Source organism: Salvelinus fontinalis, chromosome 15 (genome assembly GCF_029448725.1).
Source record: "Salvelinus fontinalis isolate EN_2023a chromosome 15, ASM2944872v1, whole genome shotgun sequence".
Classification (NCBI taxonomy): domain Eukaryota; kingdom Metazoa; phylum Chordata; class Actinopteri; order Salmoniformes; family Salmonidae; genus Salvelinus; species Salvelinus fontinalis.
Window position 1 is genome coordinate 8,288,641 of NC_074679.1, and position 72,089 is coordinate 8,360,729.

A 72,089-nucleotide genomic window follows, 5' to 3' on the forward strand; every position below is an offset into this window, starting at 1 on the left:
GCATACAGCAAATCCATGCTGATGGATATATACATGCTGATCATATACATGCAGTGGTGGATAGTATATGGGGCTTTGGTGACAAAACAGATGGCACTGTGATAGACTACATCTAATTTGCTGAGTAGAATGTTGGAGGCTATTTTGTAAATGACATCACCAAAGTCAAGGATCAGTAGGATAGTCAGTTTTACGAGGGTATATTTAGCAGCATGAGTGAAGGAGGCTTTGTTGCGAAATAGGAAGCCGATTCCTGATTTAATTTTGGATTGGAGATGCTTAATGTGAGTCTGGTAGGAGAGTTTACAGTCTAACCAGACAGCTAGGTATTTGTAGTTGTCCACATATTCTAAGTCAGAACAGTCCAGAGTAGGAATGCTATTTGGGCAGACGAGTGCGGGCAGCGATCGATTGAAAAGCATGCATTTCGTTTTACTAGCATTTAAGAGTAGTTGGAGGCCATGGAAGGAGTGTTGTATGGCATTGAAGCTCGTCTGGAGGTTTGTTAACACAGTGTCCAAGGAAGGGCCAGAAGTATACAGAAAAGTGTCATCTGCGTAGCGGTGGATCAGAGAATCACCAAAAGCAAGAGCAACATCATTGATATATACAGAGAAAAGATTCGGCCCAAGAATTGAACCCTGTGGCACCCCCATAGAGACTGCCAGAGGTCCGGACAACAGGCCCTCCGATTTGACATTATACTCCGTTGCACAGTTTAACAACAGTTTAACTGTGCCAGTATAACAGCAGAGTAGTTGAACATGCATACATGTGCATAGACACAGATATTACATTTAGAACAATGTCTATCCTAATAGAAATAAATATGGCATAACCCTCAACCTTTGCACAGTGACCAGACTGTACAAATGTATCTAGGTAGGTGTCACGCCCTGGCCTTAGTATTCTTTGTTTTCTTTATTATTTTAGTTAGGTCAGGGTGTGACATGGGGAATGTTTGTGTTTTGTCGGTTTTGGGTGATTATATGGTAAAGGGGGTGTTGGGTGTAGTGTATGGGTTTATGTTGAGTGCATGTGTCTAGCTGTGTCTATGTTGGTTTAGTTGTCTAGGAGAGTCTATGGTTGCCTGAATGAGTTCCCAATTAGAGACAGCTGATTTCTGTTGTCTCTGATTGGGAGACATATTTAGGGTAGCCATAGGCTTTCGTTTGATGTGGGTAATTGTCTATGTTATACGTTTGTAGCCTGTGTGTGCACTTCGTTCATAGCTTCACGATCGTTTTCTTGTTTTGTTTAGTGTGTAAGTGTTTTTGTTTCGTTTTGCCTTCTTCATCAAATAAATGAAGATGGCATATTTTCCTCATGCTGCGTGTAGGTCCGTCTCTCCTCCACTTGATCTTGACAGTAGGTAGGCAGACAGTATCTAGCTACAGCCATGTCTAACAAGTATGCTTAGGCGCATCTTTTTTATATAGTAAAGCCAGATTATCTGTTTTAGATTTTTACAATAGTTAAATTATTGTATTACTGTTTCTCCTCACTGTTAGCTAGTAAACTTAACTAGCTAGCTAGTTTGCTGGATTTGTCTTCTGCCCTCTTGGTGATGGCATCGGTTCTAGTTAAATCCAACTCTTTGTTTCTATATTCCAGTTGAAACATTTATGGTTGAATGATGCCAAGTATTAAAAAGAATGCTCGGTCATCAAATTCATGTTGATGAGAGGATTCACTTAAAGCCATTGTGGTCTGGTCAGTTCTTTCAGTTTTTCCCAAAGGATTGTGTTGTTAGCTCCCTTTCAAAACGTCTGCCTTGGGGGAGAGATGAGACCAGAGCACAAAGCACCACCCCACACCATTTGTAGTCTTTCAGAGACTGGAAGAAATGTGTCAGCTTGTATATTTAGCAATGAATCCGCTGATAGGAACATTGCAGAAAGACGTTCAATGGCTCTATCGTAGAAAGACAACCATATCTACACACACAGAAAAGTATAGTGCGATCAGTGTAACACAGAGCCTTCACAAAATGCCACAAAGCAGGACCACATTTACTTTCAAAAAGTACCCAATTTTCATAATTGAGTAAAAGTAAAGATAAATTAATCAAAATGACTCAAGTAAAAGTGAACGTCAAACGGTAAAATATTACTTGAGTAAACGTGTAAAAGTATTGGTTTGAAGTATCAAAAGTTTTATGAAATTGCAAAAATATGCGTAAATATCAAAGTAAAAGTATAAATAATTTCAAATTGCTTATATTATATATATATTTTTATTTATTATTTATGGGTAGCCAAGGGCACACTCCAACACTCACACATAATTTACAGATCAGAGGCAGTAAGGATGACCGGGAATGTTCTCTTGATAAGTACGTGAATTGGAAAAATGTTCTGTCCTGTTAAGCATTCAAAATGTAATGAATAGTTTTGGGTGTCAGGATACATGTACGGAGTAAATTATTACATTATTATTATTTTTAGCCCCCTTTTTTCTCCCCAATTGGTAGTAGTTACAGTCTTGTCTCATCACTGCACCTCCCGTACGGACTCGGGAGAGGCAAAGTTAAAGAGCCATGCGTCCTCCGAAACACAACCCAACCTAGCTGCACTGCTTCTTGACACAATGCACATCCCACCCGGAAGCCAACCACACCAATGTGTTGGAGGAAACACCGTACACCTGGTGACCTGATCAGCGTGCACTGCGCCCAGCCCACCACAGGAGTCACGAGTGTGCGATGAAACAAGGATATCCCTGCCAGCCAAACCCTCCCTAACCCGGACGACGCTGGGCCAATTGTGCATCGCCCCACGGGCCTCCCGGTCACAGACGGCTGCGACAGAGCCAAATCTCTGCGCCAACCGGGAGGCCAATTATTACATTATTTTCTTCAGGTATGTAGTGAAGCAAAAGTAAAAGTAGTCAAAAATATAAATAGAAAAGTAAAGTACAGATATCCAAAAAAACGACTAAAGTAGTACTTTTAAGTATTTTTACTTAAGTTCTTTACACCGCTACGTTCATGCAGGGACCAATAGGATGCTCGAGAGGGGGCATTCATGCAGGAACCAATGCCCACATTCATGGCCGAGGGAAGGGGGTGGGGGATCTTGTAAACAGAAGAAAATACAATGGCTCTCTAGGTGTAGTTGGCTACACATTTAAAGGTAGATTTAGTAGGTACCAGTTTATGCTAGCTACATTGTTTGTTTAAATAGCATTTATACAAGGCAGAAACATTGTTTCCTTGCTGAAAAATATTTAGAATGCCAGTTTCAGTGAGAAGCATAGCAACATCGAGGTAACTTTGTAATAGGTCACCCGGCTTTTCCAATGTCAAACCTGGCCATTAGTCGCTGAGTCTGCTATTAAGATGCCAAAATAGAAAATGTTTTAAGTAATTGTTTTCAGTATCTTAATGTTGTTTTGTTTTGTGTTTTCAGATTGTTTCAGTGCATGCATTCAACACGCCTTGGACAAAGGACATCTACAGGGCCGGCATCTCCAAAGTTCACTCAAAAAGGCAATAGTTCTGAACTGGGATTGATTAAGTTTTTGTTGTTTTAATTATTTAACTGTTTTTCATTCTCTTTTAAACTTCTATTGGTTGAAAGCTCATTGCTTAGTTATCACATGGCTCATGTAAATTCTGTAGTTGCCCCATTAAACATAGTAAGTTTAACAACCCTATAGTGTTCACATTTCTCTCATGTAAATGTTGTAGGAAGATAAAAATATATGATAAAAAATATATTTGGGAAAAATTCTGTCTTTTCTCTTTTCTCTTCATTAGCATGCTGATGATTTTAAGGTGTATTGTGGGACTCTGCATAATGTTTTCATTGTGAGATGGATCAGAACATTGTATTGTATTTATTTTGATCTGTTAAGACATTGAATACATGTTGTTTAGAATATGTAGTAAATGCAGTATGTTACGTTTAGTTTTCTCTGAGAGGCAAGTGTATTTAAAGTTATATGTAATTTGGTTTAAGTAGATAAGACATTTCAATGTTGTTATACACAAAGTAAAAAACAATTGCATATTCATGATGAGTTTGCAGCAAATTCGCAGTAAACAGTAGAATTGTTTACCTGAAGTTCACAAGTCGCCGCAACAGTTTGCCACAAAACTAATTTGCATGTGAAAATATGAGCTTGCTGCAAAATTGGCCAAAGTTTTGCCAGAACTGTTTGCCAGAAGCAAGCGTTCTCTCTCAGGACCAAATTGGAAAGTTATGACATTCTGGATTAAGGGGACCGAATGCTAACCAGAACTAAAATAGACTGCTATTCAATAGTCTTGCTCGCCGGGAATTTGTGCGCTCCAGCAGCTTTAGAAGAGACACATTCTTCAATGCTTTTCTGTACTGTTTAAAGGAACTTCTATAGTATTAAAGGAACTTCTATAGTAGGTGGTTCAATCACTGGTCCTCATGATGCTCATTGCAGACCTAGGTGTCACGACTTCCGCCGAAGTGGGTCCCTCTCCTTGTTCAGGCGGCGTTCGGCGTTCGGCGGTCGACGTCACCGGCTTTCTAGCCATCGCCGATTCACTTTTCATTTTCCATTTGTTTTGTCTTTGTTTTCTACACACCTGGTTTCTATTCCCCAATTACATGTTCATTATTTAACCCTCTGTTTCTCCCATGTTTGTGTGCGTGTTTGTATATAATGTTCAGGTCGTTACTTGTTGGCTGGTATTGTTTGCCGGGTTTGTTATTACGCCAGTTATTTACGAGTGACCGGTATTTCACGCACCTTTAGAATTTGTTTTATACTGGTGCTGTTCGTGGAAATAATTACCTTGTACACTCATCTCTACTCTCCTGCGCCTGATTCCATGCACCAGTTACCCACAGCCTAACACTGGGACAATTCCCTATCCTGCTCTTACCACTTCCCGCCAAGTCTGGATTGTTTGTGAAAAGAAACTCATGGAGGCAGTTAATCTAGTCTGAAATGGTATGAAGGATCTCACACCAACCCTTTTATTATAGAGCTGTCATTATGAGACACATTCAAAGACTGGTAGCCTATACCACATACCCTAGGGTGGACAAATACATTTCTACAGGTCACATCATTTGACTTACTTTCCGATGACTGTGTTTACACAGGCAGTCCAATTCTGATCTTTTTTCCAAATATTGGCAATACTGATTGGTCAAAAGACTTAGAATTGGTCTGGTTCTGGTTATGTCCTAGCATATCCACATTCGCTCCCGTCACATCTCTATAGAAGGAATGCCATTGACTTTCAAGACAAAAACAAACATTAATAAAAGCGTAATAATTGCTTCCTCTGCGGTTACCCATTCATAAATGATTGCTAAGAACATAATGTGCTGCCCTTTTGACTCCGCCAGCAACAAGGACTAAGCAATCTGCTCTGGTACCTTTGAGGTTAAGAGGAAATGGGAAATGGATTCCACCAGCCTTTGTTTATAGACCAAATTGACATAACAAGTGAGGTGGTAGAAAATTACATGTCTCAAAATACAGAAAAACAATATTACACCGAGACCTTGAATTAGACGGAAGAACATCCGTAAACAACAGGAGCTTGAAGTCACAAACAAATTAAATTGATGCACTAATGTTTTTTGTTAAGAAAAGCGAAGAACTCTAAATTGAAAATCTTATGGACAGCTGAAAATGGGATGAGTGACTTTGCAGGTGCACTCCATTTTCTAAGTGTATTCAGGTGTATTTATCTACTGTTTTGCGTGTGTGTGTGTGCATGTATTTGTGCGTGTTTGTTTGATAAAAGCTTATGTTTTTCCTAGCCACCGTGCTTCTACACCTGCATTGCTTGCTGTTTGGGGTTTTAGGCCGGGTTTCTGTACAGCACTTTGAGATATTAGCTGATGTACGAAGGGCTATATAAAATAAACTTGATTGATTGATTGAAGGGTAAGTATATGTGTGTGTGTATGTGTTTGTCAACGTGTGTGTGTCCACGTGTGTGTGTCCACGTGTGTGTGTGTGTGTGTGTGTGTGTGTGTGTGTGTGTGTGTGTGTGTGTGTGTGTGTGTGTGTGTGTGTGTGTGTGTGTGTGTGTGTGTGTGTGTGTGTGTGTGTGTGTGTGTGTGTGTGTGTGTGTATTTCCACTTATACCTCCGCAAGCTGCTGTAGAGATACACTTTTACAAGGTCCCTAGTGCAAATGGACTTCTGTCCGCCGTATGTTTCAGTGCACAGATGTTGTACAGTTTGGGTCAATTACAGTTACAAGGGGGATAAAACTAAGAAGTTTACCCTTCATAAGCTTTTATCAAACATCAAACATGCATGCTGTTAGACATGCAAATGTACCATGGTATTCAAAACCCAGAAGCTGATTGAGTGGTAAGAGAGCCTCATGAATATGCATGACACCCCTAATTATTGTATTGGATGAAAGACATCTCTATCTCCTTGACACCCCCATCTCCTGATCCACTCAACAAGAAGACATGAATGGCCTCCATTAATTCACAAGGAGAGGTGAATCCATGTTTTCTAGTTAAGAATGGGTTTGGCGCAGACTTGGGAGTAGTGGGCCAAAAACAGATGTCTTTGTCTGCTCTTCACACTCCTCATAGCGTCTCTACGTCACGTCTGTATTTCCTGTACATTATCATGCCTTACTAAAGGGGCAATCCCACAGTTGAAACGATTACCGATTGCCTCCCCGCCACTGTTTCGGTAAAAAGCGGAGTCATGTGAGGAAACTGTGAAAGGTCAACAATTAAATATCTTTTATCATATTGTTCAAATATTTATTGGATTGGAGGATCAATATGAAAGAACTTCTGGGTCTGTGGGTATCAAGTGTCTCCGGGTAGGAGTGCTGATCTAGGATCAGGTCTCACTGTCCATGTAATCAAAATGAATTGTGTTCTAAAAAAGACAACTGATCCTACTCCGAGCTGCTTGATGCATACGGCCCATGGAGACATCAATATTGTATTTGTCAGAAGACAGAATGATGTTAAACAATGAGAGATGAACTAGTATGACACCTTGTGGTGGGTTGTTCTTAGTACACTTCTCAGCCTGTTCCTAGCAACAGCTCACCCACCTTACAGGACCAGAAGGAAATTACACAAACTTATATATATATATATATATATATATATATATATATATATATATATATATATATATATATATATACACTGCTCAAAAAAATAAAAGGAACACTTAAACAACACAATGTAACTCCAAGTCAATCACACTTCTGTGAAATCAAACTGTCCACTTAGGAAGCAACACTGATTGACAATAAATTTCACATGCTGTTGTGCAAATGGTATAGACAAAAGGTGAAAATTATAGGCAATTAGCAAGACACCCCCAAAAAAGGAGTGATTCTGCAGGTGGTGACCACAGACCACTTCACAGTTCCTATGCTTCCTGGCTGATGTTTTGGTCACTTTTGAATGCTGGATTGCACATTTGTGGCCTGCTGGAGGTCATTTTGCAGGGCTCTGGCAGTGCACCTCCTTGCACAAAGGCGGAGGTAGCGGTCCTGCTGCTGGGTTGTTGCCCTCCTACGGCCTCCTCCACGTCTCCTGATGTACTGGCCTGTCTCCTGGTAGCGCCTCCATGCTCTGGACACTACGCTGACAGACACGGCAAACCTTTTTGCCACAGCTCGCATTGATGTGCCATCCTGGATGAACTGCACTACCTGAGCCACTTGTGTGGGTTGTAGGCTCCGTCTCATGCTACCACTAGAGTGAGAGCACCGCCAGCATTCAAAAGTGACCAAAACATCAGCCAGGAAGCATAGGAACTGAGAAGTGGTCTGTGGTCACCACCTGCAGAATCACTCCTTTTTGGGGGTGTCTTGCTAATTGCCTATAATTTCCACCTTTTGTCTATTCCATTTGCACAACAGCATGTGAAATGTATTGTCAATCAGTGTTGCTTCCTAAGTGGACAGTTTGATTTCACAGAAGTGTGATTGACTTGGAGTTACATTGTGTTGTTTAAGTGTTCCCTTTATTTTTTTGAGCAATGTATATATTTTAAAGTGGGGGGAGAAAAAGAGGAAGAAGAACTTATGTAAAGATTTGCCCTATTGACTTTGCAACATCATCAAATGAGACTCTTGGGTTAAAACTAATTATTTATTCCATTCAAATATTTGTATATTACATGTTAAATAATACAAACACTGTGCTATGAATATCCTTTCCCAGAATTCCCAGAGCCTCTAAAACTCGGAACATAAGCACAAAAGAACAAAGAAACTTGGAATTGAGAGTTTTCTACACCGGGGAATGAGTTGAATGGGACATTTTACACCCATTCTATACCCTTTTTGGTACATACATTTCTTAGCAATTAACAGAATTTAATGAAAAAAAGGCATTTAAAAATGACATAAAAAAGATCAATAATCTTGGCCTACTTTTCATGGAAAGTTATTGGACACCGAGTCCACCGAGACAGGCAGGCACAACAGTCAATGTAAGAAAAATCGATCATATCTTGATTGGACATAAAAAGGACTTGAGCGTGTAAGAGGGTACTCCTATGGCTTGTGCCCTATACATCGAGATACATCTTAGAAGCAGGTGTGTGTGTGTGTGTCTGTGTGTGTTGATCAGACAGGAAGCTTTTCCAGGAACTGTGATACCAAACTTTGATTCCCTCTGTTCTAAGCAAACACACATGTAGATGAATCCACAGTGTGACTTCCATGTTAACGAATCAGTAGCATTTTCAGTTTAAGGACACAGTCGATGATCTAATAATGGAACATAGATTAGTGCACAGTAACATGGGGCTTGTACTGAACTGGACCTCCACTCACTGGCAACCTTGGTTTAGATGGAAGGCAGCTTTTTTGATGAGGTGTGAACTGAACGTATTAGAGCTTGCATCCTAGATGTCAACCGGCAGGATGTAAGGCAAGTTATTATGGGTAATGGCAGTGTGGGTGTTGTGTTCAAACCCCCGTTCATTGGTCAATTCAAGGCAGGGTATTAGGGACAAACAACTATCGTGGTGGTGGCCCGGTTGAATCACTGGTCATTCTCATGCTGAATCCCAAACCAGTCCCTTCCCCTCACCCCTCAGCTCTCCATTTGCGCTTTCACGCGCACCTCCTTCATATGAACATGTGTCCCAAAGCTGAGGGTGTGAAAATGATCAGCCCCTTTGATAGCCACTTCGACCGAGCCAGCAAAGGTGCCGGTTCCAAAGCGAAGAGCTATTCCAACATGTCACGCAATATACTTTGTACAATTTCATTAAAAAGAATGGAGCATTTGTTGTGTCTGATTTATATCTTGTAAAATGACAATTCATTTTGAATTTCATGCTCATATTATTTAAATGTCATACATGAATTGCATAATTCAAGTCAAGACTGTGTCCCGAAGTTAATGGGTTTATTTAATCCCGTCGCCACTCTGGGAGTTTTGTCAGCAACACGTGACTACGTAGAGCCATGAATTGGTAGGGCTGAGGTATAGTTGGTAGGGGTGAGGTATAGGCGAGAGGCTGGTTTGGGATTCACTGGTACTTTACCTCTAAGACAGTGCAGACAGAGAGTTAGTGTTTGGCGAACGCCTGGATCATTTCTACTTAGGAATGATAATTATCTCGCCTTCCTTGCTTTGAAAATACTAAATAATGCACTCTTAAATTACTTTAAAAAATAAATAAAAAAATTCTCCATATAGAAATAAATATTTCTCTGCACTTAAGCCAATTAAACCTTAAACTCAAGACTAAATCACTATAGATAAATATGTTAAGCCACCATCTAATTTATGAGTCATCCCATTAAATACAAAACAAGTCTTAACTGATACCATCTGCCAACACAACGTAACTAATAACCCACATAGATACAGGCAAAGTCATGGGACGATGCAAAAATAAAATTATAACTTGGCAAATCAGTTTTATTAAAGGGGATTTGTGCTCGGGATGATAAAACACATTTCCTCTTTGACCAAGTGTGATCCTTTGCAAATCCCTCAGAGTGAGAAATAGAGACATTGTGCAAAAGCACTTCCAGACTTAGAGACTTCCTCAGCCTAAAACTGTCAACATCTTCCACTCCTTTCAAAACAGAGTGGCTTGGTTGGTCTCAAAAATCCTGTCTTTTCAGCCTTCTCTTTCACTGTTTAAGATTCCTCCGTTCCACCACCATCCTCACAAGTGCTACTGCAGATTCTTCAGGAAGCGTCCATAGCGGAAGTCGTAGACGTGGCGACACATGAACACCAGGTCGGGGTCGATGTCCGTTGGCACACAGCAGTGGGCAGGGATGGCGTATTCGACAGAAGGCGGCACCACTCTGGTGGCACGTTCAGAGAGATCCTCCCCCTGACGAGTCACCAAGGCACAATATCTGAAACACCAAGCCGAAGGACATGTCAAAAAGACTGCGCAAATAAGTGAACAAATACAATGCAACAAATAAAATGTAATACAATCCACTCGTCTTGTGTCTCCCACATGCTATTCATTGTCACACCCCATCTCCCATCAGAGATGAACAGACCTTACCTACAGTACTGTGCTAACGTCAACACGTAGCACTTACCTACAGTACTGTGCTAACGTCAACACGTAGCACTTACCTACAGTACTGTGCTAACGTCAACACGTAGCACTTACCTACAGTACTGTGCTAACGTCAACACGTAGCACTTACCTACAGTACTGTGCTAACGTCAACACGTAGCACTTACCTACAGTACTGTGCTAACGTCAACACGTAGCACTTACCTACAGTACTGTGCTAACGTCAACACGTAGCACTTACCTACAGTACTGTGCTAACGTCAACACGTAGCACTTGTCTTCAATGCAGGCCACACTATTTTCATCCTGATGCCGAGATGCAAAGATTTCATTCTGGAAATGAAGTTGGGTGACAAGAGGGGAGAAAACTGTATGAATCTCATGAACCAAAACAAATCAAATGTTATTTGTCACATGCGCCAAATACAACAGGTGTAGGGAGACCTTACAGTGAAATGCTGAATACAACAGGTGTAGGGAGACCTTACAGTGAAATGCTGAATACAACAGGTGTAGGGAGACCTTACAGTGAAATGCTGAATACAACAGGTGTAGGGAGACCTTACAGTGAAATGCTGAATACAACAGGTGTAGGGAGACCTTACAGTGAAATGCTGAATACAACAGGTGTAGGGAGACCTTACAGTGAAATGCTGAATACAACAGGTGTAGGGAGACCTTACAGTGAAATGCTGAATACAACAGGTGTAGGGAGACCTTACAGTGAAATGCTGAATACAACAGGTGTAGGGAGACCTTACAGTGAAATTCTTACTTACAAGCCCTTAAAAACCAACAATGCAGTTTTAAGAAAAAATAAGTGTTAAGTAAAAAATAGATAAAAGTAAAAGATACAAATAATTAAAGAGCAGCAGTAAAATAACAGTAGCGAGGCAATATACAGGGGGTACCGGTACAGAGTCAATATGCGGGGGCACCGGTTAGTCAAGGTAATTGAGGTAATATGTACATGTAGGTAGAGTTAAAGCGACTATGCATGAATAATAAACAGAGCGAAGCAGCAGCGTAAAGGGATAGTTCAGCGATTTAACATACTGTATTTACATATATCAAAATATGTAATTTCTGAACGATCCACTAACTACGTATGTCTGACATCATCATCATCAAGACCCACTTGGGAAGGTCTACACAGACTTTTCTGATGTGCATACTGACTAGCCAAAATCTAAAATTGACCCTTAACCAACTCTAAAATATCAGTTTGCACATCAGAAATGTCTGTATAGTCCTTTTCAACCCACTTCCCTATCCGGAAATGACCCAGTCATGGGAATTCAAAAGATAGCGCAGTCTAAGTTTTGATTTAATCCTAGCTGGTTATCCTTTCATAGACTTCCGTAAAGCAGAGCAGTAGCTTTGGTCTTCTCAAAGCTCAGGGTATTCAGCAGAGCACACTGTAGTAAAACATTTTACAACCGTAATAAAAATCAGTTTTTTTAATTGGACGAGTACAGCTAGTGCCTCCCGGTTTCAAAACGTTTTCTCCCTTCTGAACACGCCCCAACTTTCTCTCGCAGAGCATTGTGAATAAGGCTGCTGTTTATTATTCATAGCCTGGGTGAACAAAGTGTGTTTGTTCCTGGGGGATATTGACAACGGGAAGCCTGTACAGCCTATTTCTCCAGGAAATACATAATTAAACGGAAACAATGTGTTTGACATCTCTTTTCCCAGGCTGAGTCTGCACAAACATTGTAGATGGCAGCCACAGTGAGAACTGGGCTTTCTGGAGAACTCACCTCACAGTATGAACTGGGCTTTCCACAGAACTCACCTCACAGTGTGAACTGGGCTTTCTGGAGAACTCACCTCACAGTATGAACTGGGCTTTCCAGAGAACTCATCTCACCGTGTGAACTGGGCTTTCCGCAGAACTCATCTCACTGTGTGAACTGGGCTTTCTGGAGAACTCACCTCACAGTGTGAACTGGGCTTTCTGGTGAACTCACCTCACCGTGTGAACTGGGCTTTCCACAGAACTCACCTCACCGTGTGAACTGGGCTTTCTGGTGAACTCACCTCACAGTGTGAACTGGGCTTTCTGGAGAACTCACCTCACAGTGTGAACTGGGCTTTCTACAGAACTCACCTCACAGTGTGAACTGGGCTTTCTGGTGAACTCACCTCACGGTGTGAACTGGGCTTTCCACAGAACTCACCTCACAGTGTGAACTGAGCTTTCTGGAGAACTCACCTCACAGTGTGTGTTGGGATTGCGTCCCCCCTGTGTGTGTTCTGGGCGGTAGAACCAAAACAGGCTCATCATCATCTCTCCTGAGGACACACAGACAGTGCCATTTTCAGAGTGAGAAGAGGATTACTAAAGTTGTATTGAATTGAACATTTGATGTGATGTGTAGGGAGCCCATCCATAATCATTTCAACTTTGTCACATTCTACAAAAGGTTGTGGCAAACAGAGCGTTTGATTGCTGACTGGAATGCCAGATGGGCAGGTTTTGTACTTTTTCCATCACACTGTCTGTGCCAGGCAAGCTCACTTGATTGCCGACCAAGTATTTAAAACAAAACCAACACTACTTGAAGCGTTTTTTAAACACGGCTATAGTTTTATTTTTCATCCATCTGTATCAGTTCAGCTATGTGTGAAAGAGGCAGAACTTCACCTGATTCCGGGTCCTTCCACAGGGCTGAGATTTTGGCCACGTAGGGCAGAGACTTCTTCCTGGTACCGGAGCGCAGCAGGACTGTGTCTCGAACTCGAATGACCTCCTCGTCTCGCTGTACTCCTTCGAAACATTTGCGCAACACTGTCGTCTCTTCCCCCTGGAAACATAGTCAATATGTCATCGTTGTTGGCACATACTATTTTTTTTTTTTTTTTTTTAGGGGAGGATCAGCTTAGTATTGCGGAAAGAATGTTGCTTCCAATGTAATTGTCTGCATCATTTCCATTCCCCCATATTTTTTTGGGTAAATATATATATCCATACACGTATGCATACATATACACATATATACATACACATACCTATATAGACATACATACTTTTTTAAAGAATATGCCTTTATTATTATTCCCCGCGACCCTACCACCAATCCCCCAATTGGAGTAAACTTATAAACACTTCTGCTTTTACCTTCAATTTCTACATCTTATACCTATCTTACAGACACAGTCCACTTTACAATAGTTCTCTCTTATTTGTTCTTAGTCCTTCCTCTATTTCTGTTGTCCATCCAATTTTATTTCCACTTGTAACTGTGCTATTTCACAAAAGCTCCGCACCTATACACATTTCACAGATCCCGTATGCCCTATATTGTTTATCTTGTTATTTGTCCCACCCTTCAGCTCCACCCAACCCCTCCCATCTACATTTACATTTACATTTAAGTCATTTAGCAGACGCTCTTATCCAGAGCGACTTACAAATTGGTGCATTCACCTTATGATATCCAGTGGAACAACCACTTTACAATAGTGCATCTAACTCTTTTAAGGGGGGGGGTTAGAAGGATTACTTTATCCTATCCTAGGTATTCCTTAAAGAGGTGGGGTTTCAGGTGTCTCCGGAAGGTGGTGATTGACTCCGCTGACCTGGCGTCGTGAGGGAGTTTGTTCCACCATTGGGGTGCCAGAGCAGCGAACAGTTTTGACTGGGCTGAGCGGGAACTGTACTTCCTCAGAGGTAGGGAGGCGAGCAGGCCAGAGGTAGATGAACGCAGTGCCCTTGTTTGGGTGTAGGGCCTGATCAGAGCCTGAAGGTACGGAGGTGCCGTTCCCCTCACAGCTCCGTAGGCAAGCACCATGGTCTTGTAGCGGATGCGAGCTTCAACTGGAAGCCAGTGGAGAGAGCGGAGGAGCGGGGTGACGTGAGAGAACTTGGGAAAGTTGAACACCAGACGGGCTGCGGCGTTCTGAATGAGTTGTAGGGGTTTAATGGCACAGGCAGGGAGCCCAGCCAACAGCGAGTTGCAGTAATCCAGACGGGAGATGACAAGTGCCTGGATTAGGACCTGCGCCGCTTCCTGCGTGAGGCAGGGTCGTACTCTGCGAATGTTGTAGAGCATGAACCTACAGGAACGGGTCACCGCCTTGATGTTAGTTGAGAACGACAGGGTGTTGTCCAGGATCACGCCAAGGTTCTTAGCACTCTGGGAGGAGGACACAATGGAGTTGTCAACCGTGATGGCGAGATCATGGAACGGGCAGTCCTTCCCCGGGAGGAAGAGCAGCTCCGTCTTGCCGAGGTTCAGCTTGAGGTGGTGATCCGTCATCCACACTGATATGTCTGCCAGACATGCAGAGATGCGATTCACCACCTGGTTATCAGAGGGGGGAAAGGAGAAGATTAATTGTGTGTCGTCTGCATAGCAATGATAGGAGAGACCATGTGAGGATATGACAGAGCCAAGTGACTTGGTGTATAGTGAGAATAGGAGAGGGCCTAGAACAGAGCCCTGGGGGACACCAGTGGTGAGAGCACGTGGTGCGGAGACAGATTCTCGCCACGCCACCTGGTAGGAGCGACCTGTCAGGTAGGACGCAATCCAAGCGTGGGCCGCGCCGGAGATGCCCAGCTCGGAGAGGGTGGAGAGGAGGATCTGATGGTTCACAGTATCAAAGGCAGCCGATAGGTCTAGAAGGATGAGAGCAGAGGAGAGAGAGTTAGCTTTAGCAGTGCGGAGCGCCTCCGTGACACAGAGAAGAGCAGTCTCAGTTGAATGACTAGTCTTGAAACCTGACTGATTTGGATCAAGAAGGTCATTCTGAGAGAGATAGCAGGAGAGCTGGCCAAGGACGGCACGTTCAAGAGTTTTGGAGAGAAAAGAAAGAAGGGATACTGGTCTGTAGTTGTTGACATCGGAGGGATCGAGTGTAGGTTTTTTCAGAAGGGGTGCAACTCTCGCTCTCTTGAAGACGGAAGGGACGTAGCCAGCGGTCAAGGATGAGTTGATGAGCGAGATGAGGTAAGGGAGAAGGTCTCCGGAAATGGTCTGGAGAAGAGAGGAGGGGATAGGGTCAAGCGGGCAGGTTGTTGGGCGGCCGGCCGTCACAAGACGCGAGATTTCATCTGGAGAGAGAGGGGAGAAAGAGGTCAAAGCACAGGGTAGGGCAGTGTGAGCAGAACCAGCGGTGTCGTTTGACTTAGCAAACGAGGATCGGATGTCATCGACCTTCTTTTCAAAATGGTTGACGAAGTCATCAGCAGAGAGGGAGGAGGGGGGAGGAGGGGGAGGAGGATTCAGGAGGGAGGAGAAGGTGGCAAAGAGCTTCCTAGGGTTATAGGCAGATGCTTGGAATTTAGAGTGGTAGAAATTGGCTTTAGCAGCAGAGACAGAAGAGGAGAAGGTAGAGAGGAGGGAGTGAAAGGATGCCAGGTCCGCAGGGAGGCGAGTTTTCCTCCATTTCCGCTCGGCTGCCCGGAGCCCTGTTCTGTGAGCTCGCAATGAGTCGTCGAGCCACGGAGCAGGAGGGGAGGACCGAGCCGGCCTGGAGGATAGGGGACATAGAGAGTTAAAGGATGCAGAAAGGGAGGAGAGGAGGGTTGAGGAGGCAGAATCAGGAGATAGGTTGGAGAAGGTTTGAGCAGAGGGAAGAGATGATAGGATGGAAGAGGAGAGAGTAGCGGGGGAGAGAGAGCGAAGGTTGGGACGGCGCGATACCATCCGAGTAGGGGCAGTGTGGGAAGTGTTGGATGAGAGCGAGAGGGAAAAGGATACAAGGTAGTGGTCGGAGACTTGGAGGGGAGTTGCAATGAGATTAGTGGAAGAACAGCATCTAGTAAAGATGAGGTCAAGCGTATTGCCTGCCTTGTGAGTAGGGGGGGAAGGTGAGAGGGTGAGGTCAAAAGAGGAGAGGAGTGGAAAGAAGGAGGCAGAGAGGAATGAGTCAAAGGTAGACATGGGGAGGTTAAAGTCACCCAGAACTGTGAGAGGTGAGCCATCCTCAGGAAAGGAACTTATCAGGGCGTCAAGCTCATTGATGAACTCTCCAAGGGAACCTGGAGGGCGATAAATGATAAGGATGTTAAGCTTGAAAGGGCTGGTAACTGTGACAGCATGGAATTCAAAGGAGGCGATAGACAGATGGGTCAGGGGAGAAAGAGAGAATGTCCACTTGGGAGAGATGAGGATCCCAGTGCCACCACCCCGCTGACCAGAAGCTCTCGGGGTGTGCGAGAACACGTGGGCAGACGAGGAGAGAGCAGTAGGAGTAGCAGTGTTATCAGTGGTAATCCATGTTTCCGTCAGTGCCAAGAAGTCGAGGGACTGGAGGGAAGCATAGGCTGAGATGAACTCTGCCTTGTTGGCCGCAGATCGGCAGTTCCAGAGGCTGCCTGAGACCTGGAACTCCACGTGGGTCGTGCGCGCTGGGACCACCAGGTTAGAGTAGCAGCGGCCACGCGGTGTGAAGCGTTTGTATGGTCTGTGCAGAGAGGAGAGAACAGGGATAGACAGACACATAGTTGACAGGCTACAGAAGAGGCTACGCTAATGCAAAGGAGATTGGAATGACAAGTGGACTACACGTCTCGAATGTTCAGAAAGTTAAGCTTACGTTGCAAAAAATCTTATTGACTAAAATGATATAGTACTGCTGGCTGGTGAAATAGGCTAGCTAGCAGTGGCTGCGTTGTTGACTTTGTTTGAAAGTGTAGCTGGCTAGGTAACCTCGACAATTACTCTAGACTACACAATTATCTTGGATACAAAGACGGCTATGTAGCCAGCTAAGATCAAACAAATCAAACTGTTGTACTGTAATGAAATGAAATGTTATACTACCTGTGGAGCAAAGCGGAATGCAACTACTCGCTCCAACCCGGAAGTGCGTATCGTAGAGGGAGAGGCAATAGAAGTGTTGTTTCTTGTATTATTGTCTTTTTTGTCTTTAGAGGACTGCTTCACCTTAATGTCCCTTTTCCCCCCTTTCCCTTTTCTTCTGTCCTTATTTTGTCCCACTTTGTCCCTTCTTTGTCCCTTCTTCTCTTCTGCCAACTAGACACTCCTTGTTAGCTAGCTAGCTTCTTCCAGGAATGTCCCTAGCAACTGCCTAGCAACAGGTAAACAACTTAGCTAGCTAAGAAAACGATATAATCATAACGACATCTATCTTCCAACATCATCCATTTCGGATTTCTATTTGCCATACATTTCTCAACTGTGCTGTGATGCTTCACAAAAGACCTGAACCTTCCTATTCTCATAGCTTCTACAGATTGTAAATTAAAAATAAACATCTTTGCCAAAATAATTATTATATTATTGATTGATTGACTATGGCTTTTCAAATCCCCCAGTATTGCTATCTGTAGCGTTAGTTTTAGGCAAATGTTGCAATTCTTCAGCCATTCCTGGACCTGTGACCAAAAACGAGCTACATATGGACAATACCAAAATAAATGATCTAATGACTCTGCCTCCTCACAACAGAATCTGCAGAGCTGGGAAGATTGTATACCCCATATATATAACATTCTATTAGTTGCAAGAATTTTGTACAGTAATTTATATTGAAAAATTCGAAGTTTTGAATCCGGCGTTGTTTTGCGTATCAATTCATAAACCATGTGCCATGGAATGGGTACGTCGAAAATCTCTTCCCAACTATTTTGCAATTTGTATGGCACAGCTGTTAGTTTTTTGGTCCTTAAATGAAATTGGTATATGTTTTTATTTATCACACTTTTCTTTAACCATTTTTGTTCTTTAATACAGGGCCGACATACAAGTTCCTTACTTTTTTCCCCTTCTACTTGCCTCTTCCATTTTTGTGGTAATGTTGCAATTAATTGGTTGTAATTTTGGGTAGAGCAGACTTTTCCATATGTCTGTGTTAGCTGCATGTGTGACATAACTCCACCAGTCCTATTTATGATATCATTCACAAAAATTATACCTTTTTTAAACATTTCTTCGATAAATACAGTTTTTTTTATCAATTATTATATTTGAATTTAACCACAATATTTGTTGTACTATTTGTTCCGTCCTTTCAGGTGGATTAAACTGAAATTGCAACCAACTTTCTAAGGCTTGTTTAAAGAATAAGGATATTTTGGAGATCATTTCCTTTTCAAACAACCGAAAATGAGCAGGTGTAATCTGAATAAAGGGAAAAAGGCCCTTCTTGAACATAGGATGAGACATTCGTACCAGTTTACTAGAGAACCAGTTTGGATTTAAGTATAACTTTTGTATGACCGATGCCTTTAGTGAGAGGTCTAATGCTTTAATATTTAATAATTTCTGCCCTCCGAATTCATATTCGTTATATAAATAGGCCCTTTTAATTTTATCTGGCTTGCCGTTCCAAATAAAATTGAATATTTTTTGTTCATATAATTTAAAAAACAGGTCACTAGGTGTAGGCAAAACCATAAGCAAATAGGTAAACTGTGATATGACTAAAGAGTTAATTAGGGTGATTTTTCCACAAATAGACAGGTATTTTCCTTTCCATGGTAGCAAGATCTTATCTATTTTTGCTAACTTTCTATAAAAATTTATTGGAGTGAGATCATTTCTTTCTTTTGGGATTTTTATACCGAGTATGTCCACATCTCCGTCAGACCATTTAATTGGTAAACTACATGGCAATATAAAATGTGTATTTTTTAGTGATCCAATACGTAATATGGTACATTTATCATAATTTGGTTTTAATCCAGAGAGGATAGCAAAGGTATCTAGATCCTCTATGAGGCCCTGGAGAGACTCTAGTTGTGGTTTTAAAAGAAAACATGAATCATCAGCGTACAATGACACCTTAGTTTTTAAGCCATGGATTTCTAATCCTTTAATATTAATGTTTGATCTAATTTTAACAGCTAACATTTCGATGGCAATAATAAATAGATATGCCGATAGTGGACAACCTTGTTTTACTCCTCTAGATAGTTTAAAACTTTCTGAGATGTAGCCATTATTTACTATTTTACACCTAGGGTTACTATACATAATTTTAACCCATTTTATAAGAGATTCCCCAAAATTGAAATATTCTAGGCATTTATATATAAACTCCAGTCGTACTTTATCAAAAGCCTTTTCAAAATCAGCTATGAAAACCAGGCCTGGTGTCCCCGATATCTCATAGTGTTCTATTGTTTCCAGTACTTGCCTTATATTATCTCCAATGTATCGTCCATGTAAAAAACCTGTCTGATTAGGATGAATAATATCTGACAAAACTTTTTTTATTCTATGCGCCAAGCATTTTGCTAGGATTTTTGCATCACAACACTGAAGTGTAAGAGGTCTCCAATTTTTTAATTGGACTGGATCTTTATATATACCACTTGGGTCCTGTTTCAGTAATAACGATATCAGACCTTCTTGTTGTGTGTCTGATAATCTACCATTTATATAGGAGTGGTTAAAACAAGTTAATAATGGTCCTTTGAGTATATCAAAAAACGTTTTGTATACTTCCACTGGTATGCCATCCAGCCCTGGAGTTTTCCCATCTTTAAAGGCCCCAATTGCAACAAGCAGTTCCTCCTCTGTAATTTGGCCTTCACATGAGTCTTTCTGTTCAGATGTTAATTTTACATTATTAATAGGAAAAAAATCCATACAATTAGTTTCAGTTAGTGGAGATGGAGGAGCCTGAAACGAAAACATATTCTTAAAGTACTTTACTTCCTCTTTCAAAATATCATTTGGTGAATCATGCGTGACTCCATCATTTGTCACAAGTTTTAATACATTTTTTTTGGTAGCATTTCTATATTGAAGATTGAAAAAGAATTTGGTGCATTTTTCCCCATATTCCATCCAGTTCGCTTTATTTTTATAATATATTACACTGGATCTTTCTTGAATAAGTTCCTCCATTTCTTTTTGTTTTTCCTCTAAATTATTCTGTGCCTCTATGGTACCGTTTTTATTGCTATCTAACTGTACTGTTAGTCCTTCAATTTCCTTTGTTAATATGGACTCTTTTGATCTAAATTGCTTTTGTTTTATAGATGAGTACTGAATTGCATGGCCTCTAAAGGCACACTTAAAAGTGTCCCATACAATAAGGGGATCTGCTGTACCTATGTTATGTCTGAAAAAGTCAGTTATAAAATCTTCTGTCCTAGTTCTAAACAATTTATCATCTAGTAGACTTTGATTAAATTTCCAATATCCTCGCCCACGTGGAAATTCTGTAAGAGAAATATATATGCCAATTATGTGATGATCCGACCGCATTCTATCCCCTATCAACACTTTTTTAACTTTTGGTGCCAGAGAGAATGGAATAAGAAAGTAGTCAAGACGACTAGCTTGATTCAGCCTCCGCCATGTATATCTCACTAAATCAGGGTATTTAAGTCTCCATATATCCACTAATTCCAATATATCCATGACATTCATGATTTCCTTAAGTGCCTGAGGGTGATAATTTGTAGTGTGATTTCCTTTCCGGTCTATAGAGCTATTTAAGACCGTATTAAAATCTCCCATTATAATAATAGAGTCTAGTGTTGCTTGTAGAGTTGATAAGTTCTTATATATATTTTCAAAGAAGCTTGGATCATCATTATTCGGACCGTATAGGTTAACAAGCCATATTTGTTTATTGTCCAATAACATATTTAAAATAATCCATCTACCTTGAGGATCTGTTTGGACAATTTGCACATTTGGATCAAAATTATTGTTAATTAAGATCATCACCCCTTTTGAATTTCTTTGCCCATGGGAGAAATATATTTTGCCCACCCAGTTCTTTTTCCACAAAACTTCATCTAAAACTGTTGAATGGGTTTCCTGTAAACAATAAATATTATAATCCTTCTCTTTTAGCCAGGTAAATACTGATCGTCTTTTCTTATTATCTGCTAAGCCATTACAATTGTAACTGGCTATACTTATTTCACCACTTACCATGAGACACACCTTTCATTCTTTTAATCAGAATATATTTTTGTAAACGTACTATTAAAAAGTAACATAATGATTGAGTGTCTATATAGTTGTACCATGATATTTGCATTTCTACTAAGTAAACCTCCAATTGGTCCCTACTATTCCACCCGCTAAAAGGCCTCATCTCGAGATGGCTTGTCATCCCAATGCCCGGCAGACCACCCTCGACCCCCTGTATCCCATAGCCCTGAACCGACTGGGATCCATTCTTTGAAAAGAGCATACAGTTCCATTTACCGAATTGAAGTAAATCAATTGCCATATGCATTTCCATTGCCGTCACCTCGATTTGTATTATATATAGCTGTGGATCATCCTCTATTGTACCTTACATCTTTTACTTCTTCTTTCGCAACAGTTGTGGGATACACACATACACACTCAGCCCTTACCCCCACACAACCATAAGCTCACTTTCTCAACAGTTGCACCATCCCAGAGCCCAACTCAAGATGGGTCATGATTTCCAAATGCCATTGCAGTTGCAGCTGCATGAGAAGGCCTGCAAGACCGCGCAAAAAAATAAGCAAAAATTGAAATTTATTTACCATTGTCATATCCTAGATAATGGCCGTCAAATGTACACCCTATTCCTGAAAGAAACACCCACAATACGGCCACCAGTCATGACCATGTCCCCACGCATCTCCATGCAGTCCGACCTTGATTCTGTGCCACCAGGGCCACAATAATATACCCCCTCTCTGAATGTCCGAGTGTGACCCCCTCCCCATGGGTTACTGCAGCTAGTGTTGCCAGCACTGCCACTGCCTGGGTGGGGGTACCCCACCGGAATCCCCACCGGCTAGGTACAAGGTCGTCAAGGTTCTCATTAGCAGCTTTGAGAAATTCCTTGTATATTTCCTCTCCCTTTAGGGGGCTTTGGCTTTGCAGGACCAACCCTGCCAAGCAGGCTCAGAATCTTGAGGGGGCAGTGCTGCTCTTGGTCTCTGACCTCATTTTAGCTGCATATAGACCGCTTACAGCGAGCACATAAAACAGTTAGGGACTTCTCCTTAATATCTGGGTCATTCAGGTGGGTGTCTAGGGTATAGGGCCATAGACAGTACCATTAAAATAGGATAATAATTAGATATAATTTATTAAGATAAAAAAAATGTAGTTTTCCATGATAGGACAATAAATAAATAAGACGTATAATTCATTATAAAAGTATATCCATCATCTGAACAACATTGAAAGCCCTCTCATACCCGGCTCACAGCAATACATTGGCTCTGGGATATGCAACCATTTCATTACTCACTCACTCAACTTTCCAAACATAACAAATAAGATAAAAAATAAAATAAACACAAACCATACCATCCACACATACTGTGCCTTCTGTTTACTTAGTTTTTATCTTCACTGTGTAAAAATAGTGCTTGTGTGTTCAATTAGTTATATGTGAAGATTTATAAAAAAGCTATATTTTTTGTTGTATTGTTACAATCAGTAACCGGGCTTGAATTGTGTTTATTTTCCTCGTCTATGAGAATTTTGTAAATTTTAAAATAACCATAGAGTAGTCTTTGTGTCTCTGAACAACTGGTTATCAATATATAGTTTATCAACGACGAGAGCTACTCGTTTCGCTTTTAATCTGTTTTCTTTGAAAATTGGATACAGAACTTTGCGCCGTTCTGCAATTTCTTTCGGAAACTGATCATTCATGCCAATTTTGGTCCCAGCAAGTCTTTTACCTAGGCTTTTAACCATTATTTTATCTTTAAATGAAGCAAATTTTGCAACGATTGGGCGTTCGTACCTCTGCCCTCTCTGTCCGAAGCGGTGAACACGTTCAAGTTGGATTTTGTCGACAACTTCGCATGGAATCTGAAGCGCTGTACGGAGGAACTCTCTAACTATAGATTCAGGAACTTCTCCTTCTTTTTCTTGGATACCTGTAAGTACCAAATTCTCTCTCATGGATCTAGTTTGAATCTCCAGTAAGGCTTCTTTCAGAACGATGTTCTCTTTTTTAATTCCATTCATTTCGGTTTGAATCTTATTGACTGTCCCTTTTAGCGCGTGTGTTTCCTTCTCCAATGTCGCAGCTTTTTCATCACTCATCTCTAGGCTTGCCTTTAACTCTTTTATATCCTTACTAAGTAATTCAAGTAAACCCAGTTTGTCATTTATTGATTTTAACAGATCAGTTTCGACCTTTACCATTCCCGGTGGTGAGAATATTAAATCGTCAGTATCTGTCGAAGAATCTCGCTTGCGTTTTGTAAACGGTTCCCCTGTCTTATTCTCCGTCATGTTTGGTTGTTGTCTGTGTTCGTAATATTTGTCGATAAATGTCTCTAGTCTTAGGATTTGTTTTGTGTTATTATCCAGATTGAAGGTTTATCACTCACCAGATTATGTAGTGCTAATATTTTAGTCTATTTAGCAGATATTTCGAATATTATGTTTTATCTTGAGGTGCTCTACATAACTTCGTTCAGTCCGCCATTACCTTTACTTTACCTTTACGTCCGCCGTCTTTGGCACATACTATTAGCATTGTTGTTAGCACACGCTAACCACCTGGTTATTAATTAACAGTGTTGTTAGCACACGCTAATCACCCGCTTATTAGAATTGTTATTAGCACATGCTAACCACCTGGTTATTAACAGTGTTGTTAGCACACGCTAATCACCCGCTTATTAGAATTGTTATTAGCACATGCTAATCACCTGGTTATTAGAATTGTTATTAGCACATGCTAATCACCCGGTTATTAGAATTGTTATTAGCACAGAAGTAAGAGTGGATGGTAATGCATACAGACTAAGTTTTCCTTTAGAGGAAATTCTAATATTCTGTAGCTTCAGTTAGCTACCTGACAAGGTACAACCAGTATCTCTTAACACACAGCAACACATACCACAGTGAAAACCTCCTTCTCGAAGGGCACGCCCACGGGCAGCCAGCCATTGGTTGCCCGGCGACGGGTGATCCTCTGCTGCTTGGCAGCTCTGCTGACGGCAGGCCCCAGCTGATGCTTGTCTTGAATATGGGAGTCACCACGGACCCCAGACCGAGAGCTGCTGGGTGGCTTTGCACTCTGAGGATACTCCCGGGTCACTTGCAGCGGAATCCTTGATTGGCTGGGGACCGATAGAGGGTTCTGGAGGCGGGGCACTGATTGGCCAGCTGGGGGAGCGCTGGCGGTGGCAAGGCAGCCTAGTATGGGGGAAACTGGGACAGAGGGGGGGATGTGGTCCTCCAAAGGCGAGGAGTAGTCTTCTGTGGGGAAAAGTGGAACAGTCAGACACTGGAGTAATCAGTCTCTTAAACTCACACTCACCAGCACTCTACTTCACATTCCTCCTCTCCTTTCCTGCCAGGGGCCACTCTGTTTCACATTCATCCTCTCCTTTCCTGCCAGGGGCCACTCTGTTTCACATTCATCCTCTCCTTTCCTGCCAGGGGCCGCTCTGTTTCATCGCCACTGATATAGAAACAGTGACGCTGCATGCAGTAGAGAGAAGAACACTATCTGTATCCTCGGTCCTAATTGTAGCTGTGAGTCACAGGGCTGGTCACAGGGCTGGCCACAGGGCTGGTCACAGGGCTGGTCACAGGGCTGGCCACAGGGCTGGTCACAGGGCTGGTCACAGGGCTGGCTACAGGGCTGGTCACAGGGCTGGCTACAGGGCTGGTCACAGGGCTGGCTACAGGGCTGGCTACAGGGCTGGTCACAGGGCTGGCTACAGGGCTGGTCACAGGGCTGGTCACAGGGCTGGTCACAGGGCTGGTCACAGGGCTGGTCACAGGGCTGGCTACAGGGCTGGTCACAGGGCTGGCTACAGGGCTGGTCACAGGGCTGGTCACAGGGCTGGCTACAGGGCTGGCTACAGGGCTGGCTACAGGGCTGGTCACAGGGCTGGTCACAGGGCTGGTCACAGGGCTGGCTACAGGGCTGGTCACAGGGCTGGTCACAGGGCTGGCTACAGGGCTGGTCACAGGGCTGGTCACAGGGCTGGTCACAGGGCTGGCTACAGGGCTGGTCACAAGGCTGGTCACAGGGCTGGTCACAGGGCTGGCTACAGGGCTGGTCACAGGGCTGGTCACAGGGCTGGCTACAGGGCTGGTCACAGGGCTGGCTACAGGGCTGGCTACAGGGCTGGCTACAGGGCTGGCTACAGGGCTGGCTACAGGGCTGGTCACAGGGCTGGTCACAGGGCTGGTCACAGGGCTGGCTACAGGGCTGGCTACAGGGCTGGCTACAGGGCTGGTCACAGGGCTGGTCACAGGGCTGGTCACAGGGCTGGCTACAGGGCTGGCTACAGGGCTGGCTACAGGGCTGGCTACAGGGCTGGCCACAAATGCACATCAGAGTAGCAGAGATGGCCATTTCTTGTTCCTGATGGACCCCTGACAGGCAGTGTGGAATCAGAGAGCTGGTAAAGGATATTGAGTGTGATCAGAGGGAGGGAACATACATCTGTACAAGCAAAAGGCTCTCTGAGATATTTACAAAGAGAGCACAAGTAAAAAGGGGTAATAAAATAATCTTGGATGTTACACATCCACTGAACAGCCAATATGCAGCACAGCCTTCAGGGAGCGAACCAACAGAGCTGCTAAAAGTTTTGTATCAGTACGACTTTGAAATGAAAATTGATGGCTGTGACTTACATTTTTATCTTGTATATACCTTGTCAGCATTTGTATCCATTATGTGTTAATGTTGCTGTCTATATGTTCAAATCTTTCTGTTATCCGACTTGACACAACGGAACCTTCTGGAATAATGTAATAACTATGATACTGTAATAGTGATGCATTGGAGAGACGTTTTTTAGTGAATAGCGTTTAGCCACCTATTATGCAAATATTTTACTTATATATATATATATATATATATGTATATAAGTAATATATATATTTTATTTGTATAATAGCATTTATGTTACTTGCCTCCCATCATCTCAGTCAGCACTCATTTACCACTAGTGTTTGTTCCTGGAAATCTAGGATTCCATCAGCTGATGAGTGATTGGCCCTGTACACAATGGTAGTGGAGACGCTGTAATGTAATGTAGGAGTGTGTGTGGAGTCTTTGAAAACCCCAAAGGAATCAACCCACCACACTAGAGTAGTGCAGGTTCACCTGAACATTAAGGCCAGCTAGGATGATACAACAAACGTCACATTATAATAGACTCTCGCAATCGGATAGCTTGTGGTAGAAAAAAAACTTCTCTGGGGAAAAGGGTCAATTTCTGTGTCACATCAAAGCAGGCAGCTCAACAGAGGCAACAAGACATTGTCAAATACCAATTTACCTCAGCTAATAGTGCCTCTGAGCGGGCTAGCCAAAGACACGCCATCTTGATCTGCAATCAGCATACTTAAATGAAGTCAGGAGTGCTGCTGTGGTCCCCGACAAATACGATCTGACCACAGACCAGCTGAGAACAAATTCCCTCAGTAAGAGTGGCCCCGTTCTGTCGTCATCCACTGCTCCAGAGGCAGTGACTCAAGTACTGTAAAGGGGCTATGGGACTCCTGGCTGAAATGACATGTGGAATCATTTCAGTCTGTCTTGTGTGTGTGTGTGTGTGTGTGTGTGTGTGTGTGTGTGTGTGTGTGTGTATTTATATATATATGGTTTGTTAATCTTTATAGCAGAGCTCGATACTGTACACACAAGACAGGCTGAAATGATTCCACATGTACCCGCAAAAGACCAGTCTCAACGCCAACAGTGAAGAGGCAACTCCGGGATGCTGGCCTTCTAGGCAGAGTTGCAAAGAAAAGCCATATCTCAGACTGGCCAATAAAAATAAAAGTTTAAGATGGGCAAAAGAACACAGACACTGGACAGAGGAACTCTGCCTAGGAGGCCAGCATCCTGGAGTCGCCTCTTCACTGTTGACGTTGAGACTGGTGTTTTGCAGGTACTGTTTAATGAAGCTGCCAGTTGAGGACTTGTGAGGCTTCTGTTTCTCAAACTAGACACTAATGTACTTGTCCTCTTGCTCAGTTATGCACTGGGGCCTCCCACTCCTCTATCTATTCTGGTTAGAGCCAGTTTGCGCTGTTCTGTGAAGGGAGTAGTACACAGCGTTGTACGAGATCTTCAGTTTCTTGGCAATTTCTCGCATGGAATAGCCTTCATTTCTCAGAACAAGAATAGACTGACGAGTTTCAGAAGAAAGTTAATTGGCCATTTTGAGCCTGTAATTGAACCCGCAAATGCTGATGCTCCAGATTCTCAACTAGTCTAAAGAAGGCCAGTTTTATTGCTTCTTTAATCAGAACAACAGTTTTCAGCTCCGCTAATATAATTGCAAAAGGGTTTTCTAATGATCAATTAGCCTTTTAAAATGATAAACTTGGATTTGCTAACACAACGTGCCATTGGAACACAGGAGTGATGGTTGCTGATAATAGGCCTCTGTACGCCTGTGTAACAGTATAACTTTATGCCGTCCCCTCGCGCGAACCAGGGACCTTCTGCACACATCAACAACAGTCACCCACGAAGCGTCGTTACCCATCGCTCCACAAAAGCCGCGGCCCTTGCAGAGCAAGGGGAAACACTACTTCTAGGTTTCGGAGCAAGTGACGTAACTGATTGAAACGCTATTAGCGCGTACCCGCTAACTAGCTATCCGTTACACCTGTGTAGATATTCCATAAAAAGAAACAAATCAGTCGTTTCCAGCTACAGTAGTCATTTACAATATTAACAATGTCTACGCTGTATTTCTGATCAACTTGATGTTATTTTCAAAAACAAGGACATTTCTAAGTGACCCCAAACTTTTGAATGGTAGTGTATATATGACCACTGGGAGTAAATGGGGTTTGGTTGATCAGAGAGCACAGCTTGGCATCTCCAGACGAATAGTCCACAGCTTCAATAGTAAATACAGTACATTCTACTTACACAATCTGTGGTGAGTACTCATTGGACCTACTCAAACTAATGGCTAGAGTGGCGGGCAGGGAGAGTAGCGGGCAGGGAGAGTGGCGGGCAGGGATAAAGAAACAAAGTTCAGCTCAGGACTGTGGATTTAAACCCTACCAGGCTTTTAGATCCCACTGAATGAATCCCTAGAACACCTAATCCTAACTCTAGAAGACCTAATCCTAGAACACCTAACCCTAGAACACCTAATCCTAGAACACCTAATCCTAACTCTAGAACACAACACACTTTAGATTCTTGCCTCACCTGTGACATTTCTGATTCTCTGTATTCTAAAAAAGTAAAAACATGAGAATTTTCTCTGCAGATTGTTGCTGATTTGACTGATTGACTAAAAAAGGTCACTGAGCCATCTCAAATATGCGGTAAACACTCTGCAATCATCATGACCCATTCACATCATTATTACTACATATCTATAGGCATTTCTGCCTTCTCTTACCCATCTTGATGTTATGGCTGCAGCTGGAGCAACCTGCATTATAGCAGCACCCCCTGCTGGCGAGAGTTGTTACTGCTCTGTAGGGGTAGCGACTGATTCTGCAGGGTTCTCCATAGCAGTAGACCGGGTGGGCGATTCCTGAGGGGTGGGAGCCGGTCGGGGACAGCAGCTTGGGACTCTGGACCCCACCAGGGTACAACGTGATGGAGGCCACAGAAGAGGGTGGGTAGGGCATGGGGTTGGAGCTCATGGACGTCATGAGGGTAGAGGAGGTCTCGTGGTGGGCAAAGTGGACATAATAGCCTGAGAAACATGGGTAAGGGTGGGGGCCTATGGTCAGGGCATGTGGGTGGGCAAGGGAATGGGGAGAGAGGAGGTAGCCTTTGGAGAGCGAATGCTCCTCAAGTTCGTCGTCACCGAAGCTCTTTTGGCCAAGGAACAGGGCCAGTCGGTGGCAGTACTCCCCCGACCTTTCCTGGGAGCAGCAGCAGAAAGAAGGAGTCACCTGGGTCTCGACTGGCTCCACCACAGACTTCATCGGGTAGCCAAGCAAGGATCCACACTGGAAGTCAGATCTGATGGAGCCATTACCCCCTGTGGTCCCCTCCCACTGGGGTTCTGGGTGGAAGTATTCCCTTTTACAAAGATTACAGCATCTCTGAACGAGCTGCGGCTGGGCCTGGGATTGCCTGTGATGGACTTCATGACGATGTCGTTTCTTTAGCTTGATCCTCACTACTCCACTCAGCTGGTTGCCGTTGGTCTTGGCCACCCGGTGTTTGGCTTTGAAGGAGGTGCTGGTGATCTTGAGCAAAGCAGCAGCATTGAGGCTGGCCTGACGCCGAGGGGTGGGACCGTACAGACTCAGCAGACCCACATCCTCCATCTTCATAGCCTTTTGGTATTTTTTGGAACTTCCAGTTCCACAAATGTCTGATTTTGCCACCTTAGCACCACTTGGGGTGTTATGGCCCAAAATGATTGCATCCTTTGCCAGATTCCCATTGGAATGTAGCTTATTTGCGAGTCTGGACCCTTGCGGATGTTCTCTGTATAAGAGCAGACTATTCACAGCCTCCGCGTTGAGAGAGGCCAGCCTCCGTTTGCGAGGTTCCACGACAGGTAATGTGCATAACACTTTTGATTGATTGTTTGGTTCCGGCGCTAGCCGATAGGCTTTGCAGGTCTTTTGACTAGACTTGCAGGGCTTGGTCCTTCCATGCACCAGGCTATGGCTCCCTTCTTCTTTGGTCTCTATTGGAGCTCCCAAGCAGCTCTCCTTGTCCTCATCACCGCTTGCCTCCAGACGAGTGAGAAGGACTCGACAGTCGAGGCTGTCCCCCTCGCATAGATCCAGCTTCCTGCCCTCCTCTTCTTCCCACAGTTCATTGCTCTCCTTCACACTGCCTCTCTTTACCTCCTTAGGCCTCCCTCTTTTTAGTTTTGGCCGGGCTCCCCCCACCATGGCCTCCGCATGTGGCAGACCTACCTGCTCCCAGGAGTCACTGGGGCGGTATCTGCATGGGTCATCACATCCCTTCATACAGACCCTGGGGGAGGAGACCAAGAAATCAATACATGGGAAGTATTTTTTTTGCAAAAACCGACATGACAGTGGATGAATACCCAATAACAAAGTTAGGCTCAATACAGCTTTTTATTACAGCCATAAAAAACAGCTATATTTTATCTGCTGAAACACTGATGTGGTTGACCACATATTTTGCAACTGGTAAAATTGGCTTAAAGATTAAATCTGTAGTAGAAATGGTTAGCACAGAGGGGATATGGATTTCAAAAAGCGACAAGGTCAGAAAGATACCGCTGCTGACTGACATACGATCATATCGATGGAGGAATTACCACACACACACACACACACACACACACACATATTTCCAGGAAAGCAAAATCTTGCCCTTATCCTATTGTGCAGATCCAAGTGATTCATCAAACAAGCTTCAGATACTGCTTTATCTACATCCTCACAGAATAAATTGCAATAAACATGTAGCTCTCAGGAAATACAATCACACTGTAGTCATAATGTCTAAAAGTGAATTGTCATTCACAAATCGCCACTTTTCACAGTGGCCATTCATATCTAAGACTCCCGGATTGAAGTATTTTTTCACAATACTGGCTGCACTGAAATAAAACCTAAAACCTGAAATGACCCATAGTCTTCTGAAGCCTTATGATGACTTGCTTTCTCCTACAGCACTTCTTCTTCTATCATACTATGAACATATCATAAAATGGGCCTATCATCAATCTGCAACCATTCAAATGTTGGTGTGACTACTACCCACTGAAATCAATGAGGGAAAACCCCCATAACTCTAAACTAACTAGTCACCCCCCCCAATTCATTGGTTTGATATCATGAGGCAGTGGGAAATTCTTATGACATGAACGGAGGAGGTTTTATTCACACATCCAAGACATAAACATCCCTACCTTACAGGAACCCAGTCTGCCTTCCTATTGATGTAGTTCTGTTATTCCCACAAATCAGTTAGAACAGAAGTACAGGAGACTCCCGTCTCTATGCCTCATTTTTAGTAATTTTATTTAACTAGGCAAGTCGGTTAAGAACAAATTCTTATTTACAATGACAGCCTACCAGGGAACAGTGGGTTAACTGCCTTGTTCAGGGGCAGAACGACATATTTTTACCTTGTCAGCTCGGGGATTCGATCCAGCAACCTTTTGGTTACTGGACCAATACTCTAACCACTAGGCTACCTGCCGCCTCATATGCATGATTGCTACCAAACACAAGTGGCTTACAGATCTGGGTTCTCTCAAGTACGAGCTTTGGAGTGCCAGATAAGTGGGGCTTGCACTTTTGGAACTAATCCATTGAGTTCATTGTGCCAAACAAGCTCAATCAAGCGCAGTATTTGACAGAAATTGAACTGAACACAGGTCTGGTCCTTTTAATCTTCATAATATCCTTTCACTGGTTTCCTCCAATCTTTCAGAAACAAATAGCAACCTTTGCAAACCCACTACATAGTCAAGATTAGAATAAGATAAGACAAGAAGAAGAAAAAAATAACTTCAAAACAGATGCCTGTGGTTTTGGTAATATTGCTTTTTTTTAAGTTTATGATCATTTAATTTACAAATCAATACTAAAATGTGTTTAAGAGAATAATCCCCACAAGTATTAAGAGCATAAGCAAATCAAAATGTAATTGTTCTTCTAAAAACAAGCCAACTCTATACAGGATTGGTTGTTCTCTCTTACGTATTTTCCTATTCTATAGCAGACATACGTTTTAAATGACAAGCACAATAACGGTAAATCGACTTGATTCTGCAAAGCATTTTTAGCCTTGCACTTCCAAACATCCTACAATTTGGTCGGCCATTATTTCCTGTGGACCATGAAATGTAATACACGAGAAAGACTAATTTAATTTACAGATAACGAGAGAACAGAAGGAGACACACATTGCGTTTCTGTCTATGGATATCAAATCAAGTTGCTTCCTTGGGATACGACAGAAGGCTATGCAATGGATCACGTGTAACTGAAGCACATTGCTTTCTACAGACACGTTATATTGAGAAAGGGTCAAACTCTGAATAACTTGGATTAAGAAAAATATATTTCTATGCTAGGCCTATAGCATCTAAATAAAATTGTATCTTTCTTTTAAAAATTATTTTACTTTCAATCACACCAAAAGTTGGTGTTGGGGAAATATTTGCAGTTTGGCCACAATGAATGACCAACACATTGCAAGTGGATGGTGACAAATAGCCTACTGCTGGATATGGAATAGCCTAATAATCTAAAGGTATCATCGTGTAACCCACAAAACCTGCCCTCAACTCAAATAATACTGAGAGAGAGAGAGAGAGGCAAAATACCATGGATATGGTGAGGGAAGCGACCTTGCGCTACAGTGCAATTCCCATAGGGCGTTAAATCAATGGAATCCATATCATCACGTTCCGTATTATCACCGTCCGGGTTTATCAGATTCATTTATCACCATGATGAGCACGAGGCTATAAAAACCACGAGATCGGCAACACACATTATGATTAACTAAATAACTCATATGGGTGTTCATTATTACTAATCGAATATTTCATTTTTTAAAGGCAGTCATTATGGTCTGCCCAGAAACCCAAATTCTGAGATTGATAATGCATTGTCAGAATCTGTTCTGAATTATTGAGTTCCGCCATCGACATGGGATATTCTAACAGGATGACAGGCTGTGGTATAATATCAGAGGTAGGGGTTCAGGTGGATGCAGACGAGGAATAACTATGGTCACTGACTAAGCTTAATAAAGCGGTTATAATCATGTTATTACTACGTATTTTGCACTCAATTAGGATTTACATTAAATATGACGTATATGCGCTATGCAATTTTACCTTCGGTCCAGATGGAAGGTCGGTTTGAGTCCACTCTTAATTCAGATTACACCTTTTTTTTTATAAATTATGACCAGAGTCGACGTTTAATTTAGAAAAAAAACGAGCGCCCAATAGAGACATGGTAAAACGGTGACCTACTTCCGAAGTAGCATGCTGGAGATAATATCCATGCGCTCCATTAAGAGACTGCTGTTGCGCTGGGACATCGAGTAAAATATCGTTCCAAGAGCTACGATTTTTCTCAAAAGATTCCTATTATCGAAGTTTACCGAGGTCAAAATGAACTGCCAGTAATTGCAATATCGCTCTTTTCTACCTTCAACGATCAAGTTTTCTCCGACAATTAAAACTTGCTGCATGAATAAAAACCTGCTTCACGACACTGCGGCGCCCTGGACTATGAAACAAATCAATATCAAGCGGAAACTTTGTTACAAAGTCTTCCTTGAATCAACCCCAATCGGAAAATATCCAAACTAAATGTAAACCAATGACAACGACGGTATTGCGCGTCTTTGAAATCTAGGTTGTCCAATCAAAGTCTATTTCCTCCATGGGATGGAACAAATTCAGTTCAGGCTATCCAATGTCCACCTAACAAAACAATAAAACGGTGAAATACATTTCAAATCAATATCCTGCAATGAAAGTATAGGCCTAATTAAACCTATATGAAATCCATGCCTCTTTTGGACCTATTGCTTTGAATAACATTTTGGACATCTACTAGGTTATTATAGCTTTCTTCTCAACCATAGTAAACATAAAGGCTCTCTGATATTTGCCTGAGGACTCAGAAGTGAATCATTTCACTGCTCCATCGTCGCTGCATGCTTCAGTCTGAGACTGCCATCATTGAAGTCGTTTGTGGTGAAGTCGTTTGTGGTGAAGTCAAAATGAGGGGGGTGTTGTACAATACAAAGTAAATCAGCGATTGGATCATCTCTAACCAATCAGAGTATCAAAGACAATGATGACTTAATCTGGATCTAGGCCAACCCATCGGTTTCTGGGATCAATCAGAATGGTTAGAATGCGTTTGCATTCTAGAAATAGTCGGGGAGGTACTCAGATCCCGATTTATTGTGGAAAAGAAACTGACGTCCCGGAGTTAGGTGTTTGGGTAGCCACGCAACTCTGATATATTTTCACACTTCAAGTAAATGGTATAATGTTGAGCTAATAATTTTAGGCTGAGACAACTTTATGGTAATTTTAGTATAATGTTGGCATCATGTCAAAAATCACACTTAATTGGGGTAAATCATAATTGGTCTCATCAATATTAAGTTTGTAGTGTATGATAAACAGCTGTAAAAGGCCTCATGTCTGATTTAATGGAGTATGAAAACGGCTAAATACAGACAGCAGAGAGCTTGACCCCCTACACCGAATCAGCATTCTGAGCACTTCCTCCTCACTTAGCATGACATTTAACCCCTAAGCCTTTCCTTTCTGACTGGAACCAACTTTAACAATGTCTTTGTGCAATGGTTTTTAAATTACAGTATAGATTAATTCTGACTCCAGTTTTAATGGGACAATATCATGCACCAATTCCCCTATTCTGAATATGAACAAAAAACATCTTCCTCATATCTTCAAATGAGTCACACCTGTTCATTAAAGCGCGAATGAAGGAAATAAACAACTGATACTAAGTGGCCTATGTGTCATCGATTTGAGTCAGAAACATTTATTTTTGTGTCAAAATTGACTACAAAGTGTAAATAGGATACATTTATTCATAAATTCAGCGAGTTCGTCAGGACTTACTTGAGGGTTAAAAGAGTCGAAAAGAATTTGATTTGAAATATACTTAATTATCAAAGGTAAAAGTCTAAATAATTTCACATTCCTTATATTAAGCAAACCAGATGACAGAATGTATTTTTATTTTACAGATAGCCAGGGGCACACTCCAACACTCAGACATAATTTACAAATGAAGCATTTGTGTTTAGTGAGTCCACCAGATCAGAGGCAGTAGGGATGGTCTCTTTAAAAGTGTGTGAATTTGACCATTTTCCTGTCCTGCTAAGCATTCGAAATGTAATGAGTACTTTTGGTTGCCAGGGGAAATTTATGGAGTAAAAAGTACATTATTTCCTTTTGGAATGTTGCGGACAATAAAAGATGTAAAAAAAAATATGAATAGTAAAGTAAAGTACATTTACCCCCAAAAAACAATTTACTGTAAGTAGTATTTTAAAGTATTTTAACTTAAGTACTTTACACCACTGAAAATCTCCTTGGCAAAAATGTCTGAATGATTTACAGATTTCTTGAGTTAACTTCGATTCATTCTGACTATTTTGAGGAAGTGATACTGGCTTTGTTACTATGGTGTCTAATGGGGGACAAACATCAGTAACTGCCACATCAAACCGCATCCCCAAGACTGAAATTAATTTTTCCTTAGTGAGCAACAGAGAAACACATGCAGAATAGGTACATTCAGTTGCTCTTTAAGCTCCAAGCGGAAGAAAATGGACTGAAACCGCGAGGGACTACAAATCAACATGGATCTTTCCAATAAGAAACTTTCATTTTTATTTTCTGTTGAAAAACCTTTTCCATTGCGTGCCTTAATGAATGCAAACCAGGTGCCATGAGATTTAAAAAAAATGTAATTTATCATCCCTTTGAAACAGTGGTGTAAAGTACTTAAGTAAAACTACTTTAATGATGTACAACTTAAGTCGTTTTTTGGGGTATCTGTACTTTACTATTTTTGACTACTTTTACTTTTACTTCACTACATTCCTAAAGAAAATGTAGTACTTTTTACTCCATACATTTTCCCTGACACCCAAAAGTACTCGTTACATTTTGAATGCTTAGCAGAACAGAATATTATCCAATTCACACACTTATCAAGAGAACATCCCTGGTCATCCCTACTGCCTCTGATCTGGTGGACTCACTAAACACACATGCTTCATTTGTACATGATGTCTGAGTGTTGGAATGTGCCCCTGGCTATCCGTAAAAAAAAATATATTGAGCCAGTAAAAAAATAAAACAAATTGTGCCGTCTGGTTTGCTTAATAGAAATAATTTTTAATTATTAATACTTTTACTTTTGATACTTAAGTATATTTAAAACCAAATACATTTTGACTTTTACTCAAGTAGTATTTTACTGGGTGACTTTCACTTTCACTTGAGTCATTTTCTATTAAGGTATCTTTACTTTTACTCAAGTATGAGAATGTAGTACTTTTTCCATCACTGCTTGGAAACAACTTTCATGATCACTATAAAGCAGGATAGAGAGAGAGAGAGACATGACACCAATTTGAGAAGTTTACAAAAGCTTCAAAATCAGTTAATAAAGTACGGTAGTGTAGTTACTACTTCCAAAGTTATTTACCATTAATATTGACACAGCATGTCAGGTGTTGAATGCTTGAATGTACAGAAGACGTACACAAACTTCAAACTGTTTGATGCTTGCCATGAACTCAACAGGCAGCAAATGTGAACATTCATTTGTACACGTTCGTGTGCACAGATTTGTAGATGACAGTTCACAACCTCTGTTCAGATGGGAGATGACACAGGAAGTCTAGTTAGCTTCAGCTCATCTTCAAAGAGCAGGGCAAGATGCCAGGGACAGTGACAGATGGAGCTGAGAGAGTGAGCGAGTGAGAAGAGACTTGAAACTAACCAGTGTATGTGTGTGTGTGTGTGTGTGTGTGTGTGTGTGTGTGTGTGATTGGAGAATTGAAACTAACCAGTGTGTGTGTGTGTGTGTGTGTGTGTGTGTGTGTGTGTGAGTGGAGACTTGAAACTAACCAGTATGTGTGTGTGTGTGTGTGTGTGTGTGTGTGTGTGTGTGTGTGTGTGTGTGTGTGTGTGAGAGTGAGTGAGTGAGTGAGTGAGAGAGAGATTGAGTGTGTGAGAGTGAGTGAGTGAGTGAGTGAGTGAGTGAGTGAGTGAGTGAGTGAGTGTGAGAGTGCATGAGTGTGAGAGTGAGAGAGAGTGAGTGTGAGAGAGGGAGTGTGAGAAAGAGAGTGAGAGAAAGAGAGTGAGAGAGAGAGCGCGCGTGAGTGAGTGTGTAAGAGTGAGTGAGTGAGTGAGAGAGAGAGTGAGTGACTGAGTGAGTGAGTGTGGGAGAGTGAGTGTGGGAGAGTGAGTGAGTGTGAGTGAGTGAGTGAGTGAGTGGGTGAGTGAGAGGGTGAGTGAGTGAGTGAGGGAGGGAGAGAGAGAGAGTGAGTGAGAGAAAGAGTGAGTGTGAGAGAGAGTGAGTGAGAGAAAGAGTGAGTGTGAGAGAGAGTGAGTGAGTGATGGAAAGTGAGAGAGAGTGTGAGAGAGAGTGAGTGAGTGTTTATTTGACTTTTGTATATTATCTACCTCACTTGCTTTGGCAATGTTAACACATGTTTCCCATGCCAATAAAGCCCCTTGAATTGAATTGAATTGAATTGAGTGTGAGAGAGGAAGAGTGAGAGAGAGTGTGAGAGAGAGAGTGATTGGGAGTCTACTTGCGGTCAGCATTTCAGATCTCATCAACTCACATGGACATTTTTCAGTTACAACCTGGCCCTTTGTTGACAGCTTTTCTACGCCAGTAAAAAAGGTTGACATGCCTCTCAAAAACCATCAGGAACAATGGACCTCTGACTAGTAGGGTCTGTCTTTCCGAAGATCTGAAGTGGGGAGGTGCCCAATGTCATTCATCTATCACTTTGAAGGACACTTTATGCCATGTGCTCTGTGCTTTTCAGTGGAAGATAAGAGACATACAAAACCCCTCGGGGGGGTGACAGCGGCTGACTCCTAAAACAGGAGTTACTGTCCCTCACCATGTAAATACTCAAGTGTGATAAGAGAGAAGCCAGGGAGCCCTTCAAATCTATTGCAGCTGTGGATCCACCAACAGCTGACGTTGGTTGGTTTCAGTGGCCGTTTTCCTCGGAACAGACCAGTACATTTCACAGCTGACGTTGGTTGGTTTCAGTGGTCGTTTTCCTCGGAACACACCAGTACATTTCACAGCTGACGTTGGTTGGTTTCAGTGGCCGTTTTCCTCGGAACAGACCAGTACATTTCACAGCTGTGTCATTTGGCTTGAGTCCAGGTAGTGGCTGATGTGTTTGAGGTTTGTAGCGTGGCCGTATGAAACAAGTTATCCTCAACATTAGAGCAAGTTTAACAACTGACAGCTTTACATGTGACTTATTAAACATTCCACGCTGGTACTAACTTCATTCAGGCATTACTATTTTGCACCATTAGTGGAAGCAACTTCGATGCCCTTGGGAGTTTTTATTATGTGTAGGGGACATAAAAAAAAGTTTTTGCTTTCTGGTATCACAGCAATGTAAATGCTGTTTGTAACTGAAGGTGGATCTCATCTTCAGAGAGGAGTTAATTACAAAGATAACCTCCGGGCTGTCATGTTAGATTTTTTTTTATCACTAAGCACAAACTCTGTGATATCACCAATGATAATCTTGACACTCATAGAATTAGATACAATTATACGTCATCTATTTGATTAGATGATCTGCAGAAGTATAACTGGACATAAGATTTCTTTAATGACTTGGTGGCAGCAGTAAGGTCATTTTCCAACGGGACACCATGAGACTCTGTCCATCATCGACACTGAAGTGAATTCAGGGTGTGGCCCCCGATTGGGACTCGAACCAGTGACGGTCAACCCAACACCTCAGCCATTATGCCAAGAGATCCAAACCTCTTGACGAGGTCACTACGTGTTGGGTTAAGGTTGCTACAATACAATCAATCCATACACTCTAACCACATGAGAGTCGTCTATTTTAGAAAGTGACACCAGCAGAGATAAACCATCAATGGGCTTCTCTTCCACTTTAAATTATTTTTGAATGACTGCCCTTGAAACAGACTTGACCTAGAAAGATAACCATACAGTTTGTATTTATAATAGTGTTGGTTCCATGATTCATGATCTGAAATAAAAGAACCCACTTGTTCCATACTCACATAAAGCTTATTTCTCAAAAAATGTGTTTACATCCCTGTTAGTGAACATTTCTCCCTTGCCAAGATAATCCATCCACCTGACAAGTGTGGCATATCAAGAAGCTCATGTTTAACCTTTATTTAACTAGGCAAGACAGTTAAGAACAAATTCTTATTTACAATGACAACCTAATTCAGGGCAGAACAACAGACTTTTACCTAATCAGCTCGGGGATTCGATCCTGCAACCTTTAGGTTACTGGCCCAATGCTCTAACCACTAGGCTACCTGCCACCCCATTAAACAGCATGATCATTACACAGGTGCACCTTGTGCTGGGGACAATAAAAAGGCCACTCTAAAATGTGCAGTTTTGTCACACAACACAATGCCACAGATGTCTCAAGTTGAGGGAACGTGCAATTAAAAATAAATGTAAAAAATATTGTCACGTGTCAAAATTACTGTGAAATGCTTACTTACAATCCAATCCCTTAACCAACAACGCAGTGAAGAAAATACCTAAAAAAAGTAATAAAAAGTTACAAATAAGTAAAGAACAGCAGTAAAATAACATTAGCGAGGCTATATACAGGGGGTGCTGATACAGAGTCAATGTGCAGGGGCACCGGTTAGTCGAGGTAATATGTACATGTAGGTAGAGTTATTAAAGTGACTATGCAAAGATAATAACAGATGTGTGTGTAACCACGTCAGTCAAGGACCTCCACATCTGACTTCTTAACCTGCAGGATCGTCATTATGCATTTGGGTCCCAAGGTTTTTATATGACCAATCATATCAAGTGGTTCCAATGACGAATTTTGACGCGAGCCACCTTGCCTTGTGGCATGCTTCAACAAAGATGGCTGACAAAACATTACGGCGGAACCAATTGTAAGTTGCAATAATGTCATAACGTGTCAAGCAAAAATGTACAATTGAGAGGAATATGTTAGTTTATGTAGAGAAACGTTTGTGCATATTTTTGTCATATAGTTAATTTACAAAAATCGCTATTTAGCAAGTTATCTGACTAGCTAACATTAGCCAGCTAGCTAGTGTTAGAAGAATGAATTTGTAATTCGTGTTGTTTAATGTTTTAGGGACTCCTGAGAAAACCATAAAACCAGGATGTCGCCTTGTGAAACAGTGGATGTAAAGAATCTAGCTAGCTAAAGCATTTACTGCAAATTGAATGTACAATTGTGTAAGCTTGCCTTGCAATGCAGCTGAAGTAACATAGCTAGCTAACCATTTACTTGCTTACTGTGTAGTGGAGGATAAAAATAACTGTATACCTATGGATGTGTAGCTAGCAATAGTATGTAGCCGATCTGTGTATGGACCCTAAAACGTTAGGTTCTGAACTAATATTCATACCAAACTATGAACCTCAGCTATCATAGTGATTGTATCAACTTCAAGTCTGAATGGCATTAATGAAGCCCATGGATAGAGTAGAATATAGTAACTTTATTGTGCCATCCTATATACACACACATGTACTGTAGTTATTACCACGCATGAGATTCCCACATTGTAGCCTGTACAATGAATATATTCACTGATCATGTACTCTTCCTTGGCTAATAAAGGTGTGGTTCAGGTATGAATCTCTGAGACATTTTTCAGTCATATCAAACTCCATTATTTTAATGATGCTGTGTCTGTTTTGACTGGAGTGATGCTTAGAATTCCATAAAAAAAGTTTCCCTTTTTATTTTACCACTACAATCTGTTCATCGGGCGAAACTGGAAAAAACAACTTGTGTAGAAAGTAAACATCTGCAACTCGATGGTGTCAACTGTGCTTATGTTCGCGTAATGAAAAATTTGGGAAAAAATAAAAGCTTCCGACTATTTCTGGTCTAGCGATCGATGACAAACGAGCTCGCTGCCCAGACTTACATAATTACAAAGAGGAGATTCTCCTGATTAAAATGGTGCCCATGTAACAGTATAGCTTCCGTCCCTCTCCTCGCCCCTACCTGGGCTTGAACCAGGGACCCTCTGCACACATCGACAACAGCCACCCTCGAAGCATTGTTACCCATCGCTCCACAAAAGCCGTGGCCCTTGCAGTGTGAGGGGAACAACTACTTCAAGGTCTCAGAGTGAGTGACGTCACCGATTGAAACGCTATTAGTGCGCACCCCGCTAACTACCTAACCATTTCACACCAGTTACACACGACTTGAAAAAAATCTAAATATACACATTGCGAGACATTTTCCCGATAGGAAACAATGGGAAGACTGCAGAGTTCCAATATTATTTTAGTTGTTATTTTATTTTATTTTTACTACTGTATGGCTTGGAGCTAAGAGGACAAGTAAAGGCCATGACAAGCTATTTCAGATACTAATATCTCAAGATTGAAATTGAATAAAAAAACACAAAAAAAACACATTCCCCTAAACTGATAGCGTGATCGAAGAAAAAGGTATGAGAATAAATTAGCAAAAAAATAAATAAACGATGGCTTTAGTCTGCTAGTTTTTTTTAGTGCCACTACCAGTGAGAACAATAGTGTACTCAGTGAAACGCTCAGAACTTCATAGATTACTCAGTCATATCATTGCCAGTCAGTCATATCATTGCCAGTCAGTCATTTCATTGCCAGTCAGTCATTTCATTGCCAGTCAGTCATTTCATTGCCAGTCAGTCATTTCATTGCCAGTCAGTCATATCATTGCCAGTCAGTCATATCATTGCCAGTCAGTCCTATCATTGCCAGTCAGTCCTATCATTGCCAGTCAGTCCTATCATTGCCAGTCAGTCCTATCATTGCCAGTCAGTCCTATCATTGCCAGTCAGTCATATCATTGCCAGTCAGTCATTTCATTGCCAGTCAGTCATTTCATTGCCAGTCAGTCATTTCATTGCCAGTCAGTCATATCATTGCCAGTCAGTCATATCATTGCCAGTCAGTCATATCATTGCCAGTCAGTCCTATCATTGCCAGTCAGTCCTATCATTGCCAGTCAGTCCTATCATTGCCAGTCAGTCATATCATTGCCAGTCAGTCATATCGGTTCTACACAAGATTTGATTTGATTTGAATACATTTCTCTCTGGACGTTCTGTAATGCTGCACCCTTTAGAACAGACCCCGATGCTGAGCATCCATGTGACCCATCATGTGACCCATCCAGCTATGGCTGTGTTACACAGGCAGCCCAATTCTGATATTTTGGTCAATTATTGGCAAAAGAGCTGAGCTGATTGCTCAAAAAGACCATTTAGTGGAATTCAGACAGAAAACGCCACGTATTTGTTTAACCACTTGTTAGAAAGTAAATGACAATACATTAGGTATTGGCATTAGGCTCTGCAGTTTCAGAGTAGCTCACTGCCATAGCAAAGGTCAACCATTACAAAAGTATAGCCCAAACAGGTGGAGGCTGGGGTGGGGAAACAGAAAAACAGACACGCATGGCGATGGCGAGTAACGCATGTTACAGCAACAGCATGTCACCAAGAACCACCAGCGCCTTGTGGCCATCAGAGGATGTGCAGAAACTGGTCAAATAAATAGACCTCCATGTTAAGGTAGGGTGGTGAATCTAACTAAATAGACCTCCATGTTAAGGTAGGGTGATGAATATAACTAAATAGACCTCCATGTTAAGGTAGGGTGATGAATATAACTAAATAGACCTCCATGTTAAGGTAGGGTGATGAATATAACTAAATAGACCGCCATGTTAAGGTAGGGTGATGAATATAACTAAATAGACCGCCATGTTAAGGTAGGGTGATGAATATAACTAAAAAGACCTCCATGTTAAGGTAGGGTGATGAATATAACTAAATAGACCGCCATGTTAAGGTAGGGTGATGAATATAACTAAATAGACCGCCATGTTAAGGTAGGGTGATGAATATAACTAAATAGACCGCCATGTTAAGGTAGGGTGATGAATATAACTAAATAGACCTCCATGTTAAGGTAGGGTGATGAATATAACTAAATAGACCTCCATGTTAAGGTAGGGTGATGAATCTAATTGGTGCAACATCAGCTGATGCAAACACTGAGGTTTCCTGTCTGACCTGGCTTTGCTTCATAAAGATCAGAACTGGGCTGCCTGTGTAAACGCAGGCTCTGCTACCTCGGCTATTAAGTTAGGGGCCAACGATCGTCCACGAAACAATCACATAGGGTAAGGTCAGAGTCTTATGGCTTCCATCTGCTCAGTAATCAAAACAAAACCATCTCAGATATTCTTGTTGCTCAGTGTACAACTGCACAATATTGCATCTGATGTCCAAAGACCAAAGAGCACTTTTGCCACATGAACTCTTATTACTATCCAAGTGCACAGATTCTTCTGCTTTTTCATGAATTGCATATTTAAAAGAGGATTATTCATTCAGAATAAAGAGAGTGACAAAGCAGGCAGTGTAAGTAACCAGCAGGGCACTTTGTGGAAGAAGACTTCCTGTATGGCTTTATGCTTCCATTCATGGTGCATTACAAATAGGCTCTGACATTTCTGGAGGCTACTGCAAAGTGACATCTTGTCACAGCCTTCACATAACCCATTCGCTACATTCCATTAAAAGGGGCAATCAAACAATAAAGCGGTCACCCCGTCACCGTTTTGGTTAAACTTCTTATGGATGTGGCTGGAGAAATGTAACCACTCGCCAATTCATAGACGGGGCTATGCATGCAAGGACAGACCATCCATGAGATCAGAATTATAGCTTTAACCATGTTAAGGCTATAGAGTGTTTGTTTACAATTACATTGTATACAAAACAATTGAGTAAAACATGCTTATATTTTGGGTTCTGATGGTCTTAGTTTATTTAAAAAAGGTCCAATGCAGCTGATTTTATCTCAATATCAAATCTTTTCTGGGTAACAATGAAGTACCTGTGACTGTTTTCAATTAAAATGGTAAAAAATGAACAAAAATGTAGCTAGGACTGTCTGTGAGTGGTCGGAGTGGGAAGGGGAAAACTGAAAACTAGCGGTTACTAGCAGAGAGGATTGGAACTCTTTCTCATTGATCCATTAACTAAATTTACCACCTGGCTAAAACTCCATCCCAACAAAACAGCCTGAAATTTTGAGCGTTCTTTCCTAACAACTTTTACACTAAAAGGGCATTACCATAATTTTCATAATTTCACAGCATTATTCCAACCTCATAGTGTACAAACATAAAACACATAGTGTACAAACATATAAAACACAGGAAATTACATTTTTGAACTGCACTGGGCCTTTAAGTTCAAGGCATTTACAAGTTATATTCTTCAAGAATCAATGAGTTTATATCACACATTTAAAAGTAAAAAAATTGATGCAAAAAGGGACTGATTGTTACAGAACTGATTGTTACAGCAAAAATGTTTTGTAATACAGTGCATTCGGAAGGTATTCAGACCCCTTAACCTTTTCCACATTTTGATAAATTACAGCCTTATTCTAAAATTAATTAAATTACTTTTTTTTCTCATCAATGTACACACACACACACACACACACACACACAATACCCCGTAATGACAAAGTAAAAACAGGTTCTGAAATTTTTGCTAATTTATCCAAAAGAAAACAACTGAAATATGACATTTACAGTTGAAGTGGGAAGTTTACATAGACCTTAACCAAATACATTTAAACTCGGTTATTCACAATTCCTGACATTTAATCCTAGTAATAATTCCCAGTCTTAGGTCAGTAATAATAGGTAATAATTATTAGGTAATAATTCCCAGTCTTTATATTTGCGTACTATTGTTTGTACAGATGAATGTGGTCCCTACAGGCGTTTGGAAATTGCTCCCAAGGATGAACCAGACTCGTGGAGTCCTACATTTTTTTTCCCTGAGGTCTAGGCTGATTTCATTTGATTTTCCCATGATGTCAAGCAAAGTGGCACTGAGTTTGAAGGTAGGCCTTGAAATACATCCACAGGTACACCTCCAATTGACTCAAATTATGTCAATTAGCCTATCAGAAGCTTCTAAAGCCATGACATAATTTTCGATTGCTGGAAAAGTTATGTGTCATGCAAACAGTAGATGTCCTAACTGACTTGCCAAAACTATAGTTTGTTAACAAGAGATTTGTGGAGTGGTTGAAAAACGAGTTTTAATGACACCAACCTAAGTGTATGTAAACTTCCGACTTCAACTGTATATGCTTACACTGAGCTGCTTTGAACTCGTGTCACAGCCAAAAACAAATCAGCCAAGACCTCAGAAAAACAATTGTAGACCTCCACAAGTCTGGTTCATCCTTGGGAGCAATTTCCAAACGCCTGTAGGTACCATGTTAGGCCTTAATGACCATCATTATGTTTGGAGGAAAAAGGGGGATGCTTGCAAGCCGAAGAACACTATCCCAACCGTGAAGCACGGGAGTGGCAGCATCATGTTGTCAGGGTGCTTTGCTGCAGGAGGGACTTGTGCACTTCACAAAATAGATGGCATCATGAAGCAGGAAAATTATGTGGAAATATTGAAGCAACATCAGTCAGGAAGTTAAAGCTTGGTCGCAAATGGGTCTTCGAAATGGACAATGACCCCAAGCATACTTCCAAAGTTGTGGAAAAATGGCTTAAGGACAACAAAGTCAAGGTATTGGAGTGACCATCACAAAGCCTTGACCTCATTCCTATAGAAAATTTGTCGGCAGAACTGAAAAAGCGTGTGTGAGCAAGGATCCGACAAACCTGACTGAGTTACACCAGCTGTCAAGAGGATTGGGCCAAAATTCACCCAATTTATTGTGGGGAGCTTGTGGAAGGCTACCCAAAACGTTTGACACAAGTTAAACAAATTAAAGGCAATGCTACCAAATACTAATTGAGTGTATGTAAACTTCTGACCCACTGGGAATGTGATGATAGAAATAAAAGCTGAAATAAATAATTCTCTCTACTATTATTCTGACATTTCACATCCTTAAAATAAAGTGGTGATCCTAACTGAGCTAAAACAGGGACATTTTACTAGGATTAAATGTCAGGAATTGTGAAGAACGGAGTTTAAATGTATTTGGCTAAGGTGTATGTAAACTTCCGACTTCAACTCCTTGTGTCCATCCTCAAGCCTACCCCTAAGGGCTTGATGTCACTGGACTTTCTGTTCTCGCCAGCCACTCAAACTCGAGTCGCAATAACTCTGCCCGAACACTGCGCATGAAGCGTCAAAAACAGCTGATACAAACGATTGCAGGAAAATCCCCCCAAAAAGTGCGATATTTATTAAGACATGTCAGGTGTATGAGACTCCGCATGTAGATATGAAACACGTTACCGTACAGTTGCAAAGGGATGTAGTTTCCTCCAATTACAGACCCTCAAACTGCGAGGCGGCTACGGATATCGACCTCAATTACACTAGTTACTGCCATAACCATCGCAGGAGAAAGAAAATATGAAAGGAGAGCAATTACCTGCGGACGGTAGGCTACATGGACCTCGACTCACTTCGGAGTTTTTCTTTTCCTTTTTTTGTTATTTCTAATTATTTTTTACATAACATCGTCATCATCTCTTTTTTTTTATGTTGACGTATCACATGTTGCGAAAACATGGAGTTTCTTAAAGGGCCATGGACATACAGTATGGTGAATTCAAGAAAAACTGGGACATCATGAACTGGGACAGTTTAATCCTGACGTGTTTATTTCTTGGTTTGACAATTGAAAATCACAACTGTTGTTACTAAACCCTTGTAGAGGAACCATATGATCAAAATCACATCATTTAACTGTTGCGACATAAAGGGGGTCATAGCAAGCTTCTAACAGATCGCTCACCCTGCGTAGCACATGGTGAGATCAGTAACATAGGTTTTTTTCTGGTTTGATGTTAAGTTTATAAAAAGGTCAGAAATATTGCACTGGGAAAAATTGTGATGTAAATATGCATACTATGTACTGGTGCATCAAAATAAAAAAAGTTGCCAATATTATGTTTCAATTTTGTAATCCCGCATTACCAGCCATAGTTAGTTAAAGTAGGACAGCAAGGAGTATCTAAAGTGGGACAGTCTATAGTCTTTACCAATGTAGGAAAGAGATACAGTTTACATTAGGGACCTTGTAATTAGATTAGACAGGGCTCTGGTTCTTGTAGTACTGCTATCTTGCACAAAGCAGAACTATAGTAGGGAGAATTCAGAAAAAGTGGGAGAATTTTTGCATTTCCCGTCTTCTGTAACCTCTTTTGACATCTATGCAGTATAACACGGGATACATTTCTCAAATCCTCAATATGTTTCCTAATCACACAAAATTGAATTATCATTGGGGTACTATTAAGACCATCCCAGTTTATCTAACCTGCTGTCCAAGTTTATCAAAATGCGAACTGAAAATATGGCTGTGTCTCAGTGTACACAAATGGCCTCTTGTGAATACTATAAACATGTGTCCTTGTTGTGTGATTAGGAAACATCTTGAGGATTTCAGAAATGTATGATGTTGCGATAGATGATAAAAGAGGTTACCTAAAACGGATCTGCAAAAACGACTTGTCACTCTCATCACACCTATTTGAGGCTGTGATTGACAAAAATGTGGATGCATGGAAAATGTACATGTTTATATGGATACTAAATGTATTATACTTAATGACATTTATATAAGTAAAAAAACTCAATCAATCTACACACAATACCCCATAATGACAAAGCAAAAACAGGTTTTTAGAAATACCTGCAAATAAAAAATAAAAAACAAATATCTTATTTACATAAGTATTCAGACCCTTTGCCATGAGATGGGTCAAAGTAGGGTAAGTAGGGTAAGTGGCTTGGTTGAATTGTCTTGGAAGTCTTTCAAAACATTACAGTAAAAAGAAACGGTTGCTATCTGGCCTATCTGGGGGAATTGGACTGTTCATTAACGGTTGATAGGGCAAATAGCATGATGATTCATTTTGAGACTGTTGAGATCCAAACCGCCTTCAGCCATCTGGATCAGGCAGGGCTGAGTCATTTCATGAGAGCAGAGAGGTCGGAAATAGGAGTTGCAGGAGTAGTGGAAACAAGCTGACAATCCATGATTTGAGCACTTGCAAGTGGAACTCGAGTAATGGTAGCCAGTGTACTTTCTCTGTTGCAGACTGCTGAGAGATGCACTTGGGAGAAGGAGCTGATCAAAGGCTTTTGTAATATGAGAGGAGAAGACAAAGGCTCAAAGGCTCCGAAGTGTAAGAGGGAGATAGCATGGAGGGAGAGGCAACAATATGTAGAAGGTAACTAGTAATTGCTGTTTCTCCTTGCCACAAACACAATTTATATATTTTTTCTATCCTCTGCCTTTATTGTATTTATAAAGTACATAAAATAAGTGTTTAACAAAATAATGTTTCATTGAGTTATTGCCCCCCCAACCCCCAAATCATGAACTGAATTGTTATAATTTTTAGGATAGCTGCTGACATGGCAAAAGCCCTGCCATGGAAAAAGCCCTTATTACATTGCATACACAACTAAAGTAACTGAATGAAAAGCTACAAATCACCACATGGGGGCAAAAGTACACCAAATTCAGACTTCATTTTTACACCCATGTCATAAAATAGGCTATATTGTTAGTTCATTGTGTTCTTGCTCAGAGGGAAGTAGGTAGCTTAGACCAAAGGTCTCCCAAACTCGGTCCTGCACATTTTGTTTTTTTGCCATAGCACTACACAGCTGATTACATTTAACATTACATTTAAGTCATTTAGCAGACGCTCTTATCCAGAGCGACTTACAAATTGGTGCATTCACCTTATGGCATCCGGTGGAACAGCCACTTTACAATAGTGCATCAGATCTTTTAAGGGGGGGGGGGGGGGGGGGCAGAAGGATTGCTTTATCCTAGGTATTCCTTGAAGAGGTGGGGTTTCAGGTGTCTGATTAAAATAGCCAACTCATCAAGCTTTGATTATTTTAAATCAGCTGTTTATTGCTAGGGCAAAAACCAAAACGTGTATCCAGGGTGGGGCCCCAGGACCGAGTTTGGGATATTTGGTATTTTATTAGTGTAGTAACCTGGTATATTTATGTTTACCAATAGATGGCAGTATTGACTCAAGACGGGGGTTTGCTTCCCGCTATCCGTAGCTATTTCCTATGTCTGCCTATTTAACTGTGATTAAGAAAGCTTCAGGGAGTTTAAGCCAGGTGCATAAGAGAATGTAAATCTAAGTTACCATTAAATACTAAACCGTACTTAAGTCTCATGAGTCGTAACTCTAAGAAGCCTTTAAGGATACTACAATTAGGATCCCCATTAGCTGTTGCAAAAGCAGCAGCTACTCTTCCTGGGGTCAACACAAAACATGAACCATGACATAATATAGAACATTAATAGACAAGAAAAGCTCAAGGACAGAACTACATCAATAAAAAATAAGCCTAGACAATTAGAGGTTAGAGAGTTAAACAATAGCTGGAAGATTGCATCAACTAGAAGGTTCATTTCGTTTGCAAAATGGACCATCTAGACAGAACTAAAATATAAGCTCAACATGTAAATTGTTGGTCCCGTGTTTCTTGAGCTGAAATAAAAGATCCTAGAATTTTTCCATACGCACAAAAAGCTTTTTTCTCTCAAATGATGTGCACAAATTTGTTTGCATTCCTGTTAGTGAACATTTCTCCTTTGCGAAGATAATCTATCCACCTGTCAGGTGTGGCATATCAAGAAGATGATTAAATAGCATAATCATTGCACAGGTGCACCTTGTGCAGGGGACAATAAAAGGCCACTAAAATGTGCAGTTTCGTCACACAACACAACGCCACAGATGTCTCAAGTTGAGGGAGTGTGCAATAGGCATGCTGACTACAGGAATGTCCACCAGAGCTGTTGCCAGAGAATTTAATGTTAATTTCTCTACCATAAGCTGCCTCCAACATCATTTTAGAGAATTTGACATTTTGTTGCACGTTGCGTTAAAAAATGTTTCAGTATATATTACCGTAGGACACGAACTGGTGGTAGATTTGCGTCCTACAATTTTAGACCTATTTTCTTTATTTGGGGCTTTAAAGAGGCACAGCCTATTGAATCATTGAATTTCGAAGAGAAAGTAACAAGTGCCATGATCAATTGGACAGAGATTTTTTTTTAAATGCTCCAAAGTTGAGAATATTAGCAGCATATTCAGAGATCAAACATTTGAACAGAATAATCCCATTTTTGAGAATTTCATTTCTGTACAGACAAAGCGCTACACTGCAAATAAATGTGGATTGTCAGTGGAGTATGAGACCTGACACATTTAGAATTAGAATTGAAGAGAAATTCTATTTCTGATTACACATGGTGTCAATTTATAGTGAAGCTACATTGTGATGCATAGGCCAGTTTTTGCTGTTAAATTATGCCTATGTAACTTTGACGTTTTTCAAGGGCCAGAGTTATGTTGTTAGATGATGATTAAGGATTAAGTTATCTAGTAAAGTCTATCTATTGTAAATAAATAACTCAATGAAAGATTTGTTAAAATGAAAGATTTGTTGAAGGCCATCATCCTTTATTTTCCTACCCATCTAATTTTGTATTATTGTCAGTATACTGTAATTCAGCTTTTAGCTGCAAATGTATATGTAACAGTTTAACTTTAGTCCGTCCCCTCGCGCGAACCAGGGACCCTCTGCACATATCAACAACAGTCACCCACGAAGCATCGTTACCCATCGCTCCACAAAGGCCGCGGCCCTTGCAGAGCAAGGGGAACAACTACTTCAAGGTCTCAAAGCGAGTGACGTAACTGATTGAAAGGCTATTAGCGTGCACCATCGCTAACTAGCTAGCCATTTCACATCCGTTACATATAGCCTACAGGATCAGATCAAATAAACCTTACTAAAAACCCATGTTTAAAACTATACTTTTGGATTAACTACATGACCCATAATGCTCTTTGACTGAACACTCTAAATTACCATGGCAATTAATAGTAAACCATGGCAATTATGCATCACAATAGTTATTCTATGGTATGTGGTCAGACAGAGACTTTAATGGCCATACAATGTGCCACCTGTGGTAGAGAGGGGCGAAAGTTGGAAGTGTCGGCTGAAGGTTTGAACCTCGGTCTCTGGCGAGGAGTCGCACAGATATTGATAGCGGGGAGTGTTACCACTCCGCCACGGCTCTGCACACTCAGTTATATTTGTAACCAAATTATTTTTCAATATTGCACATATTTGGTTCCGTTTTGCATGAGCAATTGGCAGTGAGAAAAATAAGCATGAAACGTTATATAGAAGAGAAGTTCTGAATAGCTAATATTACCAGCATGAATTTGTTTTGTGCAGGTGTAACAGATGTGAAATGGCTAGCTAGTTAGCGGCGGTGCGCGCTAATAGCCTTTCAATCGGTGACGTCACTTGCTCTGAGACCTTGAAGTAGTTGTTCCCCTTGCTCTGCAAGGGCCGCGGCTTTTGTGGAGCGATGGGTAACGATGCTTCGTGGGTGACTGTTATTAATGTGTGCAGAGGGTCCCTGGTTCGTGCCCCGAACTGTTACCACAGGGTAGAAGATGCATTAAATGGAGGATTCTGTGATGGAATGGCGTTGAATCAAATTAATCAGATCCATTGATTTACGCTAGTTGTTTATACTTCACTATATTTCAGTTTAATTACTTACAAAAATACAGGAAATCAAATCAAATTTTATTTGTCACATGCGCCGAATACAACAGGTGTAGGTACCCCTTAACGTGAAATGCTTACTTACAAGCCCTTAACAAACAGTGCAGTTCAAGAAATAGAGTTATTAAAATATTTACTAAATAAACTAAAGTAAAAAAATCAAATCAATCAAAAAGTAACAAGAAATGTATATAACAATAATGAGGCTATATACAGGGTGTACCGTTACCGAGTCAATAGGCGTGGGTACAGGTTAGTCGAGGTAATTTGTAAAGTGACTATGCATAGATAACAAACATCGAGAGGCATCAGTGTAAAAACGAAATGTAAATAGTCCAGGAGGCCATTTGATTAGTTGTTCAGAAGTCTTATGGCTTGGGGGTAGAAGTTGTTAATGAGCCTTTGGGTCCTGTTCTAGTCTATAACTTGGGTGACTGTAGTCTTTGACAATTTTTTGGGCCTTCCTCGGACACTGCCTAGTACACACACTACCGTTCAAAAGTTTGGGGTTACTTTGAATTTTTTTGTCCATTAAAATAACATAAAATTGATCAGAAATACAGTATAGATATTCTTAATGTTGTAAATTACTGTTGTAGCTGGAATCGGCTAATCTTTTCATGGAATATCTACATAGGCGTACAGAGGCCCACTATCAGCAACCATCACTCCTGTGTTCCAATGACACGTTGTGTTACCTAATCCTCGTTTATAATTTTAAAAGGCTAATTGATCATTAGAAAACCCTTTTGCAATTATGTTAGCACAGCTGAAAACTGTTGTTCTGATTAAAGAAGCAATAAAACTAGCCTTCTTTAGACTAGTTGAGTATCTGGAGCATCATAATTTGTGGGTTTGATAACAGGCTCAAAATGGCCAGAAACAAATAACTTTCTTCTGAAACTCGTCAGTCTATTCTTGTTCTGAGAAATGAAGGCTATTCCATGCGAGAAATTGCCAAGAAACTGAAGATCTCGTACAACGCTGTGTATTAACTCCCTTCACAGAACAGTGCAAGCTGTCTCTAACCAAAATAGAAAGAGGAGTGGGAGGCCCCAGTGCATAACTGAGCAAGAGGACAAGTACATTAGTGTCTAGTTTGAGAAACAGACGCCTCACAAGTCCTCAACTGGCAGCTTCATTAAATAGTTCTCTCGCAAAACACCAGTCTCAACGTCAACAGCGAAGAGGCGACTCGGTGATGCTGGCCTTCTAGCCAGAGTTGCAAAGAAAAAGACATATCTCAGACTGACCAAAAAAAAGTGAAAATATTAAGATGGAAAGAAGAAGACTCTGGACAGAGGAAGATTGGAAAAAAGTGTTATGGACAGACAAATCTAAGTTTGAGTTGTTCGGATCACAAAGAATACAATTCTTGAGACGCAGAAAAAAATGAAAAGATGCTGGAGGAGTGCTTGACGCCATCTATTAAGTATGGTGGAGGCAATGTGATGGTCTGGGGGTGCTTTGGTGGTGGTAAAGTTGGAGATGTGTACAGGGTAAAAGGGATCTTGAAGAAGGAAGGCTATCACTGCAACACCATACCCTGTGGACGGCGCTTAATTGGAGCCAAGTTCCTCCTACAACAGGACAATGACCCGAAGCCCAGCTTCAAACTATGCAATAACTATTTAGGGAAGAAGCAGTCAGCTGGTATTCTGTCTATAACGGAGTGGCCAGCACAGTCACCGGATCTCAACCCTATTGACCTGTTGTGGGAGCAGCTTGACCGTATGGAATGTAAGAAGTGCCCATCAAGCCAATCCAACTTGTGGGAGGTGCTTCAGGAAGCATGGGGTGAAATCTCTTCAGATTACCTCAACAAATTGACAACTAGAATGCCAAAGGTCTGCAAGGCTGTAATTGCTGCAAATGGAGGATTCATTGACGAAAGCAAAGTTTGAAGGACACAATTATTATTTAAATTAAAAATCATTATTTAAAACCTTGTCAACATCTTGACTATATTTCCTATTCATTTTGCAACTCATTTCATGTATGTTCTCATGGAAAACAAGGACATTTCGAAGTGACCCCAAACTTTTGAACGGTTGTGTATGTCAGGAAGCTTGGCCCCAGTGATGTATTGGGCCATACGCACTATCCTCTGTTGCGCCTTACAGTCAGATGCTGAGCAGTTTCCATACCAGGCGGTGATGCAACCGGTCAGGATGCTCTCGATGGTGCAGCTGTAGAACTTTTTGAGGATCTGGACGCAGCCCGTCAGGAAGTTCAGGATCCATTTGCAGAGGCAGGTGTTTAGTCCCAGGGTCCTTAGTTTAGTGTTGAACTTTGTGGGCGCTATGGTGTTGGGCGCTGAGCTGTAGTCAATGAACAGCATTCTCACATAGGTGTTTATTTTGTACAGGTGGGAAAGAGCAGTGTGGAGTGCGATTGAGATTGCGTTATCTGTGGATCTGGAGTGGGTCTAGGGTTTCTGGCATGATGTTGATGTGAGCCATGACCAGCCAATCAAAGCACTTAATGGCTACCGACGTGAGTGCTACAGGGCGGTAATAATTTAGGCAGGTTACCTGCTTTCTTGGGCACAGAGACTATGGTGGTATGTTTGAAACATGTAGGTATTACAGACTCGGCCAGGCAGAGGTTGAAAATGTCAGTGAAGACACTTGGCAGTTGGTCTGCACATGCTTTGAGTACACGTCTTGGTAATCCATCTGGCCCGCGGCTTTGTGGCTGGTGACCTGTTTAAAGGTCTTGCTCACATCGGAGCATGATCACACAGTCGTCAAGAACAGCTGGTGCATGCTTCAGTGTTGCTTGCCTCAAAGCGCGCATAAAAGGCATTTAGCTCATCTGGTAGGCTCGCCCCACTGGGCAGCTTGCGGCAGGGTTTCCCTTTGTAGTCTTTAATAGTTTTCAAGCTCTGCCACATCTGACAAGCATCAGAGCCGGTGTAGTAAGATTCCATCTTAGTCCTGTATTGACTCTTTGCCTGTTTGATGGTTCGTTGGTGGGCATAGCGGGATTTGTTATAAGCGTCCGGATTAGTGTCCCGCTCCTTGAAAGTGGCAGCTCTAGCCTTTAGCTCGGTGGGGATGTTGCCTGTAATCCATGGCTTCTTGTTGGGAAATGTACGTATGGTCACTGTGGGGACGATGTCGTTGATGCACTTATTCAATCGCCTAGCAGGGAGTGAGAGCGAATAGACACATAGAGTATATGCTCCTAAGTTCTTCTGCAAAAATATAGAACTGGAGTTGGATAAATGTAGATAAACGTTAATTGTTTTTGGAAGGACTTATACAGGACACTAACCTCAACATCAAAACCTTCATTCCAGTTCACAATTCCATACCTTAAACCTTGATTGTGGACAAAATTACCTGAATGGACTTTTAATACCAAGGACTATCCAGAAAAAAATACTTCTCACGTGCCAAAACCTACAGAAGAAACACAGCGGAACTTGGAAATACCATCCAACACAAAATTGAGTGAGTAATGTTCGGTCTGAACCTACTTTCTGAAGCCAAAAAGTAAAAGACAATCTCTAGGTTATTTTTGCTATATTAAGCTTAATAAAGAAGTCTAACACGCTGCTAGGAAAGAATCCGACTGAAACTAGCACTGAAGTGTGAAATGAGACGTGTGAAAACTCCTGAGCCTAACAATGGCAGGAGAGTTTCACATCCCCTCCCAAATGCAGAGGCCTTTGAAGCCCCCTCCATCTGTGCAGAGAAGATATCCTCCTCAGAATCCCCAAAATACAGCAGCCACAGGACAACTTTGTTTGGACGTCGTAAAGGACCATTCGCTGACACTGAAAAGATATAGCTAGCTAACGACCTTCTTTTCAACACGGAAAAGACGAACGGAGACTTGCTAGCTATGTTAGTGAGCTAGCTGGGATTTTCTACAAGGAATCTGCCTCCCGAAAAAAGCTTCTCCCAAGTGGATGTGACACCTACTCCTGTTGCCTGCTGCTCTGCTGCTTGGATTCCAACTGACGATCTGTTCACCGTCTGCCCTGGCCTGTCTCCCCCCGTCTGGTATAGGTACCCGCGACACAGTCACCCCTCTCTCCCAAGATTTTGCTCTCCTCCAGCACACAGGCACTGTTGAGGCGAGTGACTCTGAACTTACAATGGCCGCAAGTTTTTATTTCGCTTGTGCTTTACAGATCTTTCTATTTTTATTTTATTTTGTGTTATTTTGTGTACGTTTGTTTATGTGTAACTCTATGTTGTTGTTTTTGTCGCACTGCTTTGCTTTATCTTGGCCAGGTCGCAGTTGTAAATGAGTACTTGTTCTCAACTGGCCTACCTGGTTAAATAAATGTAAAATAAATTTTTTTAATAAAAATGCTATTTGCCTCATGACTCTTGCGTGCTTTGTGGCCTTTGAACTTGCTTGTTAACCTAACCGTGGGACAGTGTATGTTTGTTCCCAAACTCGGGACTCTGACTCTCTATTGGTTACACGGACTCTTGGCCTCCCATCTAACCACCTCTCACTGGCCCTGTATTCATGTTACCTGATGAAATTGCTGTACAATATGATCTTGTTGCCATCTAATGCACATGCAAATGTTATAAAACAACACTGCAGAACTCTACCTGTCCTCTGCCGTGCCCTGGTTGTATTATTGCTGATTATATATGGAAATGTGCATGTACACCCTGGCCCATCTACTGTTGCTAGCCCCAATTCTGACTTGTGCTCTGATATACGCTTCACTGATTTCTGCTCTCGTAAAAGCCTGGGTTTTCTGTACGTTAACACTAGAAGCTTATTACCTAAAATTGATCAATTGAAACTGTGGGTTGACAGCTCCAATCAGATGTGTTGGTCATTACCGAGACGTGGTTAAGAAAGAGTGTTTTGAACACTGATGTTAACCTTTTTGGTTATAACCTCTTTCGGCAAGACAGATCTTCCAAACGTGGTGGAGTGGCAATCTTAATCAAGGAACACCTTCAGTGCTTGGTTGTCTCCACCAAGTCTGTCCCCAAACAATTTGATTTGCTAGTTTTATGAATTAAACTTTCAAATAACTATTTGTTGACTGTTGCTGGGTGTTATCGGCCACCATCAGCACCGACCTGTAACCTAAATGCCCTAAACTCTCTGCTGGCCCCTTACACTAAGTCTGAATTTCTCCTGTTAGGTGACCTAAACTGGGACATGCTTAAACCTAAAGCAATTGGACTCCCTAAATCTTTCTCAGATTATTACCAATCCCACAAGTTATGACTTAAAACACCCAGAATAGACTACTCTCCTTGATGTTATCCTTACAAATGATCCTGATAGGTATCAGTCTGGTGTTTCTGTAATGACCTTAGTGATCACTGTTTTACAGCCTGTGTTCGTAATGGCTGCTCAGTGAAATTACCTGTCATGACTTGTCATAGACGCTTGCTATAAAACTTTAATGAGCAAGCCTTCCTTCATGAACTGGCCTCTGTAAATTGGTATAGAATCAGCTTAATCCCCTCTGTCGAAGACGCTTGGACTTTCTTTTTTGATATTTTCAGTGGTATCATTCACAAATACGCGCCCATAAAGAAAATGATAATTAGAAACAGGTTCAGCCCCTGGTTCGACCGTAATCTGTCAGAGTTACTCTACCTCAAGAATTCCATTTGGCAAATCGCTCGGCACATGCACACTCAGGCTGATCGGCTCTCATTCAGGCAAATTAGAAATAAGTGCATTCAGGATATGCGGATATGCGGCCTCTTTGCCCGTCGAACATTTCCTCCATCTCCCACCCCTTCTAATGTGACTATCCCCGATGCTCCTCTCTCTTTTTCCCCTGCCCCGCTACAAAGTTTCTCCCTCCAGGCGATCACTGAGTCCAAGGTGCTAAAGGAGCTCCTTAAACATGAACCAAAAACCTATCTGGTTCAGACCCTTTCCTCTTAAAAACCGGATGCTTTTCCCCCAATTTTCACCTGAAATGACATACCCAAATCTAACTGCCTGTAGCTCAGGCCCTGAAGCAAGGATATGCATATTCTTGATACCATTTGAAAGGAAACACTTTAGGAGAATATAACACAATAAATCTGGTAAAATATAATACAAAGAAAAAAACAACCGTTTTTGTGCCATCATCTTTGAAATGCAAGAGAAAGGCCATTATGTATTATTCCAGCCCAGCTGCAATTTAGATTGTGCCCACTAGATTGCAGCAGTGTATGTACAAAGTTTGAGACTGATCCAATGAACCATTGCATTTCTGTTCAAAATTTTGTATCAAGACTGCCCAAATGTGCCTAATTTGTTTATTCATAACTTTTCAATTTCAAAACGGTACACTCTCCTCAAACAATAGCATGGTATTCTTTCACTTTAATAGCTAATGTAAATGGGACATTGCAGTAAGATTAACAAGAATTTACCCTTTCTGCCAATATCAGATATGTCTATGTCCTGGGAAATGTTCTTGTTACTTACAACCTCATGCTAATCGCATTAGCCTATGTTAGCCTAGCCGTCCCGTGGATGGGACACCGATCGTGAAGAAGTTTTGAGGTTGCTGCCCCTATCATCACCAAGCCTATCTCTGACCTTTTTAACCTGTCTCTCATCTCTGGGGAGGTTCCCATTGCTTGGAAGGCAGCAACGGTGCATCCTTTATTTAAAGGGGGAGATAAAGCTGATCCTAACTGTTATAGGCCAATTTCTATTTTGCCCTGTTTATCAAAAGTGTTGGAAAAACTCGTCAATAATCAACTGACTGACTTTCTTGATGTTTATAGTGTTCTCTCGGGTATGCAATCTGGTTTCCGCTCAGGTTATGGATGTGTCACTGCAACCTTAAAGGTTCTCAATGATGTCACCATTTCCCTTGATTCTAAGCAATGTTGTGCTGCTATTTTTATTGACTTGGCCAAGGCTTTTGATACGGTAGACCATTCCATTCTTGTGGGCCGGCTAAGGAGTATTGGTGTCTCTGAGGGGTCTTTGGCCTAGTTTGCTAAACTACCTCTTTCAAAGGGTGCAGTGTATAAAGTCAGAATGTCTGCTGTCTCAGCCACTACCTCTGAGGGTTTAGAACTTGAGGTAATAACCTCACACAAGTACTTGGGAGTATGGCTAGACGGTACACTGTCTTTCTCTCAGCACATATCAAAGCTGCAGGCTAAGGTTAAATCTAGACTTGGTTTCCTATATTGTAATTGCTCCTCTTTCACCACAGCTGCCAAACTAACCCTGATTCCGATGACCATTCTACGCATGCTAGATTACGGAGACGTAATTTATAGATCGGCATGTAAGGGTGCTCTCGAGCTGCTAGATGTGGCAAATCTGATGACCGAATGGTAAAGTACATCAGATTTGCCACCAATGCTCCTTATAGGACACATCACTGCACTCTAAACTCCTCTTTAAACTGGTCATCTCTGTATACACATCGCAAGATCCACTGGTTGATGCTTATTTGTAAAACCCTCTTAGGCCTCACTCCCCCCTATCTGAGATACCTAATGCAGCCCTCATCCTCCACATACAACACCCTTTCTGTCAGTCACATTCTGTTAAAGGTTCCCGAACCGCACACATCCCTGGGTCGCTCCTCTTTTCAGTTCACTGCAGCTAGTGACTGGAATGAGCTGCAAAAAAACACTCAAACTGGACCGTTTTATCTCCATCTCTTCATTCAAAGACTCAATCATGGACACACTGATAGTTGTGGCAGCTTCACGTGATGTATTGTTGTCTCCATCTTCTTGCCCTTTGTGCTGTTGTCTGTGCCCAATGTTTGTACCATGTTGTGCTGCTGCCATATAGTGTTGCTACAAGTTTCTGTCATGTTTAATAATGGCGCAGAAGGAGATGGCCCCGTTTTACGATCCCGTAACCAATTGTGCATGTTTTTTCGCGTTATTTGTAACTTATTTTGTACATAATGTTTCTGCCACCGTGTCTTGTAACCGAAAAGAGCTTCTTGATATCAGGAAAGAGATTACTCACCCCATACTGGAGGAATTCTTCTTCAACGAGTCGGACGGGAAGGATTTACTCCAGACAAAGCCCTCATCCCCGTCATTCACAGGAGGAAAAGACGGAGATATCGTGGACGACGGTCCATGGTGTCTTGTAAGGATCCGTCGCCAAGAGGGTAATCTACCGTTACCATCGGTCCTATTAGCCAACATACAATCAATCGATCGATAATAAAATTGAGGAACTACGAGCACGTTTAATTATGGCTGCAAGGCAAAGTGTTGAGTAGCCAGTGAAATCGTGCCCATTTCAAACGGCCTCCTACTCAAATCTTGCTCGTACAATATGAATATTATTATTCTTTTTGGATAGAAAACACTTTCTAGTTTCTAAAACAGTTGGAATTATTTCTCTGAGTGAAACAGAAGTCCTTCTGCAGCACTTTTCCTGACCAGGAAGTGAAATGTCAGAAATCGATGCTCTTTTCAACTTGATGCCTATACATGGTCTTGACACTTAGGAGTCTACTTACACTCTATACGCCTTCCTATTGGTGTAAAGAGGATGTCAGAGAATAAATTTTTGTGCTCATCTTGTTCTGTGGTGGAAAAAAACCTATTTCTTTGACGTGACCGTCCACTTCCGGTACTCTGAAGGAAGTGGGATTGACTTCTGTTTTGCCTTCGTAACGAACGGCTAACATCTCCGGCTCAATTTTTTTTGGATACATGTGACCATATCATCGTAATGTATGTTTTTTCAATATAGTTTAATCAGATTATTGAAACTTTATTCGGGAGTTTTGCCGTGTTCCGTCCTCTGACTGTGTTTACGTTGGAGAAATTTATGCCACTCGGCTAGTGCCAATGCTAATTGAAGAGGGAAATTTGCCATTCTGAATCGAAACAACGACTCATCTGGACAGAGGACACCTTCTTCAACATTCTGATGAAAGATCAGCAAAAGTAAGACCCATTTTATGATGTTATTTCATATATCTGTCGTGCATGTGAACTGGCCGTGGGCGCCCAATTGTGTCTGTCTATTGTAGCTACGCTAATATAGCGATACATTTTGTTTTCGCTGTAAAACATTTAATAAATCGGAAATATTGTTTGGAATCACAAGATGCCTGTCTTTCAATTGCTGCAGACTATGTATTTTTCAGAAATGTTTTATGATGAGTAATTAGCTATTTGACGTTGGTGTCTGTAAATATTATGGCTGCTTTCGGTGCAATTTCGGATTGTAGCTGAAATGTAAACTATGGTTTATACATGAAATATGCAAATTTTTCAAACAAAACATATGCTATACAATAAATATGTTATCAGACTTTCATCTGATGAATTTGTTTCTTGGTTAGTGGCTATTTATATCTTTATTTGGTCGAATTTGTGATAGCACCTGATGGAGTAAGAAACTGATGGAGTTAGAAAAGTTGTGTCTTTTGTTAACGTGGTTAGCTAATAGATTTACATATTTTGTCTTCCCTGTAAAACATTTAAAAAATCGGACATGTTGGCTTGATTCACAAGATGTGCACCTTTCATCTGGTGTCTTGGACTTGATAATGTGTGAAAGTTAAATATTTAAAAAAAATTGATTTTGAATTTCGCGCCCTGCACTTTGAGCTGGATGTTGTCATAAGTGTACCGGTGTCGGGATGCCCCCGTAAAAGGATATCCTACAAACGGGACATTAAAAACGGTATTATCTTATATTTCACCGAGTCGTGGCTGAACGACGACAAGATTAACATACAGCTGGCGGGTTTTATGCTTTTTCGGTAGGATAAAACAGCTGGTGCACGAAATCTAAGGAAGTCTCAAGGTTTTTCTCGCCTGAGGTATAGAGTATCTCATGATAAGCTGTAGACCACACTATTTACGAAGAGAGTTTACATCTATATTTTTTACATCTATATATCACCGCAGACTGATGCTTGCACTAAGACCACACTCAATGAGCCGTATACGGCCATAAGCAAACAGGAAAACTCTCATCCAGAGGCGGCGCTCCTAGTGGCTGGGGACTTTAATGCAGGGAAACTCAAATCAGTTTTACCTCATTTCTATCAGCATGTTAAATGTGCAACCAGAGGGGGGGAAAAAACTCTAGACCACCTTTACTCCACACACAGAGACACGTACAAAGCTCTCCCTCGCCCTCCATTTGGCAAATCTGACCATAATTATATCCTTCTGATTCCTGCTTACAAGCAAAAACTAAAGCAGGAAGCACTAGTGACTCGGTCAATAAGAAAGTGGTCAGATGAAGCAGATACTAAGCTACAGGAATCTTTTGCTAGCACAGACTGAAATATGTTCCGGGATTCTTCTGAAGACATTGAGGAGTACACCACATCAGTCACTGGCTTCAGCAATAAGTGCACTGATGTTGTTGTACGTTTATACCCCAACCGGAAGCCATGGATTACAGGCAACATCCGCACTGAGCTAAAGGGTAGAGCTGTCACGTTCAAGGAGTGGGACTCTAACCCAGAAGCTTATAAGAAATCCCGCTATGCCCTCCGACGAACCATCAAACAGGCAAAGTGTCAGTACAGGACTAAGATTGAATCGTACTACTCCGACGCTCGTCGAATGTGGCAGGGTTTGCAAACTATTACAGACTACAAAATGAAGCACAGCCACGAGCTACCCAGTTTCAAGAACCTACCAGACGAGCTATGCTCGCTTCGAGGCAAGTAACACTGAAACATGCATGAGAGCACCAGCTGTTCCGGATGATCACACTCTCCGTAGCCGATGTGAGTAAGCTATCATGATCCAAACACTATCATGATCCAAACTATCATGATCCAAACACACTAAGACAGTCATGAAGAGGGCACAACAAAGCCTATTTCCCCCTCAGGAGACTGAAAAGATTTTGCATGGATTCTCAGATCCTCAAAAGGTTCTACAGCTGCACCATTGAGAGCATCCTGACTGGTTGCATCGCCGCCTGGTATGGCAATTGCTCGGGCTCTGACCGCAAGGCACTATAGAGGGCAAATGTGTAGAGCCCAGCACATCACTGGGGCCAAGCTTCCTGCCATCCAGGACCTCTATATCAGGCAGTGTCAGAGGAAGGGCCTAAAAAGTGTCTGACTCCAGCCACTCTAGTCATAGACTGTTCTCTCTGCTACAGCACGGCAAGCGGTACCGGAGCGACAAGTCGAGGTCCAAAAGGCTTCTTAACAGCCTCTATCCCCAAGCCATGACTCCTGAACCGCTAATCAAAGGGCTACCAAAGACCCCCCTTTTACGCTGCTGCTACTCTCTGTTTATAATCTATGCATAGTCACTTTAACTTCCTACATGTACATAGTACCTCAATTACCGGTGCCTAACCGGTGCCCTCGCACATTGACTCTCTACCGGTAACCCCTGTATATAGCCTTGCTTGTTATTTTAGGGCTGCCGTTTAATTATGAATTATTTTTAATAAATTTTTTACTTACCACTTAATTTAAAAAGTCTTAACTTCTTAAAGCATTGTTGGTTAAAGGCTTGTAAGTAAGCATTTCACTGTAAGGTGAATGTGACAAAATTAGATTTGATGTGTTGATACCGTGCTGTGTTGTCTTAGGTCTCTCTTTATGTAGTGTTATGGCTCTCTTGTCGTGCTGTGTTTTGTCCTATATTTTTTTCCCCACAGGAGGACTTTTGCCTTCTGGTAGGCCGTCATCGTAAACAAGAATTTGTTCTTACCGGACTTGCGTAGTTAAATAAATAAATACAATTGATGAAGTCGGTGACTAAGTGGTATACTCCTCAATGCCATTGGATGAATCCCAGAACATATCCCAGTCTGTGCTAGCAAAACAGTCCTGTAGCGTAGCATCCGTGTCATCTGACCACTTCTGTATTGAGCGAGTCACTGGTACGTCCCGCTTTAGTTTTTGCTTGTAAACAGGAATCAGGAGGATATAATTATGGTCAGATTTGGAAAATGGATGGCGAGGGAGAGCTTTGTATGTATCTGTGTGTGGACTACTGGTGGTCTAGAGTTTTATTTTTCCCTCTGGTTGCACCTGACACGCTGGTAGAAGTTAGATGAAACCGATTTAAGTTTGCCTGCATTTATGTCCTCGGCCACCAGGAGAGTTTGCTTATGGCCTTATACAGCTCGTAGAGTGCGGTCTTAGTGCCAGCATCGGTTTGTGGTGGTAAATAGACAGCTACAAATAATATAGATGAGAACTCTTGGTAGATAGCATGGTCTACATCTTATCATGAGGTATTCTACCTCCGGCGAGCAATACCTAGAGACTTTAATATTAGACATCACGCACCGTTTGAATCTTAAATAAGACATGGCCCAATGGTGCAAAATCCAAGTAATTTTTTATTCTACACAAACAGGAAACCAACCAATTTGGATACTTACAGTTTGAAACTAAATCTTGAGGAATTAACAAATAGCCAGAAGGAAGTGGGATTGACTTCTGTTTTGCCTTCGTAACGAACGGCTAACATCTCCGGCTCAATTTTTTTTGGATACATGTGACCATATCATCGTAATGTATGTTTTTTCAATATAGTTTAATCAGATTATTGAAACTTTATTCGGGAGTTTTGCCGTGTTCCGTCCTCTGACTGTGTTTACGTTGGAGAAATTTATGCCACTCGGCTAGTGCCAATGCTAATTGAAGAGGGAAATTTGCCATTCTGAATCGAAACAACGACTCATCTGGACAGAGGACACCTTCTTCAACATTCTAATGAAAGATCAGCAAAAGTAAGACCCATTTTATGATGTTATTTCATATATCTGTCGTGCATGTGAACTGGCCGTGGGCGCCCAATTGTGTCTGTCTATTGTAGCTACGCTAATATAGCGATACATTTTGTTTTCGCTGTAAAACATTTAATAAATCGGAAATATTGTTTGGAATCACAAGATGCCTGTCTTTCAATTGCTGCAGACTATGTATTTTTCAGAAATGTTTTATGATGAGTAATTAGCTATTTGACGTTGGTGTCTGTAAATATTATGGCTGCTTTCGGTGCAATTTCGGATTGTAGCTGAAATGTAAACTATGGTTTATACATGAAATATGCAAATTTTTCAAACAAAACATATGCTATACAATAAATATGTTATCAGACTTTCATCTGATGAATTTGTTTCTTGGTTAGTGGCTATTTATATCTTTATTTGGTCGAATTTGTGATAGCACCTGATGGAGTAAGAAACTGATGGAGTTAGAAAAGTTGTGTCTTTTGTTAACGTGGTTAGCTAATAGATTTACATATTTTGTCTTCCCTGTAAAACATTTAAAAAATCGGACATGTTGGCTTGATTCACAAGATGTGCACCTTTCATCTGGTGTCTTGGACTTGATAATGTGTGAAAGTTAAATATTTAAAAAAAATTGATTTTGAATTTCGCGCCCTGCACTTTGAGCTGGATGTTGTCATAAGTGTACCGGTGTCGGGATGCCCCCGTAAAAGGATATCCTACAAACGGGACATTAAAAACGGTATTATCTTATATTTCACCGAGTCGTGGCTGAACGACGACAAGATTAACATACAGCTGGCGGGTTTTATGCTTTTTCGGTAGGATAAAACAGCTGGTGCACGAAATCTAAGGAAGTCTCAAGGTTTTTCTCGCCTGAGGTATAGAGTATCTCATGATAAGCTGTAGACCACACTATTTACGAAGAGAGTTTACATCTATATTTTTTACATCTATATATCACCGCAGACTGATGCTTGCACTAAGACCACACTCAATGAGCCGTATACGGCCATAAGCAAACAGGAAAACTCTCATCCAGAGGCGGCGCTCCTAGTGGCTGGGGACTTTAATGCAGGGAAACTCAAATCAGTTTTACCTCATTTCTATCAGCATGTTAAATGTGCAACCAGAGGGGGGGAAAAAACTCTAGACCACCTTTACTCCACACACAGAGACACGTACAAAGCTCTCCCTCGCCCTCCATTTGGCAAATCTGACCATAATTATATCCTTCTGATTCCTGCTTACAAGCAAAAACTAAAGCAGGAAGCACTAGTGACTCGGTCAATAAGAAAGTGGTCAGATGAAGCAGATACTAAGCTACAGGAATCTTTTGCTAGCACAGACTGAAATATGTTCCGGGATTCTTCTGAAGACATTGAGGAGTACACCACATCAGTCACTGGCTTCAGCAATAAGTGCACTGATGTTGTTGTACGTTTATACCCCAACCGGAAGCCATGGATTACAGGCAACATCCGCACTGAGCTAAAGGGTAGAGCTGTCACGTTCAAGGAGTGGGACTCTAACCCAGAAGCTTATAAGAAATCCCGCTATGCCCTCCGACGAACCATCAAACAGGCAAAGTGTCAGTACAGGACTAAGATTGAATCGTACTACTCCGACGCTCGTCGAATGTGGCAGGGTTTGCAAACTATTACAGACTACAAAATGAAGCACAGCCACGAGCTACCCAGTTTCAAGAACCTACCAGACGAGCTATGCTCGCTTCGAGGCAAGTAACACTGAAACATGCATGAGAGCACCAGCTGTTCCGGATGATCACACTCTCCGTAGCCGATGTGAGTAAGCTATCATGATCCAAACACTATCATGATCCAAACTATCATGATCCAAACACACTAAGACAGTCATGAAGAGGGCACAACAAAGCCTATTTCCCCCTCAGGAGACTGAAAAGATTTTGCATGGATTCTCAGATCCTCAAAAGGTTCTACAGCTGCACCATTGAGAGCATCCTGACTGGTTGCATCGCCGCCTGGTATGGCAATTGCTCGGGCTCTGACCGCAAGGCACTATAGAGGGCAAATGTGTAGAGCCCAGCACATCACTGGGGCCAAGCTTCCTGCCATCCAGGACCTCTATATCAGGCAGTGTCAGAGGAAGGGCCTAAAAAGTGTCTGACTCCAGCCACTCTAGTCATAGACTGTTCTCTCTGCTACAGCACGGCAAGCGGTACCGGAGCGACAAGTCGAGGTCCAAAAGGCTTCTTAACAGCCTCTATCCCCAAGCCATGACTCCTGAACCGCTAATCAAAGGGCTACCAAAGACCCCCCTTTTACGCTGCTGCTACTCTCTGTTTATAATCTATGCATAGTCACTTTAACTTCCTACATGTACATAGTACCTCAATTACCGGTGCCTAACCGGTGCCCTCGCACATTGACTCTCTACCGGTAACCCCTGTATATAGCCTTGCTTGTTATTTTAGGGCTGCCGTTTAATTATGAATTATTTTTAATAAATTTTTTACTTACCACTTAATTTAAAAAGTCTTAACTTCTTAAAGCATTGTTGGTTAAAGGCTTGTAAGTAAGCATTTCACTGTAAGGTGAATGTGACAAAATTAGATTTGATGTGTTGATACCGTGCTGTGTTGTCTTAGGTCTCTCTTTATGTAGTGTTATGGCTCTCTTGTCGTGCTGTGTTTTGTCCTATATTTTTTTCCCCACAGGAGGACTTTTGCCTTCTGGTAGGCCGTCATCGTAAACAAGAATTTGTTCTTACCGGACTTGCGTAGTTAAATAAATAAATACAATTGATGAAGTCGGTGACTAAGTGGTATACTCCTCAATGCCATTGGATGAATCCCAGAACATATCCCAGTCTGTGCTAGCAAAACAGTCCTGTAGCGTAGCATCCGTGTCATCTGACCACTTCTGTATTGAGCGAGTCACTGGTACGTCCCGCTTTAGTTTTTGCTTGTAAACAGGAATCAGGAGGATATAATTATGGTCAGATTTGGAAAATGGATGGCGAGGGAGAGCTTTGTATGTATCTGTGTGTGGACTACTGGTGGTCTAGAGTTTTATTTTTCCCTCTGGTTGCACCTGACACGCTGGTAGAAGTTAGATGAAACCGATTTAAGTTTGCCTGCATTTATGTCCTCGGCCACCAGGAGAGTTTGCTTATGGCCTTATACAGCTCGTAGAGTGCGGTCTTAGTGCCAGCATCGGTTTGTGGTGGTAAATAGACAGCTACAAATAATATAGATGAGAACTCTTGGTAGATAGCATGGTCTACATCTTATCATGAGGTATTCTACCTCCGGCGAGCAATACCTAGAGACTTTAATATTAGACATCACGCACCGTTTGAATCTTAAATAAGACATGGCCCAATGGTGCAAAATCCAAGTAATTTTTTATTCTACACAAACAGGAAACCAACCAATTTGGATACTTACAGTTTGAAACTAAATCTTGAGGAATTAACAAATCTTGCTGATTTAAAAAGAGAACTTTTTTTCTTCTTCCTATCAGACAATTTTTAGTTGATTTAACCATTCAAATATGCTCTTAAAAGTAAACAATGATTTTCTATAATGGAAAATATCATTGTTTTTGCTGACTATCTTCACTTTACATTCATTCATGGAGGGGATTTTCTACACAGCTCACCACTGAGGTAAATGGAAAGTTGTTTACAAATACTTTGAAAAAAAATAATAATAAGAACGTGTGACAACACAACAACAAAAAGATAACGATAGTTTTAAAAGTCGTTAATTGTAGCCGCTTGTGTACAAAGCCATGTACCCAGAAAACACCAACGGAAGGCAACAACTAATGGAAGGGGGATATTTTAATCTGAAGTTTGTCATGATTTAAAAATGCTGCTGCTTGCAAGATAATTCTTTGCATAAGAGCGTATTGTATTGTTCACTGCTTCAGACACACTACCAGAGTCCTCCACTATATAGACTAAGGTCATTTCACTGCAGGGTAGAATCAATAAAACCCTATTAAATGCAATATATAAATGAAATTGTTACTTTTACCATTTCAGTGTATGATAAATACAGTTTCATTGGGTTGATACCAGACTACTTATTGTATCTAAACACTGGAGGCAGAGATCTAAGTCCACACCAGACGAATCATCAATCTTGTAACGGGAACCATTGGTGCTACTCCGGTGCTTGTTGCCCGTGACTAAAGCTGATATGGAGAATCATAAAGTGTTCCCTCGGCTGTTTCTCCTACAGGGACCGTTTGGTCCATGGTAGAAACTTTTCACTAAAGGGTTCTTAAATAGTTCTTCATTGGGTGAAAGGGTTCTACTACACAGGGACAGGCAAAGAACCCTTTTAGAAACCTTTTTTCTAAGAGTGTATAATGACATTTCGTGTAAGGCCTTTGGGTGAGTCTTGATCCAGTGCGTGTACTTCTCTTCAGCTTTCAAGGTCTACTTGTACATGGCATTGAAGGCTCGACCAATGATGAGCCTGCGCACCTCACTGGTGCCTGCTCCGATCTCGTACAGCTTGGCGTCCCTCAGGAAACGGCCCATGGGGTAATCATTAATGTAGCCGTTGCCACCTGCAGGTGGAGAAACGCAACAATGACTTGTCATAAATCAAATGAAAAACAAGCCCTCCAATCCCTCCACCTCCCCAGAGAGATTATAGTTAGGATGAACACAACTGTAAAACAGTTGCACATGCAGTGTTAACATTAGCTACAAAGATCAACATGTTTCTATACAAAAAGTGCATGGCTGGCTTAGTTCTTACCCAGGCACTGAATTCCATCCAGAGCAACTTGAGTGGCATTCTCAGCACAATAGAGAATGACCCCAGCACAGTCCTGCAATAACACCAAGTTAATACTGTGCCATCCAATATCTTTTTCCTTTCACATTATAAAATGTAACATTACATTTGTCATCAACACTTTCATCCAATATATTTGATGTTACATCTATGAATTTCACATTACATTAATAATGGACTTTGTTGTTTTTGAGAATGCTCACCATGGAACTGAAGTGTCCCTTGTCACAGGCTCGTGCCACGTTATACAAATACTGTCTACATGCACCCAGGCGTGTGTACATGTCGGCCATCTTTGCTTGCATTAACTGGTAGGAAGGGAAAAAAACTAATTCCAGAAAAGGCCATAAAAAGTTATACCTGAAAGTATTATTAATTCTCACATCAAATGTAGTCATTTCAAAACCTTAAAAGGAGGTGGTATATGCAAGAGAAATAGGTGGAGATCTGTTGTAAGTGGAATATGATTGACACGAGTGGCCCTTTCTTATTTGAACGCCTGAGAATGGTTTGGTTGATTTCCCACCTGGAAGTGTCCAATCTTCTGTCCGAAAGCTTCTCTAACGTGCAGGTAGGGAACGGAAAAGTCCATCACAGATTGCATAATGCTGAAAGAGGGGAGCATTTTCTTCATTGCAGAACAAACTCAGCAAAAAAATAAAACATCCTCTCACTGTCAACTGCGTTTATTTTCAGCAAACTTAACATGTATAAATATTTGTATGAACATAAGATTCAACAGACATAAACTAAACAGGTTCCACAGACATTTGACTGACAGAAATGGAATAATGTGTCCCTGAACAAAGGGGAGGGGGGGGGTCAAATTCAAAAGTTAGTCAGTATCTGGTGTGGCCACCAGCTGCATTAAGTACTACAGTGCATCTCCTCCTTGTGGACTGCACCAGACCAGATTTGCCCGTTCTTGCTGTGAGATGTTACCCCACTCTTCCACCAAGGCACCTGCAAGTTCCCAGACATTTCTGGGGGGGGGGGGGGGGGGGGGGGGGGGGGGGGGGCCCTAGCCATCACCCTTCGATCCAACAGGTCCCAGACGTGCTCAATGGGATTGAGATCCGGGCTCAGAAAGCTGACATTCCTCTCTCGCAAGAAATCAGCCATACAGCTCGTTCTGTGCGTGGTGGCATTATCATGCTGGAGGGTCATGTCAGGATGAGCCTGCAGGAAGGGTACCACATGAGGGAGGATGTCTTCCATGTAACGCAAAGCGTTGAGATTGCCTGCAATGACAACAATCTCAGTCCGATGATGCTGTGACACACCGCCCCAGACCATGACAGACCCTCCACCTCGATCCCGCTCCAGAGCACAGGCCTCGGTGTAACGCTCATTCCTTCGACAATAAACGCGAATCCGATCACCCCCCCTGGTGAGACAAAACCGCGACTCGTCAATGAAGAATACTTTGACAGTCCTGTCTGGTCCAGCGATGGTGGCTTTGTGCCCATAGGCGACGTTGTTGCTGGTGATGTCTGGTGAGGACCTGCCTTACAGGCCTATAAGCCCTCAGTCCAGCCTCTCATCCTATTGCGGACAGTCTGAGCACTGATGGAGGGATTGTGCGTTCCTGGTTTAACTCTGGCAGTTGTTGTTGCCATCCTGTACCTGTCCCACAGGTGTGATGTTCAATGGTACCGATCCTGTGCAGGTGTTACACGTGGTCTGCCACTGCGAGGACAATCAGCTGTTCGTACGGTCTCCCTGTAGCGCTGTCTTAGGCGTCTCACAGTACAGACATTGCAATTTAATGCCCTGGCCACATCTGCAGTGCTCATGCCTCCTTGCAGCATGCCTAAGGCACGTTCATGCAGATAAGCAGGGACACTGGGCATCTTTCTTTTGGTGTTTTTCAGAGTCAGTTGAAAGGCCTCTTTAGTGTCCTAAGTTTTCATAACTGTGACCTTAATTGCTTTCCATCTGTAAGCTGTTAGTGTCTTAAATGACCGTTCCACAGGCGTATGTTCATTAATTGTTTATGGTTCATTGAACAAGCATGGGAAACAGTGTTTAAACCCTTTACAATGAAGATCTGTGAAGTTTAGATTTTTACGAATTACCTTTGAACGACAGGGTTCTGAAAAAGGACATTTCTTTTTTTGCTGTGTTTAGATAGACGTAGACAGAATAGGCTCATGGGCATGTGTTATATACCCAGAATATGTATATTTACCCGATAGGTCCTGCTGCAAGCACAAGTCTCTCCAGGTCAAGTCCACTCATCATCACATAGACTCCCTTGTTGAGAGGACCCAAGACATTCTCCTCTGTAATCAAAAGACAACGTTGCAATTGAAAACGTAATTCATGATGATAAAAAATATTTCTGAACACACTCACAGATGTGCATACATGCTCAGGCACATGCGCGCACGCACACACCTGGAATCTTGCAGTCCTCAAAGACAAGTTCACAAGTGTTGGATCCCCTCATTCCCAGTTTATCCAGCTTCTGTGCTGTGCTAAACCCTGGCATTCCCTGTAGGAATAAAAGTTGGGCACAAATTTACCAATATGTCCAGACTATGGTTGCAAAATTCTAGTATCTTTCTCAAAACTCCCAGGTTTTCCAGAAATCCAGAATCCTCCAAAACACGATTACTGGGAAACCTGGGAAATGTTGGGAAAGTCCATGTAGAGGCCGAGACAGAAGCGTTTCCATTATCGATCATAATAAAATAAAGTGTAAAAGGGCCCAGATACATAACTGATGAAGTATAAACGGGTCCAGAACAACGGACCCTCTAAAACTGCATGTGGTCGTGCACAACAAATATCAGCCCATGGAGAGAAGCCAGAGATTGAACTTCAC

General features: G+C 41.7%; 2 protein-coding genes across 5 annotated transcripts in view; both read right to left on the minus strand.

Moving 5' to 3' along the window:
• Window positions 1–8,072: 8,072 nt before the first annotated feature.
• LOC129811369 (bromo adjacent homology domain-containing 1 protein-like) lies at window positions 8,073–46,714 on the minus strand. Of its 4 annotated transcripts, none has more exons than XM_055862615.1 (7): window positions 46,583–46,712; window positions 28,798–30,347; window positions 24,297–24,655; window positions 13,153–13,312; window positions 12,721–12,800; window positions 10,744–10,835; window positions 8,073–10,326 (listed from the first exon to the last, which is right to left on the minus strand). In XM_055862615.1, exons 2-7 carry the CDS (start codon window positions 30,338–30,340, stop codon window positions 10,137–10,139), a joined length of 2,424 nt encoding a protein of 807 aa, XP_055718590.1. In that variant the 5' UTR covers window positions 30,341–30,347; window positions 46,583–46,712; the 3' UTR covers window positions 8,073–10,136. The 4 variants fall into 4 exon arrangements, with proteins under 4 accessions (XP_055718590.1, XP_055718588.1, XP_055718589.1 ...); XM_055862613.1 differs by having other exon boundaries at window positions 24,297–24,658; XM_055862614.1 differs by lacking the exon at window positions 46,583–46,712 and adding an exon at window positions 33,202–33,663 and having other exon boundaries at window positions 24,297–24,658.
• A 21,117-nt stretch (window positions 46,715–67,831) lies between these two features.
• Window positions 67,832–72,089, minus strand: part of ivd (isovaleryl-CoA dehydrogenase) — a 10,342-nt gene continuing 6,084 nt past the window's right edge. Inside the window, exons 7-12 of the mRNA XM_055862617.1 lie at window positions 71,660–71,756; window positions 71,451–71,544; window positions 69,786–69,867; window positions 69,463–69,567; window positions 69,221–69,293; window positions 67,832–69,026 (exon numbers count right to left, since the gene is read on the minus strand). Of these exons, the coding sequence (XP_055718592.1) occupies window positions 68,893–69,026; window positions 69,221–69,293; window positions 69,463–69,567; window positions 69,786–69,867; window positions 71,451–71,544; window positions 71,660–71,756 (585 nt within the window). The 3' untranslated portion in view covers window positions 67,832–68,892. The remainder of the gene's footprint in view (window positions 69,027–69,220; window positions 69,294–69,462; window positions 69,568–69,785; window positions 69,868–71,450; window positions 71,545–71,659; window positions 71,757–72,089) is intronic.

Bases quoted from the DNA above. Each gene is read 5' to 3' on its own strand.
- LOC129811369 (XM_055862613.1), bottom strand. From the start codon at position 30,340: ATGAAGGGATGTGATGACCCATGCAGATACCGCCCCAGTGACTCCTGG. The intron at 13,313-24,296 runs GTATGTGTTGCT...CTATGTTTCCAG, and splicing joins AGAAGGAGGTTTTCACTGTG to GGGGAAGAGACGACAGTGTT. The intron at 12,801-13,152 runs GTGAAGTTCTGC...GTGTGTCCTCAG, and splicing joins GTGGAAGGACCCGGAATCAG to GAGAGATGATGATGAGCCTG.